This window comes from Aplidium turbinatum, chromosome 8, assembly GCF_918807975.1.
Source record: "Aplidium turbinatum chromosome 8, kaAplTurb1.1, whole genome shotgun sequence".
Taxonomy (NCBI): Eukaryota; Metazoa; Chordata; class Ascidiacea; order Aplousobranchia; family Polyclinidae; genus Aplidium; species Aplidium turbinatum.
In genome coordinates this window covers 4648784-4720872 of record NC_137479.1, presented here as the reverse complement: position 1 = coordinate 4720872, position 72089 = coordinate 4648784, and the positions used below count along the sequence as shown (strand labels likewise).

General features: G+C 37.6%; 2 protein-coding genes across 3 annotated transcripts; both read left to right on the top strand.

The window, feature by feature from the left end:
* The first annotated feature begins 13906 nt into the window (after positions 1 to 13906).
* On the top strand, positions 13907 to 40874 carry LOC145775466 (atrial natriuretic peptide receptor 1-like). Its single transcript, XM_082586761.1, has 21 exons — positions 13907 to 14176; positions 14471 to 14697; positions 16218 to 16361; positions 16979 to 17181; positions 19896 to 20090; positions 20905 to 21112; positions 23875 to 24043; positions 25463 to 25604; positions 25845 to 25917; positions 28542 to 28644; positions 29764 to 29928; positions 30054 to 30205; positions 30694 to 30887; positions 33458 to 33604; positions 34299 to 34482; positions 35112 to 35283; positions 35705 to 35866; positions 36523 to 36653; positions 37405 to 37550; positions 38074 to 38168; positions 40299 to 40874. Exons 1-21 carry the CDS (start codon positions 13907 to 13909, stop codon positions 40872 to 40874), a joined length of 3858 nt encoding a protein of 1285 aa, XP_082442887.1.
* Positions 40875 to 55323: 14449 nt separating this feature from the next.
* Positions 55324 to 64901, top strand: LOC145775690 (uncharacterized). 2 transcript variants are annotated; one of them, XM_082587031.1, is made up of 4 exons: positions 55324 to 55533; positions 55837 to 55983; positions 62968 to 63252; positions 63660 to 63864. In XM_082587031.1, exons 1-4 carry the CDS (start codon positions 55497 to 55499, stop codon positions 63728 to 63730), a joined length of 540 nt encoding a protein of 179 aa, XP_082443157.1. In that variant the 5' UTR covers positions 55324 to 55496; the 3' UTR covers positions 63731 to 63864. The 2 variants fall into 2 exon arrangements, with proteins under 2 accessions (XP_082443157.1, XP_082443158.1); XM_082587032.1 differs by lacking the exons at positions 55324 to 55533; positions 55837 to 55983 and adding exons at positions 64359 to 64521; positions 64677 to 64901 and having other exon boundaries at positions 63114 to 63252; positions 63660 to 63870.
* The last annotated feature ends 7188 nt before the right edge of the window (positions 64902 to 72089 follow it).

Here is a 72089-nt window from a genome sequence, read left to right as displayed (position 1 = left end):
GGCAGCCGTGAGATCGACAAACACGGCGCCAGCCTTCTTTTTTGCCGAGAAGCTGTCCTCGATGTCTTGGGTCATCAGAGTGACCTGGTCTACGGTTGATCTTCCGTGGCGAAAGCCGGCTTGTTCCCGAGGGAGCTGAGGGTCTATTATCGGTTCGACACGGGCGTAGATAAGTCTCTCGAGTATGTGGACGTTCGGTAGGTGGACAAAAGAAGCGGTATAAAGACTCACTGAAGAGCAATCTTAAAATGTGTAACATCAATTATACAAACTGGGAGGAAACCGCAGAGGATAGGCTGCTTTGGAGATCTGCCACTCAGAAAGGTGTTGCCACGTTTGAGAAGAGCAGATCTAAAAGGTTAAAAGAAAAAAGAATGCAAAGAAAAGAACGACAATCACACCCACAACCAACTCTCCCAAAGGATCTTAAATGTACCAAATGTAACCGAACTTTTAAAGCCAAGATTGGACTAATTAGCCATTTAAGAACTCACCGTTAGCTTTTATTTTATTGCGAAGGCCATCATCCTCGAAAACGAGGGATAGCCATCATCATCAGATAAGTCTCTCGAGTATCTTGAAGGGGATACAGAGCAGAGAGATGGGGCGGTAGCTCTTCGGATCCCCTGGGGGCTTCTTCGGCTTTGGGACTGCAACCACTAGGGCTCTTCTCCAGATTCTTGGACTACTTTGTGCTCAGAGTAAAAGAAAAAGAACGGAGGAAACTCAGCAAAAGAACAACACTGAAGATACTGTAGGCTAACGAATTGCAAATCAGTCAAGAATGGACATTTTTACCAGGCAACGAAGTGTAACTTCTCTTGTGCAGTAACTCTAATGGAATGAACATTCTCTGAATTCAGTATGACCCTAATGTCTTAGCCGAGACACAGCACGTGCTCTGGAGCGGGGTCAAACCCCGTCCTTTCGAACGTCGCGTAGATGTTTTCACCCACTCGGCCAAACAGTCTTAAAGTGTGTATCTTTTTTTAAATCACTTGGTGGCGCCATGTCATCGCCAGTAATGTGATGCAGCATGAACTTTTTATAATAATGTAGCCTCAATTGCATTTATGTTATTATCGTGTGCATGTGATGAAAATCTATATTTCGCCTGGTCTATGTTGCACGTCGAACCTTCAGGAAAAAAGAGTGCGAATGCCTTTCATTGACTACAGTACATACTCTACTCTCTACCAAACTAAGAAAGTTTGCCATGTTTACATTGTATTAACGTTGCCGCATATTAAAAGAAAGTACACTGTCTTAATGCGTTGGTTAGTAGGCAATCTTATGATTTCTGAACAGCTTTAACTTTTATCAAAAGCTTCTTCATGGTTTTAGCTCCAACTGCGATCCGATTTTTGCGGTCAATGATTTCTTTCAAGAAACGAAGTAGTGACATTTTACAACATTGGATCAATGTCAATACCAAACACTATGCAAACAAACTTGTGCCACGGAGGAGTTTTAAGAAAATAATTGAATATTTACACTTTCACAGTGTATTTATGAGATCAATAAAGCAGCAGATGTAAGATTAGGGTCATTCTAAACTGATATTGAAGTATTTTTTCGTGAGCACCAGCTCACCTTACCTTCAATTTAATGTAGTCTAACATCGGAACGCCTTCAAAATTTGTTCTGTACAGCAAAAATTGTCTTTACCCTTCTTTTAATAGAAAGATACTAAGTTGTCTTTGTGGCTTGACCAACTTGGATTTTTAAAATGTGAACAAGTTATTGGGCGCACATTGGCTATGATAGTTTCGGGAGAGAGTTTTCTTTCTTGTACCAAAGACAGGCAAAACACAACAATACAACAGCGTTGAGCATTATAACAATACAGTCAAACGTTTACGGTTTAACTTAGACCCTCTTCAAAAATATGAAAGTATTTATAAAAATGCAATAAATTGCAACTTCTTGAAGGTAACTAACTAACTGACTATAAGCATCAAGAAAGGCGCAACGATTAAAAGCAATAGTGTGGGAAAAAGACAGACATATAGGCTATGGTAGATTAAAGCAGCTTGCTGTAGAAATTAAAGCAGCTTGCTGTAGAAATTAACTTAATAAAAACTTATAGGCCTATTATATTTAGTATTAGGAACAGAAAGCATGTGTTCTCTGAATCTCAGGCAAGGAAATAGTTAAGTTTCATAAATGATGTGATATTTTGTTAAAGTCAGAAGCCAATTTTTGTTTAGCCAAAGATTGTGCTGTATGTTTTCATAATTTGAAATTGTTACAATATTTAAAAGCTTTACTGCATACATATTTTTTTCTTTTTTGTCTTATATCATTGAGCATACTGTAGGCTATTTTAAAAATAATGTAACTATGAGGCCTACGTAATAAAAGTTGCCGACAATTCAATAGAAATACCGGTCAGTAATGTAGCTAAAAAGAAAATCCTAAGAGGGTATAAGCAACTGTCGGAAAGATGTGGCAAATATGATTGACCATGAAATGCGATGATATTAAAACATATTTTTTATCGGGGCAAGATAAATTTTTGGGGGAACGATTACCTCCTAACGTCCCTGATATCGGTACTCCCAAAAAAATTGGTAGCCTATACTTGCTTCGCTAGCTGCCCGGTGTGCCGCCGCATTTTTCTGGGTCTATAAGTATAGCCTACGGACTGAGACAAACTCCGGCTTAGAGAGAGATCTTCGAACTCTTCTTCTCTGATGATACGACCGAGAATCTGAGTTGCTTTTAAGTTATGCTGTTCAATAGTTCCTTTCTTTGATGTGCCTGGTTTAAAACTTCCGCACTTGTGACATAATCGGTTTACAACTAACAGAGTAAAACAATAGTTCGTTAAAAGCAGACAATTTATAGCAGTGTAATTTCTTTTCAACAAAAAAATAAAGAAACCAGACATTTTCATTACGACGTACTTATGAATATCTATTTTTTTTAGAAGTACTTGCGTTTCAGAGAATTTCACATTATACCGTGTAAAAATTTCAAAAAATGTATATTTGAAAGTGTTGAAATAGCCTTAAATCTTATCTTTAGACCTTAGGCTTCAGCCTTTCCAGTCTATAGCGATAAATCCGGCACTTCTAGCTGCTTCTAGTAGACCACGGTTGGTCAGATTAAACGTTTCGTGCTTACGAAGACTACACATGATAGAAAATACAGTAGCTGCTGTATAAAGAAAACTATGATGTGGGTTTCTGATGGTGATGACCTGTGTTCAACGCAGCCAGATAGATGCTTGCCGAAAAGCGGCGTTGTCATCTTGCCATCAATAAGGTTCAGTTGTAATGTTCGAAAGAGATTGCAGATTGATTTTCGTTCATGACCTTGTTTGTGTTGGACAAAAACTATTTTGAAATTTCTTGTGAGTTTACCATCAATGAATTATTGCTTGACTGTTCATCACCGCGTTGAAGCAAATGAAAGCAATTTTGCTTTGATTTCAAAGGAACAGCTTGATCAAAGGTACAACCGTACACCCTGGATGACGAATACGTCATAAATTTGCAGGATCAAGCAGCAAACTCTAGGGACAGTAGAACATGCAATTGAAAGCAACGTAAATATAAACTGGTCTGTCAAAGCAAACACTATCTACTCACTGTATACATTAGTCTATTGAGCTATTGATTTTGTACTAAATGGTATTGATGTAATTATAGCCTACCAATGCAAACCTCGACTACAATAACAAGGAGCAATGTAAAATGAACACAATAGTTGATCGAAAAGACGAATACTTGTCCAGTTATTGTTTATGGTGATGCAATTTCGTTCCCAAGAAGGTGTACAATTATGAATCATCACAATAATATATTGGTCAATGAGAACAGTTGTGGTTTAAGCTTGGCTGCACTAAATTTGAAGTGGCGTCTTGCGGTTTCGACAAATAAAGTTTAGTTTCCACATCACGTCAGAGTTGCATTCAACGCTTGTCAGAGTGCGCTAATAATCTCCCATAGTGAGGCATCATTCACTCCCAATTTTCTTCATGCTTTGACTTTCAATTTCTGTAGTGGTTCGGAGAGTAACCGATGTGTGCTCTTGCGAAACCTAAAGTTTTGTTGATTCTGCAATAACGCCTTCGTGCAAAGCGAGTTTTAGACAGTGGTAGAAATTGAAACTACTGTATTAAGCTACTAGATTTGTTCTTCATTCAAGGCAGTTTTCAAACGTACTTGTCTTGCTTTAGCATGTTTAGATGCTCAATTAGACTCAAAAGTGCGTATTTTGTTTATTGAAAGTTGTTTGTACCAGACTTTCATGGAAACGAAAAATTATACGCTTGTGCATTGTCAATAAATCACATTGAATAATATAAAAACAACAGTCTACCTGCATACCACTGTGATGTGGAATTCTGTGTAATCAAGTGTTGTTGAAGTTGGTTTCGCTGCGATATAAAAACTTATTTTTTTGCTGTTATGACTTTCTTGTTATTAGCCTAGTCTCCATATCCTTTCGAATCAAAGGCTTCCCAGTCCAAATATAATTTCCTTACGCCCAGCAAGGTTTAACGACGACTGTTGTTATCTAAATCAATTTCTCGTATTTTCAAAACTATAGATAAGTTAGCTGATTTGGGAGCAGTGGTTAGAGCAAATATTTCAAAATAGCTCAAAGTTGGAATGCAAACAAACGCTTTAAGGTAGGCCTAACACAGACAGGAAACAGTTAGGTAAGGCGCCTGGTTATATCTTGTATATAAATAAAAGAAAAACAAAAAACGAATAGGCTACTGGCTTTCAGAGTAAGTTGAAAGGTTGTGGCCACAGAAGAGTTAGAAGCGCGTTTTCTTAAAGTAAATAAAAACTAAATTATTTTCTATAATTTCTTTTAACCTGTTTTATGAAGAAGAACATGAAACTTCGCAAAAACGCTTAGGCCTACATATAGGCTAAGCAAAATACCACTTTGAGAAAGAATTTCGTGCCTCAACAAAAACAAAACTTCGTTTTAATGATTTCGAAAGTTTCCAAAATATTTTACTTTGAAGTAATTCGTAGGCTGGATTTGAAGATCGTGATGCAGGGCCAGGATAAGAATTTCAGATCATTTGGATGCAAAACTACATCCACTTTTGGCTTATCTGCAACATTAGAAGGCTACGTTTTCTCTGATTTACAAAATATGATGTGCTTTTTATGGGTTGAGTGATGTTGGTTTTAAACTATTAAGTAGTTGACGATTTTTCTTTTAAAGCAAGCTTGTGTAGCGAAGTGTAAAATGTGTAGGGCAGTGGCGTTTTCTCCATGCACGCAAGGCATGCACTGCATGCCTTACAATTCTGATAAAATCAGAAATCTTTCAGAAGCAACGAATTTATGCTTAGAAATTGAAAATGTTAATAGCAGAACCACCTCGCTCTCTTAATTTCAATATTCGAAACAACTGTTCGTTTTCAAAATTTGGAAACTTTGCTGACCCTGGCAACTCTGCATGCTGAGACGAGCTCAGCATGCGTTGATAATACAATTTGCCTATTTAGTCTGAGCGTAAAATGCGAAAATATAGGGCCGCCTGGAATAAATTGCGACCTTAACAAATTTGGTATCGTTGGAAAGCTTAATTCCTCTAGTTTAGGATTATCACTCTCCTCCAACCAGGGACCCTTGGCAAAAAAAGTTGTGGCCGTTTTTTAAGCAACACCTTGCGCCGCTAGTGGCGCAGCTAATCTAGCTATGTTTTCAGCAGAAACAGCAAGCCGTGTAAAATTCTGGCAGTCGAAGTTGCTCCGGTGACCACTGACCAGCTTATTAGCCATGTAGTGGTATCCATCTTGAACTCTGAGCGTTGCACAAAAAGAAAAAAAAATAGCCATGAGGTTTGTAAGTAACTAGGCAGTACTGAGTAGGTTTGGGACAGCAAAGATTCTTGATCTACCACTCTGCACTGGCTGCAGTACTAGCCTAAATATCACAGAACTGAGTACCGTACCAGGCAAGCCTACCGTAGTTTAATTTGTTTTGGGAACTGTTTGCAAGAACATCATTATCGGTACCGTAAGTTATGTCAGGTTATTCATTTAATTTGGTTTGCAACAGAAGTCAAAACGTTAGATAGGGTACCGGGCAGCAGGCGATACACATTTCACAGGTGCACTAGGCCTATAACCAGTACGGTATGCTGGGGCGCTGGACTATGATGAAAGTTAAAGGAAACAGGTCTAAATGTTTTTTACATGCAGCATGTCTTATCATCTCTAGCTTATGTTAAATTTTTGAATTTACTATTGTTCTTTTAGTTGAGTTCTCTTTCATTTAACATCTTGGATTTTAAATGGCATTGCATGCAGGTGTGAAGTATTTGTACCAATGAATGCAGTATGGTAGTAGTAGTAGTAGGCCACTGTTACCAGTGCACTGGTGCACAAACTGACAAAGGAAGGGTGTTTATTGAGACCTGGTAGCTTCTAGTGATATCCATGCAACAATACGTTTTCTGGTAATTGCACACAATATCAGTTAAATAAGGAGGTCAGCCTACCAGTAGGAGCTATGGTTCTTGTTACTTCTGAGACCACCTGTAAAGTGTAAAGGCTGTAACATATTCAGATATAGATTAAGTTTGAAAGAGCAAATGTTCTGTGTGGCCATTTTTTTCCTAGGTCTGATGTTAGTTTGCTCTCTTTACAGCTTTAAAGATTTTTATGAAATACCGGTAATGATTTCTAAGTTGTATAGCTTAGTTTATTAAACAGTTAGAATTGATAGACTAGTTTTCAGATGTTATGGAGATAATTGAATAATGGAAAATCAGAATCAAGCTTTTTATAATGAAAGTTTATGCATCAAATGCCAATCTCATAATTTATCAAAGTTACAAGAAGTGAAACGAGGTGGACTGAAGACATTAATCAGCTATGCACAAAACATTGGTGACAGTCATCTTTATCAATATCAAAAAGAAAAAGAAGAGAGCGAAAGTAGTTGTAAGGTGCATGAGGTGTGTCAAAAGTTACTTGCTGTTTGCTCATGCTTGGAGTGGATGTGATACAACTTCTGCAATATATCAACAAGGTACCAATATAATTAATCAGCTTTGGTAGCAGTAGTCTACATTTTAATCTTGCTTTCAGTGTTTTATCTATAGTGTTTGTTACAGTGTTTTATATATTTCTGAACTGCTTAAACCATGCTTGTCTGAAAGTACATTTTTACCATTTTCTGATCAGCTTTTAAAAGATATGCAAGAATTCAGATGGCAGTCATTACCAAATCCACTCAATATTATTCCAATATTGTAATACTTTTATTTGGAATGCCAATGTATGGAGTGTATGCACACATTATTTGGTGACAATGATTAATTATGTCATCTGTCTTCTTGCTTAGGAAAGCTAAAGATGTTCAATTACCTGAAGAAGGAAGAATTTCAACAATCTGCTGATGTATTTGGGAGATTAGATTCTACACGTGAGCAAATAGCTGATGCTGGAAGAGATTTGTTATTGAAAAGGTTAGTTACTGGGACTGTATTGGTGCACAGTTAATTAAATAAGAAGAAATGAAAATGTTGCTGAGTAGCCTACTAGTCTGAATGAGATTCACCGATAGTAATGCTATATTTTGTTGATCCATCAAGCTTTAGTGCAAAACCTGCCGATTCACTTGGCCAACTACGGTACGTCAAGTACATGCAGATGGTTGCAACAGCTTCCATTGTTCATCCTGAAAGATTGCCACCCACCGAAGCTGCAATTCGTTTTCATTCCTTCAGAGTACATTTGCAGGTGAAATAATAGTGCATAGCCTAATGGTATTGTAACACAATACCCGTAATCATTTAGTATAAAAGCGTCTTTGCTCTATAGACTATACCACTTGAAGATATTTTTCAAAAATTGTTTATTGTCGGTAACTTCAAAATATTACAGCAAATTGCGCTATTAAACTGCGGTAAGGAAAAGATGCAAGTTATAGCAAAACAAGTTGCGTTATAATATGACTAGCATAAACATGTGGTGTAGGCTACTACAAATCAAAAATTTTATGGCAGCAAGACTTAATTTATCTAAGTTGATATAAAACTGTTGCTTCAGGTATGTCAGTGGAAGCATCTTGACACTGAAATCTTGGATCTCGCACAATGGGGATGGAAAGCTGACGCAGCAGGTGCAGTTATGCCAATAAAGGCCAATTTAGATCCGGCACCAGAATGGCTATTGAACGTTGTACGATGCAAATGCAAAGAAGGAACAAAAAATCAATGTGGTACAATGTCTTGCAGCTGCAGAAAACATGGCTTAAAGTGCGTACAGCATGTGGAGAGTGTCGTGGGGAAACTTGTTGCAATCTCAGTTGTGTACAAGAAGACTGCCCTGAGGATTGCGACGGTTTGATCATGTTTTAATAAATGATCTGTTCTGCCAACAAATTAAAATCAAAATGTTACAAGTGCTCCAGTGATATTAAAAACGTTCTATTCCGTTCATATTGTACTCCAATGTATGCATGTCATCTGTGGGAAAATTATCATCAACGCAACATTAATCGCCTGCGTGTTGCCTTCATCAATAATGCATTTAGAATTATACACAATGTGCCTAAACATTATAGCGTACGTGAACATCAAGTCTTGTGCAACATTATAACATTTGATGCATTACTTCGGAAATATGTTTTTTCTTTTGTTGGAAGATGCGAAGTATCCGAGTGGTTAGCGCGTTGGGCTCGCATTCGAGAGCCTGCATGTTCGACTCCAGCCACCCGCACTTGCCATTGTTTCTCTGGGCAAGAAACTTTACGATCATTGCCTCTACCCAGTGATCGATTTCGAGTAATGGGTAGTACCAAATTTAAGTCATAAGTAGAGTAGACAACCGGAAACAAACATTGCCGTCGGCTGCAGCGTGTGTCAGGTGTATGTCGGAAGGCGTACACCGATGCATAGCGCTCAAGTCCGCTTTCCCGCAATGCAGGATAAAGATAAACAAACTCTATTGTTGCCTCCCTGATGAGGTCCGATTGCCATCGTATATCAAATTATCGTCTTCATTATAATAATTCTATGTATCTAGTTTTGATGGCTGCCATGTCATCTGATTGTTTTTATCGTTCTGAATACTTTCAGTTCTTCTAACTTGCAACACTACCGTACCATTGTCTGTAAACTTGTAACATTAGATAGCCTATTTAGTGAGATTTTGTGCATTTGCAGTTTGTGTATTATTTCGTTGTTGTTGTTCGTTATTTGTGCATTTGCAATTTGTGTATTATTTCTTTGTTTTGTATATTGACAGCTTTGTCTGATGCAAATAAATATTATTATTTGTGTAGTCTATTGCCCAAATTTGAGCTACCGGAAAGATTCCACTGGATAGTTGAGCTGTACTCCTCAGACATGGCATATCCACTAGCAGTGTGAGTCGAATTTTCACCGTCGACAAGAACAATAGTTACACGCCTTGGGCACTGGCAGCAGTGACCGAGTGGTTAGCGCGTTGGGCTCGCAGTCGAGAGCCTGCATGTTCGACTCCAGCCACCCGCACTTGCTGTTGTTTCTCTGGGCAAGAAACTTTACGATAATTGCCTCTACCCAGTGATCGATTTCGAGTAATGGGTAGTACCAAATTTAAGTCATAAGTAGAGTAGACAACCGGAAACAGACCTTGCAGTCGGCTGCAGCGTGGGTCAGGTGTACGTCGGAAGGCGTACACCGATGCATAGCGCTCAAGTCCGCTTTCCCGCAATGCAGGATAAACATAATAAAACAAAAACACTCCACGGCATAATTATTGAAGTAAAGTTTTAAAAATTTTCGCATTTTTTGTATAATGCCCATAATATACTCTAGCCACTTGTAGCGTTTAGTTTCGTCATTAAACCGGACCTGGGGTCAAAATGCCCCCTTGAATCATTATATGAAGCTCCGTTATGTCTAAAAACGATTTTTTAGAACAAATGTATTAGATCTGCAATTATCAATGGGGTGAGAGTAATAGGTAAGCAATTTTAATTTGATGACGTCAGAGTGACGTCATTTAAATATAAATAATATTTTATCAAATGTGAGTTGTCTCTTTCTTATACACATAGGGAAAAAAGTTAAAAATGAGCCTAAAAACTTGTGCAAAAGGAAAAATACAGTTTCGCCACTAGTAGCGCAAGGTGCTGCTTCAAAAACGGCCATAACTTTTTTTGCCAAGGGTCTCTGATTGGAGGAGAGTGAAAATCTTAATCTAGAGGAGTTAAGCTTTCCAACGATACCTAGTTTGTTAAGGTCGCAATTTATTCCAGGTCAATACGTTTTACGCTTAGACTAATTCGCCGCTTTTTTACAACAGCGTGGCGCAAACGGAACCAAGGCATGCAGATTTGAAATCGCATGCAAAACAAAAATCACGATCTCGAGACAGGGTTGCCAGATTGGTCTTTTTAAGGCCAAATCTCAGAAATTCGGGGTTTTTAAAAAGTGTTTGGCTGGACTATTTTTGTTTGGACGCTAAGTCTTTTTTAGTTTTTCGATTGGAATTTGTTTGGCCCTTTTTCTTTTGGTCCTCATAGTTTAAGTCCTTGCGGTTTTTTTACTGTAGATAGTAGGATATATTTGAGACCTAAGCACCATAGCATCTTTTCACATATAAACTAGGTGGGCAATTGCCCACCTAGTCCCTTTGCTTGCCCCCCTAGCCCTTTCTTTGCCCCCCTAGTTTGAAACTAGGTGGGCAATTTTTAAGACTTAATTTTTGTTTAAATTAGATTCAAGTTAAAAAATGAACAGCTAAATCAGTGGTTCTCAACCTTTTTTTGGCTGTTACCATAATCTCCAACCTGAAGTGAGCCAATTACCCCCAAGATGAATTTTCAAAAACAAAAGTGTTTATTGCTATGTATTTCAAAGGGCTAACTATGACAATCAAAATGCAATACAATGCTGAATACAAGATGACAATGTGTGGTAAACATTCAATGCGAAGGTTGGGCCTGGACTTCAGCCGCTAGCTTTGTGATCCTGGGCTTTGTTTTACTGAGGGTGATTCTTGCGTCGCTTTCGACATCCAGGCGATTGCGCTTCTTTGTCTTCATTACCAAGCCAATTGAAAATCTTTGTTCACAGCGATACGTTGTTGAAAAAGATGTCAGGATATTTGATGCAGTGTAGCTAATGTTGGTGCATCCTGGAGTCTGCCCAACCAAAAGGGTCCCAACAGGGGTTCCAATCCAAGCCTTTCCTCTTGAAATCAAGTTGTTTCAACGCTTCGTTCATTCGGAGAGTAATAAATTCTTCTTTGGCCGGAAAGTCGTCACCATCCACCTGGCTGTCATCACATGTGAAGAGCTCAGGGCAACATTGGAGACTAGCCGTGTCCAAATTCAGAAAGTAGTTGGCCAATGTCCATCTTCTTGGCTTGCTGGCCTAAGTGGTCAGCCATGCCCTCCTTCAACACCGCTGTCAACTCAAGTCCATTGCCTTCGAAGTACATGTCAAGCGTCTGAAACTGTACTACTGTGCCTCTTCCAACTCGCTTGTTCCACAATTTAACCTTTACGATAAATGCAGCTACGGTTACTTTGGTGTCGATCACAGTTGCATTCTTGCCTTGAATTAAAAGTCTTTGTCTTTGTTCAATTCACCAAAGATATCAGCCAGGTAGCACAGCTGCAGGAAATCCACTGTTGGTTAGGGAAATATTCAGCCAAGTCGGACTTCTTTTCTATCAGAAAAACATGGACAGCCTTAGGAAGTTCGACCAGGCGGGGTTATCACTTTGCAACGAGACAGCCATTGTACTTCTGTGTGGTACAGTAATGCTTCGTACCTTTCTCCCATCTTCTTGCACAGTTCCTTGAAAAGACGGCTGTTCAATTCATTCGCTTTTATAAAGTTCACAACCTTCACTTGCTTCAATGTTTCCAAACGGGTCTCGTTACTCCCCAAAGGTAGGCAACTTACCCCCGGGGGTAATTTACCCGCCAGGTTGGGAAACACTAAGCTGAATGGAAAGCTTTAGCATACATTAGCATACATACTTTAGAACTTATGAGTCTACCTTTGACCTTACTTATAATATCCTTAATGTTCCATTCAAGCAGATTGTCAATTTGTGTTGTGAGTACCTCAAATTTTGTGTGAGATTCTAAATGGGTCTCAAAATTACCGAAGTTTGTTTCCTGATTTTCATCAAAATAAAATACCAACTCTTTAGAATCATCTATAACACTGGTCTACACGATTTTTGCTGTATCAACTTTTAGAACTGATTTAGAGTAATTTTGGGGTACTGAATCCGAATCTGACCTCAGATTTATCCTATCACGTCAGGTTTGTGAGATATGATAACAACAAATTGTCACTTTTGTCAAAAGTAGAAAATTTGACATTGCGTTTATCACACATACACATAGTGCTATATCCCGAAATCCAGGTCATGTTTTGCATAAATAGTTGAAATACATCTACAAACTATAATTTTGATACCAATTTGTTTTCTAAGCAACATTATTAACAAGGCAGTAGCCTAATAACAAGCTAAAAAGGAGGCTAAAAGTAGGCTATAACTGACTGCCCGCCCCCCTCCTCCGTCAATGTTTTGCATGAAACCTCAAAGATTTAAGCACGCCTATGGCAATGCTTGTCCAGTAACCTTATTTAGGCTGTTTTGACCTGTCTAACACTAACCTTTCGCTGTAGCACTGCATATGCTGTGGTAAACACAATTCCAAATCTTCCACTTTTGGCAAAATAAAGCATTTTGTTATATCATATCTCAAAAATCTGATGTGATAGCGAAAATCTGAGTTCAGATTCGGATTCAGCACCCCAAAATTACCTTAAACCAGTTTTCAAAGTCTGAACAGCAGAAAAAAAATCTTTTTTTGTAGACCAGTGTAATTCTGCAAAGATTCAACTCATTATAATATCTTAGCAGTTATGTTTCATATAGGCTATTATCATAGTTGTTTCTTTTTACTTTAGTACAAGAGACCTCTGCAACTAAATGTTGCTAGATTAAATTTTATTACATTATTATTTACAAAATATTGTGGGCGGAGATGAATATAGGAATCAATGATGGGTCTCAAAAGTAGGCTATAGTCTAGTTATAATATGCCTTTTCACCCACAATTTGCCTGAGAAATCTACATTTTCAAGCTTAGGCTACTTTACGCTCGTGAAAAAATGCCCTTTTTTCCATCATTTACGCGCGAAAAGTGCCCTTTTTAACATAACTCTCTCGCTAAAAGTGCCCTTTTTTGATAATTTGCCCATCTAGTCCCAATTTGTGAAAAGATGCTATGCTAAGCACAGCATTTTAAAGATCATCAAGAAAACTGGTCGGGTGTATGCTGAAGGCCATACACCGCTGCATAGCGCTTCAAGTCCGCTTTCCTGCAGTGCAGGATAAAGATATAAAATTAAGACATTGTATTCATGGTGCGTTCCAAAACTCATTTTTTGCAAAGCAGCTCAAACAATTATCAGCTAAGTAAGGCTCAGATTGCAAGAAAAGCTATAAAACCTAAGGCAAATTTGCAAAATTTTCCTGGGGGTAGATGCCCCCAGACCCCCCTACACTGGCTATGACCCTCCTTCCATTGCATGCCAACGAAAATTAACCAGGATACGCCACTGGTGTAGGGGTGTTTGACATAATATTTAGTCAATATAAAACAAAATGCAACAAATTTATCTGAAATTATACAAATCAAAATCACAACAACACATATATACGTGGCAAAACGAAATGCTTCAAATTTTTATGTATGTTTGTTTTTATGCCAAGTTAGATCATTTAAATAAGTTGTCAGTTTAAGGCGCATTCCCGCAAAAATGATTATGCCAGCTTGTTAGAGCTTTAGTTTGCTTACAATTTGTGATGCATGTTTGCATATGATGATTTTGATCACATACTTTACGTTTATGCTTAGCATGATATAAACTTTGACACCTGTGCAAATACAGTGATGAAATGCAATTAGGTTTTGGTCTAACGTTTGTTTGTGTGTGTTGGACGGCATCTGCGTCGACTTTGAGCAAAAATTCTCACCTGTTTGAAAACTGTCAGTCTGTTCAAGCCAGTCCTTTCACGTACAAGTTCAATGTATGGATTCTGGTCCCGTTTGAAAATAAATACAAGTTCGCTCACCAACGAATAAAGCCAGCGATTGAAAGAGCCTTGAATGATTCTTGGAATGATGCATCTCAGGTCCATAACTGGAACATCTCAGCTTTGTTTGACGTAAGACTTTGCATAATTATTATCTGGAAAGTGAAACCTAATTGCATGAAGGATTTCGTTCATAGGCTATCCTGATTGACATGAAGGTGTCACAAATATATTATCATGCTCTTTTGAAATGAGATATAGTAAAAGCGTATCATTTTGTTGGTGTAATGACGTCACGGACAACGTAACTTCTGATTGGCGGTGTCATTGCTGTATTTGGAGTCTTACTGGGTATTAACATGTGTGGCTACCTCACGATTCACACTTAAACTGAATAGCCTAATTTCATGTCATGCTTGCATACAGAAATCAGCTATCAGTGTTGTCTACCAAAACACCAAATGTGATCCGGACTGGGCACCTCGGGCAGCGTCAGATATTCATGACGTAAGCTTGTTGGCTCAATGCAACGTCACTGGAAATAGCACGTTGGATATTGACGTCATAATTGGCCTGACATGCGACTACACCTCCGGCCGCGTGGCTCCTTTAGGGAATCATTGGAGCTGGCCTCTATTCTACCCCGGTGTCAGGTAGTTTGCTTTATGGGAAAAACTATTACCAGACAATAAATTTTTTTAGTTGAAAAACTTTTACCTCTTTTATACACGAGGTGTCGTCATCAGCAAGCTTCCCAGACAGCCACTTTATCTGGTCCAGATCTTTATCAAATTGGGTGCGGATCTGATCAGATCCTTGCCAGATCTAGGCCAGATAAAGTAGCTGTCTGGGTTTATATTTTTAAATTTTTAGTATTGTTCCCTTTTGTTAAGTAACCTCTTTACGACAAAGACTAGTTTTGCATTATTCAAGGAATATTTTATTAATTTTAGAAGATTTCTTGAAAATTTAAATATGTATTCTAGACTGTAAATTGGTTTCAGCATCTGCAGACATCAAATTATTGTATTACTAGTCTACTTTTCAAAACCTTTTTGTTACCGGTACCTAAGAATTCTCATTGGTGGCGATTGTTCTAGTTTTCAGATTCAGACTATGCTATGATGAATGAATGTTATATTTTTTTAAACAAAGATTATCTTAATTATACAATGCAATGCTTGAAGTTGATCGAAAATAAAAGAGACATAAGAAAAAAAGAATCCAGAGGCATTCTATTCAGTTTTTCATGATAAATTATGGTCCACATTAGCGGAGTTGAGTGTCTCTCAACACTTTAATCTGGCTGCTTAAAAAGATGTAGAACAAGGCAACAGGAATGGTCTGAGTTAATGATCAAAGAAGAAAATCTTTTCGATTCCAAAAGGGTGTCAGACAAGGCTGTTTGATATCGCTTCTTTTCAATGCCATCGGAGAAGCGATAATGACAAAGGTGCATCTCAGTCTTCGTGAGAGGAGTGGAAAAGTTGTAGAAGGGAGAACAATTTAGAATGGGAGGTACGCTGATGACACAACGCTCGTAGCAAACAGCAGGAGGAGATTGAGATGAGGGTAGAGAGCCTGAGACGAGTCAGCCTGGACATGGGTGTATCTAGTAATAGCGCCAAGGCAGCTATGATAGTGCACGGAAACGGAAAAGTTAAATTTGATGGTCAGGTAATCAATAAGGTGAAAATTCAAGTACTTGGTATCGTATATCACACCAGATCGATACCTTACACCGGACATCAAAACAAGACTAGGACAAGCACGGAGCATCACAAATAACCTCACCGGTATTTGAAAATCAAGAGACATTACAATCAACCTCAAAGTAGGCTACAGCTAGCAAAGTCTTCAGCGTGGAGTGTTAAGCTGTACGGATGTGAAACGTAGATATTAAGAAGTAGATAGTTTGGTTTTAGCTACTATCGAAGGAGAGGTTTGTAAAAAGGGTAAAAAAGAAGATGAAGAACAGAGTGGATAGACAATGTTCTCAATTGGAGAAGTGAACTCGATCTGGCGAGAAAACCTACTCTGAGGAGAAATGCCCACAGCCCTCCATAGGGCTACAACCTACTGAACTGAACTCTCATTTTACGATTACTCTCTGACACCACGTAACAACAGTATTGTTTTACAGCCAAGTTCATGCTTTTTGTAATTTCTGCAGGACAGCAAGTTATAATAAAAAGAACGGAACCCAATGTTGCTCCACAATGGTCAGACCTGGAATCACCGCAGCAGACTTCGGCAATTTCATGCTTTCTTTGTTCAAAAGATACGATTGGAATACCTCGGTCTTACTTTACACTTAGTAAGATCTCATCGCTTTCAAGTTTTGGCTGCAAATAAAAAGTTTGAACAATTTTTGCCGTAATTTTAAATTTAGCGTTGATGCTAAAATTGCGCAGTTTAATGATGGAATCATTGTAGCCTACTACGTAAAATTAAAATTCTGTAAACAAATCATTTTCAGGCCAATTGAGCTCTTTTTTAAGACCCTCTGTTTATATTTGACCGAATTCATCCACTTTAAGCCAAGTTATCAGACAAGGAATTAAAATAGAGACTAAGTTATAATTATTTTCTTGATGACAACAGATACTAGACACATGACACAGCCTATATATTCTTGTTTAGTTTGAATAATTCCATTTTTTGCGCTTTGAGTCATTGCTTGGGCAATGAAATGTAGTGAAGAGAGCAACAGGAAAGAGAAAATTTTGTAAAAATTATGAGAAATTGCATGGTTTTTCTGTCAATAAATCAATATAGAATGTGACCAACAGCTACCGGTACTGATTGATTCAGTTTTATTGCAGGTATGCTGTTATTTTTAAACCTAAAATTAAATAGCCCTCCCATCTTTCGAGTAAAAGACAAGATTTTTGGGTAGTGCTTTGTGTTTTAATAAATCTATTCTTTTTGTAGCTCTAACGGACATGGAGCGTTTTTGAACTATGATTTAAGTACTGATTGTGGCACGTTACTGAAAGGAATCACTGATTCTTTCACTGCTGAGGGTTGGGAGAACGATGAAGGATTTTATGAAATTATTACCCGCTCTACAGACGCCAGCATGGAAAACGCTGCCGAGACTATTTTAGAAGACCAAATACGGAAGTTGGCGCGAGGTAAAACGCTACAATGAAAAATGAGCTTTTCTAACATCTTTCTTGTTGATTGTTCCATAACGTACCAGCAACGTTCTTATAGTTGAGATTTCGGCTGGGTACATTTTGTGTAACGCCAATCCAGGTGTTTAGTGTGATAGCTAGTAGCGTTGACAGGAGGGTCCAGGAGGTACTTTTGGATCCGGGCCCTGGGCCCGACATAATTTTAGGGGCCAGGAACCTTTCCAATGGGGCCCGAAAACTAAAGAAATCACTGTGTATTCTTTGGATGCATTGCGTTAGAATTGTCTTGATTTGGGGCCCGGGGAATCTCATTGGTACCGGGCATAAAATATCTTTATTACGCCCTGGTTGTATCAGGCATGTTTCTTTTCAAGTAGGCCTATTCATCATCTAATATTCATTATTACTTCTATTCCCATTATGTTGTCAACTCATCCTAGTGTGGGTTTGTGCTGTTGGCACCAAGAAAGCTTTAAAATGATCAGTTTTAATATAACAACCAGAAGTTTTGCATAAATTTTTGTATATATAACAAAAATATATGCAACCAGAATTTTTTTTTTAGAAACCAAAAAGTGCGAAATATTAGTGTTCTCTGTTCTGGTAATTGCACTCTGAGCAAGATATACAACTTAGATGTGAAACCATGCAAACCTTTATTTTTTGTGACGGTTTTTGTTAAATTAATGTAGTTTTTATCCTTTAATTGAAATAAATGTAAACATAGGCTATGCATTTTTCCAGGATGTTCTAAGTCAAGTCTATATCATTACTAATAAATAGGTTGCCACGAGCCTTCTGGATAGAAAGCGTGGCATATGATTGCCTTACGTTTGTGCAAACAGCAGTTTAATTAGTTCAACACATCTGTATCTCGTAAGATGAAAATAGCTTTTCTTATATCAATATTGGATCTATTGCGCTGGAATAGCGTAGCCTACTTCTTTTAGGTTTGATGTCAATCAATAAAAAATAACACCTGCGACACTAAGCATAATCTCATTTGCAAATATCGATTTTATAGACGTGTTTGAATCATTGCAAAGCCATATTTGTTAAATTTCTTGGTAAAATACACCAAACCTACATTTTGGTAGTAGGGTGTTCCGCAATATCGACCATGACACTGGTGTGTCATAAGTAGCCTACGTAGCAATGTACGTTGTTGCTTATCGATCACAAGAAAAGGCTAGCCAATTTATTGTAGCTTATTTATTATTAAGTTGAAAGTGAACAGTTTATTAGTTTAATGACAGATTTGTAATAAATTAAAAAAAAAGACATTGGTTAGCAAGTCTGTGTTCTAGAGAAGGGCGATTACAATGGAAAAATTGTGTAATCGATTACGATCGATCGATCATTTGGCGATGGACGATTTCTTTATAGCCCACTGAAATTTTAACGTAATCAAGTAAACTCACTTGCCGTTTTTGACCTGATGATCACAATTATTTAAATGTGTGTGTTGGCTAGTCGGTTCTAATTAAGTTAATCTACTTTCACTGGTCTACAAAAAAAAATTGTATAAATTATGAAAATAAATGTTCTTAGCTAATTTTCGGCCGCTGATCTCAAATCTGAAGTTAGATTTTTTCTATCACATCAAGTTTTCAAGATATCAGTAAGCACCATATTTAACTATTTTCGGCACGGTAGGCCTACAACCAACAACAAACTTTGAGAGCCAAAAACAAGGACAAAAAGTGATTCTTGGAAAAAGTTAGCCGCAAAACGATCAACATGGGGCAGTCTTATTTCTAAAGGCGCAGAATCAGCCGTGAAACAGCGTAAGCTGTAAAAAGAAAACCGGAACAGGGCGAGATCCGAGCCTTGAGCAAGAACTCTAGCCAACCGTTCTTCCCGTGTCTATCTTGCAGCAAAAGCTTCACCACACAGATAGGCCTCATCAGTCATCTACGCACTCATGTACACTAACCCCATAATGAAGCTTGATTCAGACTCGTTGGCAATCTTTGGATAAAGGGATGAACATCACAATCATCACCATTGACAGAGTGAAAGGAATTTCCCTCCTTTTGCTATCAAGACACAACAGAAGCTCTGTACTATATCTATAAATCAATGACTTTATGCACTTGAAAGGATTGATTTCCCTACCATGTTAAAGCTGCTCTAATATGCGCCTTATTTAGTTTAGCTGGCATTATGCCGTTACGAGGGTGTGGCCGTTGGTGTGCATTACCAACTTCGTGGAGCCATAAATGAGACTTGGGGTTTACATGAAGGACCAATGTTACCATTACTCTCACTTGAGGAAATGGAATAGAGGTGCTACCTTTCACACAAACCCCCATACACCCCACAAACTTTCAACACCCGCCTACTATTACAAAGTTAGAAGTATATTATCCTACACTAGGTAATGAAATTTTATTGCGGATTCAACATTGTGAAAAGCGATATATTGGAAAAAGTAGTGTCGTTACTGTAGCCGCTACTCCAACAAAAATGTAGCGCTGCTCCTACCATCGCAAATCCATAAAGTAGTGCGCTCCAGCCCATCTCTGATTATGAGTAATAAAACAAGTTGACCTACAACATTTATAACTTTTTAACCATTTAAATTTGTCGTTTACCACATCGAATGTTATACGTTGAAGCAATGTAAAAAAATTAACGTTGATGAATGGGTTGCCTTATGGCTTAAAATACCGTTTCAAATCAATTTCAAACTATTATCCAAATTTTAGTGTCGATTTGGTGCCTTGGACGTCGGGCAATGCGCAAAGTTATGCTTGCCGCAGAGAAATTGAACATGACGAATGGAGAATATGTTTTCATTTACATGGATTTATACAATCCCAATACCAGTTACGTTTGGACTGACGATGACGATCATTTGGATTACGATACTTCAAACACAGATGATTCGACTGATTTCACAGGTACAGTATGTAGGCCAGGGCTACTCAACTGGCGGACCTCAACAGGGCTACTCCGAATCCGGACCTTCTGAGTGTTGATAGTGAACCTCGGGTTTTCGGAAGATTAACCTCATTGCCACGTTTCTGGGAGCATTTTCTTCTGTGATTATCCTAGCATCTGGGGCGGGGCCCCCCAGGCTCCCCAACACTATGTCACAAATCCTAGAGGAGTTACATTTTAGGTTACCTAAAAAATGGTTTGTTACTATCACTGATACTTTAACTTTCGTGGTTGGGTATGAAATAATTTATTCACCGGTCCGCTAAAAGTATCCAATGTATCACACTGGACCTTTATTAACATTAGTTGAGTAACCCTGATGTAGGCTATAATGTAGGCTATGCAGCTTATTAAACGTTACTCAATGTGCATTAGGAATCCAGTTTAGGATAAAAAGAAAAACAAATCGCATTTTTGAGACCGACTTTTCTCAAAGGGAGAGGAAAACTGTGAATTTTTAACCAAATGTTTACAACTTTTAAGCTTTGTTTAACTATTTTGAAAAGCAAGTGACCTTGCCTCGCTATGCTATAAAGTTTATTTACATAAAACCTCCGTTCATTTTATCGTTTGTCACCTATAAACAGTATCTGTTTTGATGATTTGTTTTATTATGTAACCTGTTTTGACGCCACATTGCTCACTCATCACTACAACAGCGCCACTGCCATTAGCAGCTCCATCAAGTACAATGACAGGATACGCGTCTTGTTTCGTGTGATGCAAAGTCTGTTTGCACTAAATCCCGTTTTATTATTTGTTACCCTCATACAGATCCACATACTGATGAGTACCTCCGTGCCTTGACAGTTGTTACCCTACACACACCAACCAACGCAGAATACAAACAATTTTCTGATTCGGTAAAGCAGGAGCTTAACAGCACAAGCAATGGAACTATAATGGAATACAATGAATATGTCAATCCATTTATTAGTTATTACTACGATTCCATGAGACTGTTCATCTACGGGTTACTGAGGTAAACTTTTGAGTCATATCACTCAATCAAAAAAGTCTTTACAAAAGCAAATTTCGATGCACACACACATGTTCATTATTTGATTGAGTGGATCTGTTAAATAGCTCGGTCTAAATTTTGATTCTTGCGAAAGATATTGTAGATGTCTTCATGTAGTTTCGAAAAGGAGATAATGAATGAATAGAACGCAACATACGGTAGCGTCTGGTAGGACTCGGCGTCAGTGAATATTTGTCTATGTTTGGAAACCTAAGGAAGAGATCTTCCATTTAAAATAATTTGATGAGGTGTTTTTTAGTAACTACGTTTCTGAGATTGTACGGGTTTGGATGAGTTGAGTTTAAAAATCAAGAAGCCCACTTGACAACTATGCCATAGTGTAATTGAGATAAATAAGGAAATGTGTCGGTTTGCAATGCAGAGTAGGCTATGCAGATTGCGTAATTTAACAAATAATATCTGATCATATCTATGCTTTTTATTCCTTTTTAAAAATGGTGACATGCTGAAAAATACTTTAACATCAACGATATTGTGATTTTGCTGTAAATATATTTGTAATAACGTACCCACTTTTTACCAGTAGCTTAAGCTTGGCTTAACCTAGTACTGTCGGATTAAAGTTATGCGAGTAGTCTAACAGAGCATTAAATCACAAGTTATTAGAAGCCAAATTTATGAACATCTCCGACAGGTAAAGTTTCACAAAGCTTAATTACAAAACAGATGAAACATCAAATAAAGAGAATGTTAGGTCTGCCATAAATTAGCTTCGGCAATAACTTCAATAGCGGCTATACCAACTGTCAAGATTTAAACTAATTAAGCCTATCATCAGAAATAACAAAGCTGTTTTACGTCATATTGAATCAATAATCAGAATTTGAAAGTCGACACCGAACAAAGGTTAATAATAATAATAATGAGAAAGTCAACAGTGCGGTCGGTCTTTTAATCTCGTGTCTGCCAATAACGCTTCCCTTAGCAAATCTTCTTTATGACTTCCTGCATGCTTCGTTTATTCAAACGATGGCGTCGTGACAATGCTTCAACAGGATCTGAATAGAATGTTTTATGAGTGATATGATTTGTTGTGTTATTTTTATATATTTTAATGCTGCTTGTGGTTTAATCGAAGGGGTAGGCTAGTTCAGGGCTTCCCAAAGTGGGGGTCGCGACCCCCAGAGGGGTCGCGTAACGAACTTCGGGGGTCGCAGAAAGTATACAAATTTTACACAAAGCACTGCATATTATCACTTATATGCAAGATGCTGTGAAAGTTATTAACTATTAAGAGTCGTGCACTCAATAGGCTACCCCCCACGGCTACCCGCATTTTTTAAATTTATATAGCCTAGTGAAATATGGAATAGGAGTTGAAAATCCTCTTTTCTGCATTGTAAACGTGGATTTCCAAACTAAAGCCAATGCTTTAACAAAGTTATTAGCGTTAAAAAAATAAGTCGTGAATTTTCCAACGGAAAAAGTGTAGCCTTTGTCCACCGTATTTGTAAAGACGTTTTTGGAAAGGCTTTTCAAATCATGCTATTTGTCAGGTTTGCCTGAAAAAAAGGAACGATTTTAATTTGTCCTTCTAAGGAGAAAACATTTATGTTTTTACATGGAAATCTAAAGTTGGAGCGTTCATCAAAAAATTAAACATCTAGAAACAAAACATTGAAAATGATTTATTTGAAATAGGCCTAATCTCATTTACTGAAAAGTGTTTGGCTAACAATGGCATGGAATCAAACGTTATGTTAAGCCTCTGGTTATCGACACTTGTCAAGACTGTTGAAAGAGCTTAATAGATTGGATCCAAAACCCATTTGGTTGGTTGGTTTTGAATCTTTATCCTGACAAAGCCTTGAAAGGTTATTCCTGGTAGTTTCGCATACCTGTAGTTGTAGAGGCTCTTGACACAGGGCCGGTTACCGAGCTTGGCAGAGTGAAGTTTTCCGATTGTTGCCGGGGAATTATTCCATTCACTAGGTGCCGCTGAAAGGAGAGCAGTCCTGAAATGCGTTGCTCAAGCGCACACCCCGAGAGTCGAACTTGCACCGCGTGATCTTGAGCTGGGCGCGTAGCCACTGAGCTAACCGGGCGGACCATGCAAAAACAAAGTACCGATTACCTCTCTTTCAAATCTCAAGAAATATTTGCAGATCTATCTTTTAACTACTGTAAGTTGTGGCTTGAATTTTCTGGAAAAAAGTTTCACGTTTTTTGGCTTAGCCTAACGTTAGACCGGAATATTCACCATTAGGCCAAACCTTTCAATAAATACCACAACCGTATATTTCGCATTGTTTATCCCTTTAACCGTAAAGGGGGTCGCGGAAAATTTTAGGAAATTAAAAGAGGTCGCGAGCAAAAAAGTTTGGGAAGCCCTGGGCTAGTTCATTGTGTTGTTAGGCTATTTAATGTTTATATTTCTTCCTGTTCGCACAATAAATCTATAATAGGGCCTAAGCCTGGACACACAGAAAATGTAATTACGTGACCGTTGATTTGTTCTTCGTGCATTGATCGGTCATTCTCGAAAGCTTAGAGTGCATTGTCATAGAAACAGTCCAGCAGGTCTACATTTTAATGTGTCTATTTCAATTTTCAACATAGCCTGTATGCTACACACGCTACTACCACAACAAACCGGAAACATCAGGCTAAAACAGGTACTTTGTATCTGCATTTGTGAAGCAACGATCATGCTGCTCAATTCGAAGCTCAACCTATTGCATGGGTTATACTTTTTGTTGCAGCACGTTCTGCGCTGGATCGAACAAATTTGACAACGGAGAAGAATTTGTCAGCCGTTTGTGGGGAATTGAGTATGAAAGTCTCGGAAGAAATATAACGATATCAAAAAGAGGAGATCAAGAAATGGATTACTCCGTCTTGGATATGAATAACAAGACAAAGAAATTTGAGGTACCGTAGCCTATAGGATTTTGTTTGTCAGTGTCATCTCGAAAAAGAAAATTAAACCATATCTTTTGTCTATTGTTGATTATTTCCATCTCAGAACGTCTTTCCATGTCAGAACATCATCAAACGAATGAAATGTTTTTAAGATATTTTTGTTGTGACTTCTCTGCATCAGTAAACGACTCTCGGTGGATCGTTTAGTGAATTGTTACAAATTACAATCACTAATAACAAAACACAAATTGAAGTAAAAGATTTCCATTTTGCATAGGCTATTGCCAGTGCCGGTCTTAGGGTATTTCGGGCCCTGTGCGGAATGTGCTTTGCGGGGCCCAATGACAATGATCCAATTCAGTAGCGTAGCTAAGTATTTTGAAAGGGGAGGGTAGTTTTGACGGCCGGCGGGCAAAGCCTGACGGCATGTTCACCGAAGGCGACACCCAGCGGTGTGGGGTCTGGAGGGCCTCCCCCAGAAAATTTTGAAAAATTACTTTGAATTTGGTGCATTCTGAGCGCATGTTCAACAAAAATTTGGGTATAACATTAACTGTAAAATGGTGCTATCCGGTGGCATAGCAAAAGGATAAGATCATGTTTTCTCTGGCATTTTTCGGACATAAAGCTGAGTCTTCATGTTTTCTTATTGCTAATTCCTAAAGCCGCAACTGACTTCAAGAATAACGGTACTTGCTTGTGAATCGAATTGAATTTCCCATTGGAAATGACAAAAATTACTGCATTTCCTGAGTAAATTGCGGGCCTCCTAATTTGCGGGCCCTGTGCGATCGCACGGTTTGCACACCCCAAAGACCGGCACTGGCTATTGCTGTAGCTCTTATAGACCTAAACGTCGGCTTATATTGTTTTGGGATTGCTCATGTCATTTTACAGAACAATTAATTGTTAGTTCCAAGAATCTTAAGATGAACAAGTGACGACACTTGGTCGGTTCCATGCTACATCAGTTGGAAAAATTTATTGCTTTGCAATAAAAAAAGCAAAGGTTCCAATATTATTTGCTGCAGCCTGAAAGCACTCCCCTGATTTTGCTGTTTTATAATGATAATAATAATGTTTATGTTTATATAGCCTAGCGCTGTATCCATCGTGGATATGTGTTGCTCTTAGCGCTGTTGCCAACAAAGCAGTGTCATAAAGGTGCGACCGAACACATTATTACCCTTAATCCATTTCCTTGCTGAGTGCTTTCCCAAGCAGGAATACGATTGAGTTCTGCTTTTAAAAAGTCTTTGGTAATCGAAAAGTAATCGATCCCTCGTTTAGCGATTAAGAAAGGGACATTCCAACCACTAAGCATGAAGTATGTTGGGTTACGTTTAACAACTTTTTCAATGATACCGAGTGATGCATTCAACGATTCAAACGAATCCTTGTTGACTTCATGGCACACGCCTGTTACAGGTTGTGTTGACTTATCATGGCAGCACTGGGACGTTTGAAGAACTTGGGAGCATCGACTGGCCTGGAAGCGTGGTGCCTTTGAATGTGCCTTTGTGTGGATATGAAAATGAATATTGTCAAGAGGTTATCAAGCCTGATAACAGTAAGTGATGTAATATTGACTCAATTCAATTTATTTTACATGGTTGGAATTTATAAAAAAAACACACTGTAAAAAAGCAGTAATTCAACATACGAATCAGCGAAATAAAATGAAATAGGCTTATAAAAATAATTTAAGCAACCGGTAATTTTCTATGCCACAAACAAATTCAAGGTTCTATGCAAAAGCTTGATGAGCTGTAGGCAATGAATGAGCACTCACACTTGAATGTATTTACAGCTGTTTACTATGTTCTTGGAGGATGCGCAGCAGTTCTTCTTTTAGCCTGTGCCGCTATGACTATCCTGTACAGGTATCTGCTTTTTGAAATCAGTTAAAGCCACATATCATTTATTAGATTACGTTTGCTGTATCACACCATGGCCATGATCACATCTAACAGCATTATAAAAATCATGTCCTAACCCAGTGCTCTTCAACCGGGTATACTATATACCCAAGTGTATACCAGATCAAAACTAAGGTATACAGCTGGAGAAGGGTATACGGAGGGTATACAGCTTAGATCTGTGATAGTGGAAGTCACAACAGAGACAGCAATTGGCATATTTGTAAACTTTTAACCTGACCTACTGGTGTGCGGTTATTACTCGCCAACCTGCTTTGTGCTTTTGAAACAGATAGCCCACGCTCATTTTGGATGCATGTGCCGTGTGGTTCGCATTTGACTTTGGGATTGCTGCGTCATTAATGCGCAAGTACGGGCTTGTGATGAAATGACCTCCTCTTCTAAAAAACTTATTCTGCACTCAAAGGTACGGTGGCTATCGCGAGGGAAAGTTCTTTTCCGTGTGTTTGAACTTCGCGAACAATTAGGGGCATTTTACTCTGAACACGGAGACCCAAGGGCTTCCAAGTTTCGTGACATATTCTGGATTGCAAAATTGGCATACTTGGAGTCGATTTTTGATTGTTTGAACCAAGTGAATATCAGTCTTCAAGGGAGAGGCCGAGGGGGTGATATATTTCGGTCAACTAGCAAGATCAATGCTCTGAAGATGAAAATTGCACTCTGGAAAGAGAATGTTTTGTCGAGGAACTTCAATGACTTTCCTGTATTAAGTCAATACATGAAAGAGTCTAGCTGGGAGTTTGAGGACGTTTCTACAGAAGATAACTTGTCTGCCCTTATTGTTGGTCACCTGAAATTACTTGCCGACAATTTGACTACGTATTTTCCTGAAGATAACGACCAATGTCTGGAAGCAAACTCGTGGAATATCCAACCATTTAATGAAGAACCAACTGAGGTTGAGGAATTATTGGAACTACGGGCTGATTTAAATCAAAAATACTCATTCCGAGAAGTGGATTACACAGAATGTTGGGTATCTCTTCTTGAATTTCCAGAATACAAAAATCTCGTCCAAAAAGCCATTGATGTCTTGGTGCAGATGCCTACCACTTATTTGTGTGAAGAAGGGTTTTCCAGTCTTGTTGAGATCATGTCAAACAAACGAAACTCGATACTTGACATTGATTCTTTAATGCGGGGAGGAATAGAGAAAGAGCTAACACCACGTTATGTCCAACTTGCCGAAACAATGCAACAACAAGCTAGCCATTAAATCTTCAATTTTGACGTTTTTTGCACTTTTGCAAGCGTAGTTTCTTGTGCCCAGTTCAAGTCTACTATAATCACTTTAACAAACAATTAATTAATTATTAGGTTTTTTTTACTTCCTGTGCACAATTAAACATTGCTATTTGTGAGGTATACGAAGTTATTAAAAGTTGAAAAAAGGTGTACCACGGACAAAAAGGTTGAAGAGCACTGTCCTAACCTACTATCGCTTTAGCATCGCTGTTCTAAGCCAACTTTGTCGACAGGAAAAACGCCCCTAAATTCTATTTTTCGTAACCTTTATGGCAAGGCTACTGTACTGGGCAATGCTTTCAGTTTTTAAGATGTGCATGTATTTTATTTTTAACCCATTGAAGGTTGGAGGGGGGGCTGTCAATTCAACTTTTTGTATCAACAGTTGTATCTCTAAAACCATGAGGCAGCGACTACGAGATTTCTTGGCTTTTCCTAACTTTTATTCACCTCTATTGAGCTGAAATGTTGAGCGAATAAAGGTTATAAATTGAGAGATATAAGGCATTTCTCAGCACATCCTCTGAAATATTTTTTATATGTTATTTTTCATTATTATATTATTTTGCATAAAAAATATAACTTACATTCAAATTGAGATTATGTAAAAGAAATTAATCACAACATTGCAATGCATGGTTTTCATTACTCTACCAAAAATAATGTGTAGGCTAAACTCACGCAATCGCAAAATAATCCAAAAGTCATAAGTCACCTCAACATTTCGACGTATACGAGCAGTTCTAAAATTCACAGAGTTTTAATTTTCGGATATGCTCAGCGTGAATAATTTTGCAAAGTGAATTCCAAATTTTGAAACCGTGCCTTAAAAAAATAACAGAGATATCACTCCTAAAGCATAAGAAGAATCGACACCCCCCCAAGACTCCAAGAGCCCAACCTTCTAAGGTTTAACGCACAAATTTAATAAACGACTGTATTTTGCATTTCATAATGGAACAAAGAAAATAAAACCAAAAAGGCAAAGTAAAATTAACCACAAATTTATTTTAAAATACAACCAAACCAACTTCTCATAATGGTCAGATCTCATCCAGATCTTGTAATATCAACATCCGAAGTTAAAGGAGTGATCTGAAAACCTGTCTCAGCAAGCTTTGGAAACTAAGACCCGCAAAAAATTAAATTTGATAGGCCTACTATTAGTCTGGTCAAGTGGTAGTCATGCTGGGTCGATAGTAACTTAGTAACTTAAATAATCGTCTTTAACTTCTTTTGTCCTATATCCTCCTTTGCCGATATCGATTTATACAGTGATTCACTTCATACTTTAACACGTCGTTTTTCTTCTTTAAAAGGAAGATGCTTCGCGAGAAAAGACTGCGAAAGATGATGTGGAGGGTGAAATGGGAAGATATTGATTGGTCTGGGCGCAGACGGATGTCAATTGGAGAGTCCAAGGTTGGTGTGGTATAATTAATCCTTTTCTGGAATTACACAAAGCCTTTTTCGTGATTAAAATTTCCTTTTTATCAATTCAAAGAAATAAAAGCCTAGCAAATCAAAACACTAACAAGGAAAAGTCCAGTTTTTATGATTTACTGGGAAGTTAGCAAACCTGGTGAACATAAAAATGATCATCATCATCACCGCCACCACCGCCACCGCTGCATCACCATCACCAATCCTTGATTAGTGTGCAAATGTTGTTGAATTCTACTGTGTCATGTCAATAACACAATAATGAAACGGATTGAAAAGATGAGCCTTCAAAAAAGAAAGTAGCTTAGTTTATCGTAGGCCTATCTGTTTAAACTTATATATTTTTTTAAAAAGTTGAATGAGGCTATTCACCATGCAATTATACTTAAACAACATGATACGTTCTTCTAGTGCAAACTAAGCTGATCTATCACAAGATATATAAGATGATAATTTGCTTTTATTCCGACATTTCGTCAATCAGACATGACTGGCTTCGTCAGGGGCTAGATCAGGTAGTGAATACCTGTCTAGCATGACAAAACACAGAACCATGTTGCTGTAAACCAACCAAACACGCAAAATGTAGGCTAATTCAATTTCCAAACAAAAATTATCGCGCGCTAATTTTGAAACTAGAAAAACATAGTTTAGGCCTAAATGTTATCAATCAACAAGAAACTTAAATAACGGCAGAGCGTGGAGAAAGTGAACCTATGAGTCATGAAGAATCAAATTGTATACGCACCACTGTACACTGTACAGTTTTCAATCAGTATGAAACCAATTTAAATTCATCAGACAAACACTTCAATAGTGTTTTATAAATAGTAGGAAAAGAGATGCCATCATTACGATTTATTACATGGGGCTTTTGATTGATAAACCAACTTTAACGAAAACGAAAACTTTAACGATAAACCAAATTTATTTACTGATCTGAAGTGATCAGCTTAGTTTGCATCAAGAGAACGTATATTGCATTATGTTATTTACTTATTTCACACTTTTTGGATTGCTCACGATTACTTTAAACTTTGTTCTTAATATTATTCCTTGTCTTGGTCAATTTTTAAAGCAGAGTTTTATTTTTATCAGGATTCTTCCCAGTCACTTTCAAGCAGCAATGGAGGCCAGCATCATCTATCGAACAGGCAAATCTTCACAAAGATGGGATTCTACAAAGGGAATGCTGTTGCCGTAAAAAAATTGAAAAGAAGAAAAGTGACTTTGGATCGGGCAATGTTGATTGAGTTAGAAGAGGTAGTATTGTAGAGGTGTTAAGCATCGAAAGAAACTGTTTCAGTATGAAAATGAAAAGTTCCACAATTAACCAATGTTTAAATTGAGCAATTAGTTTAAAATACCTCGTCAATTGGTTATTTCAGATATACGCAATGGATCACGATCATATCTGCAGGTTTGTAGGAGCGGTGGACGAGTCTCCTCATGTAAGTATCCTCACAGAATACTGTTCCAGAGGATCTCTTCAAGATCTGCTCGAGAATGATGTGGAATACGATATGGATGATGTATTCAAGTAAGTTTATTTTTACAAAGTACAGTTTACAGTGCAGTATGTGACAATGTGACATCCGAAGCTCCAACTGACAAAGTTATGGCCCTGATGTAAGCTTTTCAATTTAAAATTGCAAAGTGAAAGTTATTGTTCATCTTGTATCTATTGCCTAGAAAGAACGGCAAGGGTAAACAGGTCTGTTTGCAATATCAGCAGTAAGAAAAAAAATCTTAATTTCAAAGCAATCATGTTAAGAAAAACGTTAAAAATAATGTTAAATAGCTGACAGTTAAAATTACCTCAAGGACGTAAGCACCGACTTTTCTAGGCAAACATTTTTTGATAATTTACCAGCACCAGTAAGCTACGTAAGGTACTTATGTTTGGAAATATATTTTACTTTAATAGTCCTTGAAAACATTTTCTCCCAAATGTTCTACTGTCACAAAAATTTTCATTCTGGCCTTTTAAGGTTTTTTGCACATTTTTCAGCTTTAATCTTTTTCTAGAAATTCTTTGATCAGTGACATAACTAAGGGGATGGTTTATTTGCACAAAAGCTTCTTCCAATTCCACGGGAACCTAAAGTCATCGAATTGTTTGATTGACAGCCGATTCGTTGTCAAGTTAACAGATTTCGGATTAGTGAAGTTCCGAGAAGGAACAAGAACAGATAGTATCACTGGCTTCAAATATTATGAAAGTAAGTAAGTTTGAAAGCAATCAAGTTGTGAGTTGTATAGTCAATATAACAAAGCATTATATACACTAATAGGCTCAACAAAATTTGTTTTCACAAAAAAATATTAAATCTACCTTTTCTATTCTTCCACCAACCGGCAAGTCTAATTATTGAAAAGAAACACTGATGTTGCAATATAATTTTTTTTTTCGGTAACGCCTAGAACATCACACAACTAAGGCGAAAGAGAAAATTGAATTGAGTCCTGTCTTTGTCATGAGTTACCAAGGGGGGTGGGGGGACTTGTATACCTGGGACTGGTATATAAGTCCCCCCACCCCCCTTGGTAACTCATGACAAAGACAGGACAAGCTGCGTGGCTCTTTCGCCTTAGTTGTGTGATGTTCTAGGTTTTTCCTATAATTTCGCAACCTATGTTTTGATTTGTTTGTTACGCGATGAAAACATTGCTCTGACGACACCACAATGCTAATAGACACTAGCCAATATCTGATCACTCGCCGTTGTCTTGTGAGCCTCTGAGGCTGAGGGTCTATTCTTTTACCACCCCAGATTCACTATATTCCAGGTCTACACTGGATGGCTACTAGAGAGTAGAGACCAACCAGTCTTTTTGAACAGTAGCCTAAAAGCTGCATTTCGATATCCAATAAAAACATTTGTCCTTTGTTAACATAGGCCAGAGTTTCCCAAAGTGTATGCCGCGGCACACTGGTGTGCCCTGAAAGTCTGGTGATTCGAATGCTGCAGGAGTAGCGCAAAACTGCAAAGCGTTAAATTACAGTAGTTTAGAAGGGAGAGTTTGCTTTCATGCTACATTAGATCGACAATTTACTGCGTAGATCGCTTCTTCATCGACTATTTGTCCACAAAAGCAGCCACACCCTTTAATTTGCGGTAAAAGCAAATTATAACTTATAGTAGGAAAGAAAATCACTTTTTTTTAAATCCAAATTTAGCCCTCTTTTAGAACACAACAAGATATTCTAAGACCTCTGAAAAAATAATTGAAACTTTCGTATACCCCTTCTCCCCCTACTTGTAGTAGTAGTAGTAGCCTAAATCAATATGTCCTGGTAAATTTCGAAATTATTTGGTGTGCCGTAGTCCAAAACAGTTTGAAAAGCACTAACATCGATAATTCAAAGTTCAACAGTAAAAGATCACCTCCGGCTTGATTTTAATATGTGATTCAAAGGGTTAATCTTTTCAAATATGTCTCCAAACTCAACTCCTGTTCCAAATATTTTTGAGATATTGACTCTAAACTCCTTCCGACTCCGAGGGCAAACCATAAACCACAATCAAGATTTTTTTTTATGTTGTCATACTTACGCCTTTTCCATACCTTACCTTATCATGAAAAGAGAAGCATATTATTTAATGAACAAATTACGGCTTAGAGTGGAAAACCAACAGAAGTACACAAAAATGACAACTGCGCCAAATAGGCTACATGTTAAATATTTGTATGGAAAAATATCAACTGCCAAAAATCAGACTCCTGCTCCAATCTAGCTCCTGTTTATTCCAAAATTTCCAGACTCCAACTCCAGTTCGGCTCTGGCCAAAATCCGAAACTACGGATCCAAATACTCTTAACTCCTGTGCACTTCTGGATTACGCAGAAAAGCTGTCATGGAGCACAGGAAATCTATAGGCTACGGTTTATCCTAAAAATGAAAAAATTTTCCTTGTTGGTAAATGATAGTATGATAATCTTTGTGATCTTTGTCCCTTTTCTCCATACTAGTAGGTGGAAGAGGATATAATCTTGACTCACGTTCAAATACATATGCGTGTGCATGAAGGAACAGGACGATAGGGATAAGAGTTGGATCAATTACATTACAATTATAGATAAATAAAACCTAACAACCACACGGCATTTAACATAACACAATAACATGAAAATAAACTAAAAACTACAAACGTTTTCGGCCATACTCATGTTAGCCGTTTTCAAGTAACCAACTGACTAATGTTCTACATAAATTGAGATTACAAAACTATGTATGTAGAACATCAGTAATTTGTCATCTTGATTTAGTAATCCGCATCAGTCATTTGTCATCTGTCGTCTTGAAAAGGGCTAACATGAGTATGGCCGAAAACGTTTGCAATTTTTAGTTTATTTTCATGTTATTAAGTTATGTTAAATGCCGTGTGGTTGTTAGGTTTTATTCGTCTATGGTTCAAGAAAACCACCCCTATACCAAAATTGAATGGCAATTATATCGTTTTAAAATTTTCAAATTACATTTACTTCTGAATGTAATTAATTGGACTGCACGTTTCAATGCAAGAATTAAATGTTTTCGTATTTAGGTTCAATGATTTCAGTTAAGACAGTTGAGTTGCATTTGATGAAGATTAAGTTGCGAAAATTGTCTGTACCCAGTGAGTTACGTTTTGCGATATACAAGATACTAGCAATTGAAAAATTGCAATTGTAATTGACCTAACTTCGATAGGATGGTCTTAGGAGAAAGAATGAATGTAAAGGCGATTTTGAGGGAAACTTTTTTACTTCTTTTATCGAACAAAGTCTTCTAACTATGTTTCCCCAGATAAACTTTGGACTGCACCTGAACTTCTTCGAAAGCAGAATACAAGCGGCTCACAAAAAGGAGACGTTTACAGTTTTGGAATTGTTGTGCAAGAAATCATCTACAGAAAAGGAGTCTTCTATCGAGAGGAAGCCATAGTACCTCAAGGTAAGAGACAAACAGTCCTGGACTAATCGCTCTATTTTCTGTCTGTTCTGTAGACTAATCATCGGCTTAAATTAGGAAATGTTTTAAAAATTAAAACAGTTGTGGCAAGATTAACTTTCCCACAGCAAAAATCTTTGATAAAAAAGTCTCCGATTGACTGAAAATTCTCACATTTCAAATTTGAAACGATTTTAAACACTCTTACAAGATTTCCATCACTATTTTCCGAGAATCTTTTGCATTTGCGATGATGGGTAATTAGTTGCTAGGAATAACTACATGTAGGCTACAGACATCTATAGGTAGCTATGGTTCTGATGCTGGTGATTGCTGTAGGCATATTCAAATGGTCATCTATGTATGAGTTAATTTACCGATAAACTTCAATGTTTTGGCTGCCAAGCCCAAGCCCAAACGTTGTATATTAAACAATAGGCTACAGTTACATGTATTATGAGCTTAGATAAACAACAGAGTGTTTTTCCTTAGACAAGTTTTTTTTTTTCTATAACGCTTTCGACAAATATTAATTAGTTTATTTTTTCAGAACATATACATACAGCCACTTTATCTGCCCCGCAGATCTGGTCAAATTCGCACCCAATGGTAAAGATTTGGACCAGATAACGTGGTTGTCTGGATAATTTATATTTAGTTTATAATTGGATAACGATTATTTTATTTTTCATGTTAGAAATCCTTCACAATGTCACTTCCATTCCGCTGAAGGACGTTCCATTCCGCCCCACACTCGATGACAATGATGAGGCCGTTGTTGACCCAAAGTTGAGGAAGCTTGTAAAAATGTGCTGGGCAGACAACCCGATAGAACGGCCAGAGTTCTCTGAGATTCAACGCGAAATTAAAAAGATTCATAGGTTAGATCCAGAGCCATGTTAACCTTTCCCCGTGCCCCCTACCGGTTGGCCCACGGCTGTTTAGGGGCCCATTCATTTTAATCTGCTTAATGTTTTTTTACTGTTAAAAAAAGAAAAAAAGCTGCTACAGAAGCTTGATAGAGCAGAGACAATGTCTCTGGCAAGTTCAAACGCCTCACCATCTTGCAGCTCAACATAGAAGATAGGCTAGTCGAAATCCGGCCTTTGAAAAACAAACTGCAGAGCTCATGAATTTTGCCAGCGTTTGAGATGTCGCTCAGTAGCCTATATCTTAAAGTGTTCTTGTTTAGAAAATTAATTTATATTGTTAAAAACATTTCGTTAGCCACTGAGAAAAGTTGCCGTATTGCTGTGGAAATGTGCAAAGCTTTCTCTTTACCAAACACAATGCCAAACTGACCGACCTTCAAAAACAAAAATGCATTGAAAACGTAATGAATACTTGCAGCCAAATCATCAAAGCATAGTAGAATCTATTTGGTAGTCCTATGAATGGTATTGACCTGAACAATATGAATTATGAAAAACAGTTTTGAAAAACTTGATGTTCTCAATCTTTTCAAGAGCTACTTTATCAAAATATTTATGTTCAAACATTTTAAATTCAGAGAAAGGAACTTAGTTGACAGCTTGTTGGAAAGATTAGAGAATTATTCTCAACATCTTGAAGAAAAAGTTGACGAGAGGACAGAGCAATACAGAGCGGAAAAGGAAAGGGCGGATTCACTGCTTTATCAAATGTTGCCAAAAGCAGTAGCTGATCAATTAAAACGAGGAAATGTAAGAAGTAACATTTAATTGTAGCCTACTCTTTTCACTTGCGGAATGTTTTCGTGAACTTAGCTTCCTTTCATAATAAAGTTTCAAGTTTTTACACAGAAAAGTCACAAAAAACTATATTGTTTTAATGTATATTTAGTTTAAGTTGATGTTAAGTGATAAAACAAGTAAACCGTAAACGTGTCATAATTGTTTCCAAACTTTTGGAAGAAGAAGGTGAAGTCTGATGTTACTAATCCTATGGCATTCACCAGAGTCGGGCTGTCAACGCCTTTGCTTCAGAAACCCTAGGTAGAGTAGAGATAAGCAGTGTTTTGAACATCTAGCCTAAGCCTGAAGTCGAGCCAGGATGGCATGTTTGAAAAGCGTCCACCAAAAGCGTATGCTATTGTTACCTTTGTTTTATAATTACTTATTCTAGAATGTCCTTCCGAAAGCTTTCGACGGCGTGACCATCTTCTTCAGCGACATTGTCGGCTTCACCGCCATCAGCCACGGCAGCGAACCAATGCAAGTTGTCAACATGCTCAATGACCTCTATACAATGTTCGATCAAATCCTTGACAAGTTCGATGTCTACAAGGTTCATTTGATATTCATTTATAATGTAGCCTGGGGCTGCTTCTTTAGGCTACCGATGTTCACGCTATAAATATCCATAAACATTTAATTTATGGTAGCCTACTGCTATTTTGCATTCATCAAATGCTGGCATTTGCACAACAATCTAACCTCTTAGTGTAATGTATTAAAGTGAATGTCATCTGAGACACCGAGACCTAACCCTGGCACGCCGTCAGCAAGAAGCGGTTGACTTGATCACATCAAAATAAGTTGAGAATTAAAATAAAGTTCAACCAGCCTCATATTTAAAAAGAATATATATTTCGCTACATAGTAAAGAGCATCTTCAGTTCTTATTCAAATAGAATCTATTTGAATACAGTACTATGCCAAATAGAATCTATTTAAATAGATTCTATTTGAATAAGAACTGAAGATGCTCATTACTATGTAGCGAAATATATACTCTTTTTAAACATGAGGCTGGTTGAACTTTATTTTAATTCTCAACTTATTGTAATGTATTAGGAATAGATTTCGCTGTAGTAATAGCATCTTTAGATTATACAAACATTTAATAAATGAAATTCATTAAAATTTAATTAATTCAAGCATTCAATTCAATTTACACTTCAAATTTTCATGAAATTACTTTTCATAATGATTTCTCTCCAGGTGGAGACCATTGGTGACGCTTACATGGTGGTGTCTGGACTGCCTGATAAAAACGGAGACCAACATGCCAGAGAAATTGCTAGAATGTCTTTGGGTCTTATGGACTCGGTTGCAAATGAATTCAAGATCAGGTTTAAGATCAAACATAATCCAGTTGGTTTAATGCATAATAATCTTACGATTGTGTAGGTAGAGCAAGCTATTTCTATTTTATGCAGACTTGCTTCCCGTAGTCATACTTTGATTAAAATCTTTAAGGTGGAGATGCACATCTTCCAAATCACAATTCAGTGGCACCAGAAAAACGTTACAACTTGATACATAGTAATATTTTTTATATAAAATAAAAATCTAGAGAATAAGTTACTTGTTGTAAGCACTTAAATAGCCTACCTTTGGCGTATCTGTAATCTGCCGACCGCTGCAGCATGTAAGGTTTATTAGCCAATCAGAAGACAAGATTTAAATCAGCTGATTGCAGTTTTTAATAGTACTGTAAATTAATTAAACGTTTTGCCGTCAGCAGCGTGGCCTAGCCATTTAAGGGTTAGGGTTAGGAAAGTAGTTATTTTGATGACGTGGACTCGAGTCCCACCCCCTGCCATTGGGGTACTTTTTTTTCTTCTGTAATTACCAAACAAAGTTCAAAGCAAGAATCAACTCCTTGGCTCAATGCTAGAAGGGTCACAATGACTGGAGCTGGTTCATAGGAAAAAGTCTCCTATGTCAAAGTTTCTACCGGTCAAAATACCCCACCTGCTGCAGCGGCCTACAGATTAGCTACGAATAGTCTACTCCTTAAGTGTGAACGCATGCATGACTATTATGCATGGTGGGATAGCCTTCCATGATTTAAATCAATTTTGAAAATTTCTTTTTTAGTCATATGCCTGAAACCAAGTTAAAACTGCGGGTAGGGATTCACACTGGACCAGTGGTGGCAGGAGTTGTTGGGTTGAAGATGCCAAGATATTGTCTGTTTGGAGACACAGTGAACACAGCATCTCGAATGGAATCTAACGGAAAACGTAAATTCGCCATTTATTACCAAAATGCATTGTTTGTACTTGTAACATTTAATGACTTGATACGCAGCATTGTTACAACATAACGAACGAGGTGGACTGGCAGGTTGCTCTGCCAATAGTAACTTGAATGCATTATTCAGTCAGTTTAAATTTCATCCATTTAACTTTGCGTTTTTCTGTGCCTCATGCATTCGCTGCAACACTGCAGTGTTAACAAATAACTTAGAGTGACTGATATTAATTTTTGGTTGATTATTTTTTGTGAAATTTGGACTAGACCCCGATAAGCCCCAATGCTACAGCTTTACAGCAGCATATATAATGGAGTTCCACTTGTTGTGCATGCTGGCAGCATGCACAACAAGTGGAACCCCAGTATGTCGTAAGTTGAAACAAAAGATTGTCTAGATCAAATCAGATTGGTTTCACTAGTTATATTCAGAACATAGACTTATGTAACATAAGAACATTATTATAGAACATTAAGTCACATCGTTTTGATAAAGCCATTAAATTGTTTCAGCGTTATCTATTCACATCTCTCCCAAAACGAAAGTTGTTCTGGACAAATTTGGGACTTTCATACTAGAGGAAAGAGAAGACGAAGTATTTTTGAAGGTAAGCATGGCTACCGTTTTTTCTGATACTTTTTGGACCGAGAGGAGAATTAATCGAGAAAAAATAGTTGCAGCACTGTTTTTCATAACCTAAAACCATTAGCAATCATATTTCAAAACATGTCGAAATGTTTTCATTTGTAGAACATCTTGTAGAGAGTAGATAGCATATTTTTGAAAGCTACATTGCTTAATTAGCCTACTAGCAAGTAGTGATGTCCAGGGCTTCCAAGAGCCCTGCCGGGCCCCGGTGCAGATGTTGCTGCCGGGCCCCCCAGCGCAATATGTCACCAATCACAAGCAAAATTTGCGATGCGCGTTCTTACAAAGGATAAATTAGGTTAAAGTATTAACACTCCAGTATTTCACAAACAATGCACTATTGTAAATATAGCTGTAAATTCACAGATACACACTAGTAGTAGTTATATACAAAGATAAAATGCTGTAAAATGCTAAAACACTACATGGTGTAAATATAGCCTCAATAGCGTTGTCAGATATGGAATTCTGCCCTAATTTGAGGAAAAGTTTATAGCTGTTGAAAACAAAAACTTGTATTTTGGATATTTTTTTTTAGTCCTGGGCAAAGATCAAAACCCTAACCTTTCCTAACTCTAACCCTTCCTAACTCTGGCAACACCTGATTGTAACCATGGCAACAAGTGGGTAAAATTAGCAATTTTGAAGATAAAAATTGCAATAGGCTACTATCCGACATGGCTGACATAGCATTGCATATGTGTGCTTACAGCTTTACATTAACATACAATACCATTTCTGACCTTGAAATCTGCAGAGACTAGGGCAGAAAACTTAGGATGAATGCATTGCTATTGTTCATGACATTAAGAAATACCAACTTCAATATAAGAAATACCAACTTTATATAAGAAATACCAACTTAAAAATATAAAAAAAAATTTAAAAATTGACCTTAACACGCAAATTTAAACATTTTGTCGGGCCCCTCTAAACTCAAAAAATTGAAAATTCTGTAATTATAAAAAAGGGCATAGCCTAGGCTACCCATAAGGGGGCCCCATTCAACATACGGAACTAATATAAAAACAATATTTTATGCAAAATCGTTGAAATCAATCTTTTTATGGCGTGAATTTAGACATTTTGTCGGGCCCCCTTGAACTCACCGGGCCCCGGTGCAATGCACCGGTTGTCCCCCCCTCTTGTGGGCCCTGGTGATGTCCATACATATTCATCAACATGGTAATCCTATGTATTGCTTCCTGCAACAACCTCCGCAAATCCACAGAATGGCAACAACAAGTAAAATATATTCGAAGATCGCGAGCTTAGCATTGTGAATTTAATATTTATATACATAATGCGGCTGCCGTTGTCTTTCAAATGGTATTACGATCGAGAAACAGCAACTTTCCATACCAGCAGAAGTAAAAATAAGAAGGTAGCAAGCATCCTGTTCTATTTCTTTCTAAAATAAGACATATTCTAGATTATGTACCGGTACTTAAGTAGGCTACATGTTTTTGCAACAAATTCGTAAAAGCTGGTGTTCGTTTCAGAACGGAATTAAGACACAGTATCTTCCTTTCAAAATGAAAAATAATTACAAATGCAACAAAAAATAAGTTTCTGGGCAGCCGATTGTAGCATCGAATAGACAGCGATAGACAAAAATTGTTGTAAATGTAAAATAGGCTAAGATACCCATGTTCCTATAATTCCGCTAGCAGAATGTTGATTGGTTTGAATCTTTATCCTTAAATTTAGCAAGCTTCTGATGGATTAATCCTGGCAGTTTTGAATACTTGTGTAGGCTTTGAAACACTGATGCAGGCCAGATCACCAAGATTGAAAGAGTGACGTTTCAGATTGTCGAAGTAATGTTGTGTGTGAGATATTCCATTTTACGATGTAGGCTACGGCTGAATGAAGAGAATGAAGAGCAGTCTTGTAATACGTTGCTGAAACGCATACCCCAAGAGCCGAACCAGCGCCTCTTGATCGGGCACTAACCAACTGAACTAACAATGCGGACATGTAGTGAATTCTTTGGCTACACCACCTGTTTTGCTAAGACAGTTATCGAAACCTATTGTGTAGTCAATGTCATCACAATTACACAGACAATTACGCTATTTGTTTTTAGGGTTTGGGAACATGGAAAACCTTTTGGCTGCAAGGTGAAATTTCTTCATCTGAATCGTCTTCTGAAAACTCTCCTGAAACAAATCAGGCTTTCGTTGTGGCTGATAAATCAACCAAAGTTCATGGAAACATTGTCAGTTTTGAAACCGAAACACTGAAAAAAAATTCTGTTCTCCATCAAACCCATAACCATGGTGATGTGACGAGACATCGATCTATTATGAAAGAGCGTCGGTCTCCTCTTCCTTTCAGAAAACAAAGTAAAAAACTCAGCAAAAGAAAAAGAAGGAGATCAGGAGTTACAGCTGTTTCGGACACTGTTGTAGTTGAAACCCAAAACCGAAATGAGTTAAAAAGAAACGACTCTAACGAAACCAGTCTTACTAACTCATCTATTAAATCTTCTGACTCCACTAGGAGAGTGCAGTTTAACAGCAGTGCTGAGATCAAGCATCAACCAGCATCAGGAAATACCATACAAGAGCGGAAAAGCGGAAGAGATAGCGGGATAGGTCTCGGATTTGACAATGTAGTTTGTCTGCAAGAGATAAGCTCAGATGAATTTGATATTTTGTAATTTTGTTGAGAGGCATTTAACATAAATAATATTTCAACTCAAATATAAAAACGTTCTAAAAATGGAAGACAGAAACGTTCGAGCTGTTCTTTTGTGTCATTTTGTATTTGAATTAAAATAACGTTTTGTTTTTTTAGTTAACTTTGTATGTTAATGGAAAAGAAAAGTCTCTTCCAACGATTTCGTATTATATAGAGACTTGACTAGAATAATTTAAAACGATTTTATTTCATTGAATGTCATTATGTCAAGTCAATGAAAAGCAAACTTAGCCTAACTATGTCGATGCCTTTATATATTCCAGAGGTGTACGGATCCAAGATTTTTATGATCCGGATCCGATTTTGTTTTTGCTTCTTTCGATCCGGATCCGGCAATTTTTAAATATCTCAGATTCAGATCCGAAACCATCCGAAACCGATCCGAAGTAATTTTATGTCTGAAAATATATAATAAAAGTATTTCATAACACGAAAAGTTCACCTTTTTGTAAATGTTGTTTACAAAATAGATTCATTAAATTCAATAACTTACTTCTCAGTATGTGTATAATAACCTGCTTAGCCTACTACCGTAGCCTACATCATTCATTAGGCTACTGGCTGATCACCTCTTACGGCACTTTTGATCCCTATCATAACAAGCATATTGATTTCATCAACATCTCTTTGCTAGCAACTAATGTCAGTGTGTTCACACTCACAGTGTTTCACCACACAAATCTTCTTTAAAACTGAACTTATAGCCTATACTGTATGACCATATGGGAATATTCTTAGACAGCCATGGTTAATGCTTATGGTAATGTGATTTCAATAATTTAAATTAAATGTAAATAACAAAAAGGGGTTATAAAAAATTTCAACCAAATCTATAGCAAGTATTAAAAATACTCGATCTGTTTCAATTGCGACTGAGAGTGAAAACCAATCGAGCAGCCGCTTCTGTTGCGTTTAGTGCAAGACTCCAAGCAATCTAGCTTTCTATTCCGGTTAAGGAGATAATTTGTGCCCGGTACGAATGAGATCTTCATCATGACACCTCGTAGAAAAACGCGCCATATCAAAAAATAAGAGGTGGTTTCTTTTAATTTCCGGGCCCCATAGAAAGGTTACTGACCCCTAAAGTCATTACGGGCTCGGGTCCAAAAGTACACCATGGACTTTTCTGTCAACGCTACTATCTATGCCTACATTGTAGCTTATAAACTAAAACATGTGCCTTGTGGGAAGTTTCTATTGTTTGAGTAGCCTATGGTATGTGTGCATGCTTTTTCTTAGTTCAACTTAAGTTTATCGTATGTTTGTTGTATCATCGACTCAATTTAGTTTGCACCAAAATCATAATATGCTTTTCCAGTAAACAAAATAACGCCATGGGTTTAACTCTAAGTTATGGCATTTTAGCTATTGCCCAAGAGGCAAGCAGCAAACTGTAAACGTTAAATAGATTAATGTGTTCATATATGACTTGTTTGAGCGATAGACAACGTGTTTCGGTGGATGCGCTTTAAATTGATTAAAACAAGAGCAATGTGTTATTTCCTGTTTTGTGTAGAATGCTCATTAAAATGTTTTGTTGAACTTGTTGGCTGACCTCCTCCCGAGATATAACTATCATGGCCTCTCTTAAATTTTGACAAAAATAGACCAAGCTTTCTCAAGGATAATAATAAATCGTCCCCTCTAGGCTCTAAATATTAGAGGGCACCATTATCCTATTAGTTGGTTATCTCACGCTGGTTGGTTAAGTTTTTAGAGTCTAAAAAAGCTTCAACAAGAATGAGGTTCATTATTTACAGTACGGTAGCCTATTTATGTTGTAGACTAACATACTCATCCAACTTTGTTAAAGATTCCAAAGAAAAAGCATTTTAAAAGGTTAAAGTTGTAGTGTAGGCCTACTACTATAATCTATTCCTTTAGGCTTGTTATCATTTATAATTTTTCAAAGGCCGCGTCGCTACATGGAAACAAACATGGGACAGGTGTTCTGCTTATATCTTGCAAAAAGTTATTTTTGTATGTGTTTTTCAAGTTTTAACCAGGTTTCACGATATTGCAACTTCCGTATTGAAGATGATACGATATTCAGCGATGAAGAAGACTATTGTAGAATATCAAGACAGCATCATGATTAATAATAATAATAATTTATTTTACACCAGTAGGGTGCAAAATAGAGTCATATAAAAGTCTCCATAATTGGCAATCTTCAGCCAACTGTCTCAGTTCTTCCGGGCAGTGCTCTGTGAGCAATCAATCAATTCACATGAAAGTTGGTGCTATGGTCTTCCTTGGTTTCTTTTGCCTTGGATCAGTTTTTATAGTTGCAGAGTTTCATTGTAAACGAGTTTTATTGGATGTCGTGGTATGTCCCAACCAGAGAAGTTTATGTTTGTTGAAGCAGAGGTTTCTCCTACAGCACCATATAACAAGTCATTGTGAATATGTTCAGTGCATAAAATTTTGAAAATTCTTCTTAATGATTGTGTGTGGAATGTGTAAATGGTGGCCTACTTTGAAGTTTTAATGTTTAGGCCTACAATGATTACAAAATATTAAAACAAGAACAACCAAAATCAAAGTTGCTGTTTCAATGTAATGAATGGCTAATTAACCTATTAGGTTAGGCAGAAAAAACATTCTGTTATAAATTTACAAAAGTGTTGTTTTGAAAACCTAGCTAATCGCCTATACATCGCTCTTTCGCAAATGTTTTAGAATTTTCTAAGACGTGTTCCTCAACCATCGACGCAGTAGAAAAAAACCATAGCGTGAACTTGCACGATCGATTTTGCATTTGTATTGCAGTTGCAAACAAAATTTCAAAGGGGCTGATGTTAGTAATTAGCCTTTCGTTTGTTTAGTTCATCAGCCCATTACACTTTCATCAGCAGGGCCGTTGAAAGGATAGTTTGGGCCCGGTACTAATGAGATCCTCGGGCCCTAAATTAAGACACATTAAAAAAACACCCCATCCAAAGAATATGCGGGAGTTTCTTCGTTTTCGAGCCCTTTGGAAAAGTTACGGGCCCCTATAATTATTCCAATACTTTCGCAGAAGGGCTTGAACGGCTAATGGACGTTGGTTTGTTTGTTTTTGAATCTTTACCCTCGGACTGACAAAGCCTTGATAAGTTATTCCTGGTAGTTTCGCATACTTGTAGAGGCTTTTGACGCAGGGCCGGTTACCGAGATTGGCAGAGTGAAGTTTCAGATTGTTGAAATGTTGTTGCTGGGTAATTATTCCATTTACTAGATGCCGCTGAATGGAGACTAGTCCTGAAATGAGTTGCTCAAGCGCACACCCCGAGAGCCGAACCATCGCCGCGTAATCTTGAGCCAGGCGCGTAACCACTGAGCTAACGGGCAGACGTAACACGCGCAGTTAGCATTTTTGTTTTTGGTCCAACAACAAGCCAATGTAGCCTATTAGCTTTTCTTTTATGACGTGTACCTCCTGTTGTGTATTCCTAGCTTTGGATCTGTTAATCGAGCATGCAAAAGCAAATGAATCGAAAAAAATATGTAACGAATTGACAAGCTAAATGATAGTTAGCCTAAATTAGACAAAATGGAAAGCACGGTGCAGATAACAATCATGGCCGGAAGTGCGGAAGCAATTATAGTGGAAGAGGAAGCTCTTAATAGCCCAAGTAACTCCACGTTTCATATTTTCTGAGTGACACTAACATTTTAATTTTCTGAAACTAGAATTGTCAATTTAATATTTTTTCCAAATGTGAAGATTATGATTGTTTTTTTCTTTTTTTTTGCTTAAAGATGGAAAACTAAAAGAATAATGTAAGTAAAAGATTGTGGTTCAATTTTATGATCGCTGTTTACTTCATAATAATATGTAGATACAAACGATTTGCTTTAGCCTAATGACTGTCCACTACAAAAAGACCTTAGCTGTTGTAGAGCGATTATTATAAATAAAACTATAGCATTATTATTTTTCGTCATTGCACATGACTATAGGGAACTGAGTTTCGATAGTTTGTGCAAACCGCTTTACCACAGCAATCTCACAGCATCAGTCTAAAACATGTTGTTTATATCAATATAGGACAAGTAAAAGAATAATGTTTGTCATGCGGTCACCATTGAAAGTATTTAGCAGCCGACAAGGGTTAAGTAAACCCAGGAACAGTAGGCTATTATGCATGCCTCATGTGGGCAGCCGACAAACTCAAATTTGTGGGATTCACGTGGGCAGCCTGCATGAGGCTCATATTGATTTGTGGGATAATTGTGAGCAATCTATGAGATGCCCATAATATATGGACCCCATAGCCTACTCATATGAGCTTAGGCTACCCTAACAGTTGGGCTTTTTAGCCTACTAGTAAAATGATCGGGCAAAGTGTAGGCCTAGTTTTATTTTTAACAGTAAGATTGCAGAAGTTACATCTAATATGCTGAATTTTTAAAATTAATCAAACTAGCCTACAACACGTCCAAAGGCAACCCCTAAGCTGAATCCTCCTGCAAACACTAAGGCTTAGTGACAAAGCTATAGGCGTACAGCCTAAATATCTTTAGAGTTAACAAAAGGTGTTCATAATTTTGTAGATGTAATAATCCAATGAAATGTATTTTTAAGAATCACTGTAGTGTATAGAGAAACAATATTATAAATTAATACATTATTATCTAACGAAATTAATTTAAGAATTATTATATAGAAAAACAATGGTATTAAGCTTATAAAAGGATACATTCTAGAAGTCCAAATAGCAAGATTTATTTAAGGCGACAATAGCCTAACACTGATAAAAAAAATTTGCAAACTTTTTTTTAGTTTAAAACATAGGAAATTTGTTAAAGATTTTAATTACTGTGTGTAAAATTTTTAATACTGTAAATTACAAGCGCATTGGTGCAATAAAAGTGGTTTTTCTTACCCTTTGTCAGAGTGTCATGCCACAGATGGCTACAGATGCAATAACTTTTACTGGCGTTTTCTCAAAATGTTGTTTTTTTAAACCAAAAATGTATGTAGGCTACTTCTTCATCGGCTTCGTATGCCTATGGTTCAACAAGACAAACTCTCTACCGAAGCTCTACTTCTTCATCTCTTGTCTATTCTTCTTCAAATTTTCAGGAAATGTTCGTAGCAACATCGGCATTCAAACGATGGAACAATTTTCTGAAATTTAATGTGCTAAGCTTACCACTTTAATGAAAAAAATGCAAATAAAAAAAAACTTGTTTTAAAACTGTAGGCTATATTTTATCAAGCAATATTTCTCGTAGCCTAATTAATCAGTTAAGAAAAAGTCGTCCCATTATTTTTTGTCCATAGGGCAATATAGCCTACAAGCTGTATAAAGGTTTCAACTTGGTAGCCTACATCCCATTTATGTTTTTAGGTTTCAAGTATGTAAGCTATAACTTTTTTTGTTTGACTCCACGGCTGGCTAATTAGCTTGTGTGTTCTTATTTTATGAAACGTTTGTTTCTATCTGATAGAGCAGGGGTCACCAACTGGCGGCCCGCCAAGCTGTTATGTGCGGCCCGCGGAAGGCATCAGCGCACAAGTATAACCAAAAATATTTTTCTTGAAGAGAGAGCATGAAGGCTAAAAATACTTTCCGGGAAGCATATTTTCGCTTTGCATACGATCCCACCAACCGACCAATCAGATTGTAGTTCTAGGTAGGGGTCGTTTAAAGTTATTCCAATGAGATGTCCAGCCACACTGATCCAGTGGTTGAGTAAAACGTCTGTTTTCGAATTTCAAAAATATCTGTGAGCATAGGGTTGCTTATTTTAAGTTTGTAAATGTCTTGTAAACACTAGTGTGCGTTTCATCGTTATTGGGTTTCACGAGCAGTGTTCCCTTTATGCAAGTTGTTGTTAGCAAAATAGGTCGGTGTGCCAACTCAATTTATAATAAATTGGAAAAATATTATCTATAAATTTAAATCAAATATAGTTATTACTATCTGAAGCCTTTACAAATTGTTTCACCTAACGGATCATCAGAAGGTCTTATTCAAATAGAATCTAAAATTTAAATACTTTTTCTGGATTGTAAGCTTATTATGAAAATATTTAGGTTAGTACTGCAAAATGTTGTTAATCAACATCTCTTGCCATGCTAATAAGCACCGCAAGTGACAGTTATCTAATAAACAAGAAAAGATGGTTTTATAGAGTCTCACAAAAAGGATGAAAAACCAACTCATTGCTTTTTTAGAGGGAACACTGTTTATGAGTTACGATAGAAACATTTTTTCAGTGATTTCCACAAGCGTTTGTTTCATGGTGACTGGTTTCTTACTCCGTGTTATTGGAGCCTATTTTTCGCTAGTATGTTTGCAGGTCACTATCGTTGCCTGTATTGCGACGTGTCAAACATTTCCATGTGTTACTGAAACTGTTAATCAGGGTTGGAGGAACAATTTTAAAAGTAGGTGGGCACAGAGGCGCAGCAGTCACAGTCAATTCAACTTCTCGGGGGCTTCGCCCCCCAAACCCACAACAATATTGTTGCATTTCTAATACTTGAAATCGTTTATACATTGGGTTTTCATGATTGCCTTTTGTGCCAACCAGCGAAAATTTTCCATTGTTGGTCCGATTTGCCCAAAAAAAAATTACACAATCGCTCTATAGTGCTGTAGCCTACAAAATATGGCGATGTACACACAAATAAAAGACAACAATACACACACACAGTTATAATACCAAATCGGAGTAATAATCTGCAGCATTGTACACAGTACGTGCATATGTAATGATATCATTGTTTTAACCATAGAGACCATAAAGAATAATTATATTGTTTGATAGATTGCTCCACCAATCACACGCAACCACACCCACACGTGCTGCCCATCAATAGTGGGCTCGACAGAAAAGTTTAAAGATTGGATTTCATCATTGAGCTATCAAAGATAATAATCAAACTAGTGTGTATCAAATGAGTGAAGACCTTTTTTTGGAACTCCCTCTCTGATCTGCCGTTTTTGCTCCCTTTTCAAAGAAATTTGGCTTTCAAAGTGGGTGGGCCAGGCCCACCCAGAAAATAAATTAGGTGGGCGCAAGCCCACGAGGCCCACGTGGTTCCTCCATGCCTGCTGTTAATGGCAAGATATATTTTATGAAGCGAAGTGACAACACCACTCTTGCTTGAGGACAAGAATTCACATAATCAATCAATTATCCCAGCCCTGCGGTAGCTCAGTTGGTTAAGCGACTGACTTTACGTACGAAGAAACTTCAATTGATTGATTGGTTTATTTTGTTGTGCAATATTATAACAGTAAAATCATTAAATGATGCAGCACGCTTAACGAACACAATTGAAACAAAGAAAAATAACAAATGTACACTGCATCTTTGAAGTAAATCACAACGGGAAGCTGCGAAGTGACCATGACAGTCTTCGAGTCAAGCAGCCACCCTCAGCCAAGTCGATGATAAACATCTAATAAACATTACACTAAATTATCTACACTTGTAACAAAGAGTCAAGACAGAAACAAACTTGCATCCATAAAATGTCAAAATGTCAAGTTCCAATGTTAGGTGTTGATAGTCATAACGATTAAAAGCTTAAAGAGTATCTGTCCACATTAGTAAATTACACTGCATTCAACTTTAATATTCTGCAATTAGATAGTTTTTGTAAAGTTTTTTAAATAAGTCAAAATATTTTTTTTTAATATCTAGTGGGATTGAGTTCCATATTTTTACTCCACTATACTTGATGCTTCGTTGAAGTTTTGTAGTAGCATACAGAGGTACGAAGTACGGTAGTTATCATTTTTGATTGAACATCTAGTTGAGCGATTATGAACGTTTGATGTTTTTTTGAAGTAATTCGAAAAAGTACAGGGATAATTGATTGCATTATGGATTATAATTAAACATTGTAGCATTATGGTTATAATTAAACATTAATTTAGCAATCTCTAGTTTGTAAATGTCTTTTATTTTTAGAACTTTTACCTGCTTGAAGTATGGTGTAACGTGTTCTGACCACAACCCTCCAGCAACTATTTTTATTGCTTTGTTTTGCAACTTTTGTAGTTTCTCGATAAATGCTTTGTATGTAGAGCCCCAAATGGCTATTCCATTCATAATATGTGGGTGTAGCGGCGTAGTCTAGCGTAGTCGTAGCGGCTGTTCTCTAAAATGAGCTATCCACTCAAGACAGGGCCCTCCGACAGGACGACGACACCCTTGAGCACAGTTGTGGCAAGAGGTAGCACGAGATCTTCGTTCTGCCATCGACTTTTATTCAGATAACGCAAGAGTTCAGTCAAAACTGATAACGAAGGAAGTAGGCCTACAAACGATCAGCAACTCAATCACAGCGAGAACAACCGGGCTGTTTTTAACTGAATCAGAAATAATTAGGAAAAATGCGATCGTTTTCAAAAAACAACAAATGTTGCGACCGTCTCCAACAGAACTAAAGTAGAATGGAAAGAATTGCCTGGAAGCAGCCACTGAATTGAAAGGACATTAGCCTACGTTGAAAGCTTAGTACTTCTTTCGGCTGGATCATAGGCTAGCGATTGCGGGTGTCAATTAATTAATGAATCCCAAAAACACAGGAAAAACAATGCAATTCTAATGTAAAGCATCCTGCACATTGTAGAATTTTGGCGCAAATTCTACGTTAGAGAATGTCTTTTTCACTGGCACCAAACAGTAGAACAGATTAAAGTATGCTTCCCCTGGATATACGATTTTGGGACCTCCTAGAAGACAAACAAGCCAAGTATATTGAAAACAGTGAACACGGTCTTGAATTAAATAATTCTACTAGTGCATTTTATTCAAATAGAATACAAAGTTGCAATCAGAAAAATAATGGTCAAGAAATATTTAACATAACCTTTCTCAATTTATCATTAAGAATTAACATTAAACAGCTCATTTACTCGTGCAGTTAACATACTGTAGACTCAACCAGTGCCGGTCTTTGGGGTGTGCAAACCGTGCGATCGCACAGGGCCAGCAAATTAGGGGGCCCGCAATTTACTCAGAAAATGCAGTAGGCTAATTTTTGTCATTTCCAGTGGAAAAAATTCAACAAGTGAATTCAACAAGGAATTAGCAACAATAAAACGCAGAGACTCAACTGGTGCAACCTATTTCATCCCCTGATCATTTCTTACCCTGAAAAGATCGAAAAAAGAACAACAGAGCCGAAGTCGCTGATCGGAGTTGCCGCAAACATTTCAAAATTTCTCTCGATCTTTTCAGGGGACGAAATAGGTCGAAATTCGATTTTGTTCACAGCAGACAAACGTGTCTGAACAAAGACGGTTATTTTTCTTAAATGTATTAACAAAAGAAAAATGATCGAATCGGTATTTCTGCAACAAAATACACAACGTAAGATTGTTAAACTCAACACTAGAACTAGAACAAAAGAAGCTGTTGTTCGCTAGCCTGCCAGAATGAAATGATACGAATAAAACAGAGACTGCCTCGCGGAGTACACGTGACAAAAGCAGTGCAAAAGTAATCAAGGAAGCATGCTAACTGCAGGCATTTGTGCAGTGTCCAGTCTCAGAAGCTATCTCGGCGGACAAATTCAGGGGGCGCCGAAGCGGGCGGGGGGGGGGGGACAGGGGGGCAATGGTGCGCTTTTAAGGTTATGTGAGCTACTGCACATTTTTCAATAATAACAATTTCTACTATTCGCTTTTAGCCTAATTACAATCTTTCATTTTTGCCTCAAAATAATATTCACACACAAAATTCTGTATCACAGTAGCATGATGCCCTTCCGTGCCATTGTTCTTTGTACACCGGTATGTAGTTCTTGTATCATTACACGATAATGAGCTATTGTGTAGGTCACAAACATAATTTATTGCAATTCTACCACTCTTATGCTTCTTCAAAGACGGTTTTGTCACAACTATGTTTGGTGCCACCACCAGCGGTGAAAATCAAACACCAATGATTCGAGGCACCACTAACGATCGTTTTGCATTGCATAGGACCAATGGTAGGGCCGGATGGCCGGGTATTGTTGATGGCTGACTTATAAGAAAAAATGTTCCTCGTGGTCTGGGTTTTAGTGAGAAAAAAGATCTGAGTGATATAGAATTGTAGAAAAGTTAAGGAATGGTAACCTATAAACGTTTTGGAATAGCAAAGAGTGTGAGATCCTGGAAGTTAAAAATTTTTAGAAGAAAAAGTGTAAGTAAGCGTTATGATAATATAGCGTCAAATTGGGAAAGGTGAATGCTGAAGGCAGTTTTAGCGCCATGAGGCGTGCAAAATGTAAAAATGTGGCTTCGTACCACAATGACAGACAAAAGTTTAAACAACCGACTGTTTGCGACTATTCACAAACAGGTGATGGACACCATTGACTTAGATGCTGTTGCAAATAAGCTCCTTCGAGCAACCGGCGCGCATAAAATGTACTTCGGATTGGTTTGATATTTGTCTACACTCTACTGTAGGCTTATATAGTATATACACTATACAGTAGGCTATAGGCTACAAATTATCCCGTGGACACATTTCATACTTTGTAGCAGATTGTGACGCTATGAACGTGAAATTTATCTTTCGTTACTTCTTGTTCAAGCTATTTCAATATATTTCATTCATTTATCTTCATCTGTCTCACATTTCGATTTATATTGCTAATGGAGGGAAAACGATTAACGAACTGCCCAGCATTATCGCTAGAACTTATTTTAAAACTTAAAAAAGTGCCCTGTTTTTCATAATCCTGCCCCCCAGTTAAAAATCGTTCCGGCGCCCATGGACAAATTAAGTCTCATGGCGGACACACCAGATTTAACTTCGATTGTCATGCTTAATCACTTTATGTTGATAATTCTTCACTTTGAAAGGCTTTCATCAGACCAGACCATTGAAGAGTTGAAGCTCCCTGTAGCTGCCCAATACACAACATAACTGATTAACTTCCACCAAACGAGGTCGTGTTGCTTCTTGCGTCACTATGCTCTGGGCACGAGTCGGAAAACTTCTGCGCTAACGTTGCTGTTTTCTGCTGTGCAACGTTTCACTAGGCTTTTATCCTTAGGTTTATTTTTGCGTGTCATGTGAGCGAAAGTGATAGAGGGCAAGTAGGTTCATCGTAGCCTATTCATTCTCACTTATAAAATTTTTCTTGGGCATTTTCTTTCTTACTGTAATACCAAAACTTAGCCTACTCGTAGGCTATAAATTAATTTAGTAACCAACCTTGCCTTATTAATATTACTCGGAGATCAAAGCCAGACATTGTGACGTAAGACTTAAACTAAGTTGCGCTGATTAGTGTAGAAGTAGGTACTCGAAGAAGGCAAACGAGCTAAAGGACGACAAAAAATGAAATATTTTGACAATATCAAGCAAATTACAGGAATAAAAAGCATGCCGGAAGCACTAATAAAAACAAAAGACAGAACAAAGTGGGGGCAGTTCATAAAGGGGGTCACAGCTGATCAAACATGATCAATCTGTTGAAGAAGAAGAAGGTACTCCCATCCATTCTTAGCGAAGAATTCACCGTTATTACGCTGATTCAATGTCATCAATCGTTGAAGCAACCTAAAAACCCAAAGCTTTTTTGCTTAATTAAATAGAAGCTAAGGGATACAGTAGCCTAATAACATTTTCTAGCTGGAAATTACATTCTCTCAACAATTGTTCGTGCTATGCAATCACGTCAGGGTTAGAAATGTTTAAGGATTCAACCTATTTCGTACCCAGTACCTTGTACCTCAACCTATTTCAGAGTACGAAATCGGGGTACGAATTGTTCAGGGGACGAAATAGGTTGCATGCAGACTCAACATAGAGACATACGGTAGCTTCATTTCCGAAAAATGCCAAAGAAAACATGATCTTATCCTTTTGCTATGCCACCGGACGGCACCATTTTACAGTAATATTCATACCCAAATTTTTGTTGAACATGCTCTCAGAATGTCTCAAATTCAAAGTAATTTTTAAATTTTTTTTTGGGGAGTACCCCAGACCACCGCCGCTGGGTGTCGTCTTCGCCGAACACGCCGTCAGGCTTCACCCGCCGACCGTCAAACTTTCAAAATAGGCTACCTAGCTACGCTACTGAATAGGATCATTGGCATTGGGGCCCGCAAAAGCATATTCCGCACAGGGCCCGAAATATCCTAAGAACGGCGCTGACTCAACAAAATCTTGTCTACTGAGATTTGATAAGCAAATAAATGTTCACTTTGCTGAAATATTACGCTGATGTAGCAAGCATAAAGAAGTTGTGTTATTTAAAGAACATGGTGAAAAAATAACTCCAATCGGTATGTTTACGTTAGAACGAACAAGCGGATAACAACCATTTGTTCACGTTGATATTAAATCTTTTAAGATGCGGCAAAGGCTTCACAAATTATACTAGGCTACACAAGTATATACAATGGCAGACAAACGTATGCTATTTAACCGTATCTGTTACTGGCGTAGACCCTATGGTCTCGCCCTCTGCTAATTCAGGAATTTCACATAGAAGCAGTGACGCTAGAAACCTGAGATTTCTTGACTTTTACTTTTTTTTCTTGCCCCAACTTTTAATCCCGATTATGTAGGTATCGGATAATTGTGAAGTTCACAATAAACCTTTTCTCACAGCCAGTTATAAAATGCAAGAAATTTGCTGATATTCAATAGCTTGATTGACAGTTTACTATTAGCGTGCGGTTGAATTTTGTGTTAACGTGACGGCGCTAAAATTCCATTCTCTACCCAGGCAGAAGAATCCGTCATTTTTACATTGATTCAACGTCGATTTTGCTGTCTGGGTAGGAAGTCGGTCTTTGACGCAATATGAGTCATTCTTTGCTGGCATACAATAATTAGGAAGGTAATTTGTTATTTGCGAAAATTGCTTTGTAGTGCAAAAAGTGCATGGAATACTGTTTGCATAGAAACGGAAAAACAAAATTGATGAAATTCTGTGATCAATGCAAGAAGACTTTCAAAATAAAATGTGAACTGAGAAATTTGACAAAGAAATGGCAAAAATAGGTCAAAAACCGAGTCTTTCCCCATAAACATTGGCTCGTGAAAAACACGTGAAATTCTGGGGGAACTCGTGTAATACTGGGGTACGTTTTTTTTACACCTCTTTAACACGTGATTAACACGAGATTTTTTACACATGTCATCAATTGCAATAATGCTTTATATCATATTTGAAGTAAGTTTTTCAACTCTAGAATATCAATTGATACGTTTTATGTTAATATCTTTGAAAAATTTCTGCAGTTGCATATTCACTTGTTTCTGCATACTCACGTGTTTTTAACGTGTCATACACGTGTTTTTTACACGCCAGTACCAAGTTTGTTTCATCTTGTTTTTCTCGTTTAAAATAATTTTTCAACTCTAGTAGGCTATTTGATACGTATTATGTTAATATCTTTAAAAAATTTCTCCAATTGCATACTCATTTTTTTCTGCATACTCACGTGTTTTTAACGTGTTATACACGTGTTTTTTACACGCCAGTACCAAGTTTGTTTCATCTTGTTTTTCTCGTTTAAAATAATTTTTCTACTCTAGTAAGCTATTTGATACGTTTTATGTTAATACTTTTAAAAAACTTCTCCAATTGCGTATCCATTTTTTTCTGCATACTCACGTGTTTTTAACGTGTTATACACGTGTTTTTTACACGCCAGTACCAAGTTTGTTTCATCTTGTTTCTCTCGTTTAAAATCATTTTTCAACTCTAGTAGGCTTTTTGATACGTTTTATGTTAATATGTTTAAAAAAATTCTCCAATTGCGTATTCATTTTTTTCTGCATACTCACGTGTTTTTAACGTGTTATACACGTGTTTTTTACACGCCAGTACCAAGTTTGTTTCATCTTGTTTTTCTCGTTTAAAGTAATTTTTAAACTCTAGTAGGCTAATTCCTATTTGATGCGTTTTATGTTAATATCTTTAAAAAATCTCTGCAATTGCATATTCACTTTTTTTTGTATACTCACGTGTTTTTAACGTGTTATACACGTGTTTTTACACGCCAGTACCAAGTTTTTTTATCTTGTTTTTCTCGTTTAAAGTAATATTTCAACTCTAGTAGGCTATTTGATGTGTTTTATGATAATATCTTTAAAAAAATTCGGCAGTTGCATATTCACTTCTTTTGTATACTCACGTGTTTTTAACGTGTTATACACGTGTTTTTTTCACGCTAGTAGCAAGTTTGTTTCACCTTGTTTCTCTCGTTTAAAATAAATTTTCAACTCTATTAGGCTATTTGTTGTGTTTTATGTTAATGTCTTTACAATAGGAATTGTGCAACTCAGGAATACAGTATTATGTAATTTTCATTAAAACCGAATTTCTCCCCTTTATTTTTCGTAAACCTTATATCGCGGTTAACAGCGGTCACCTGATTAAATATCCCTGTAAGTCTGTGACATAAAAAAATGGCACAGAATTTCACCAAGAATTTGCGTATCAGCTTAGGAGAGGACTTTTTAGAGTGACTGTTAAGTAGGCTACAAGGTTTGTGTTAATTAATCTTCCATTTATATTTAGAAATCATTAACTGATTTAAATCTACCGAAAAGCGCCTGAAGATAAAAGGTTCAATCTTTCTTTTTACCAAAAGATTGTGCACGAATCGCGATGAACATACCGAAATGGTGCAGTGCTGTTCAAAAAGGTAGCGAAAAGCTGTGCCTGTTTTTTGTCATCTATCGAAGTATGGTACCTACCTACAGGCTACAGGGCTTGCTGTAGAGTGTAGACAGTGCATTTATTTCTATTGTATGAATAGTTTTACTCGATTGGCCTATCATTTAATGTGCAGTCTTGAGAAACAACACTGATTGAAAATGCTTTACTGTCTGTGTTAAGTAAGTCCAGTCTATTTTGTGCTTCTGTAGAGTAAATATATGAAGACTATGACTGAGAGCATTTTCAGTCGTAGACTTTATATCAAGAGGTGAAGTTGATCTTGTCCTAGAGAAATGGATATTTCATGATAATGATGTTTTGGAATGTTATTGGCCTGAGCTTCCGGTTACAAGGTTCGCCAGTTATGCCTACAAAATTCAGATGTCAATCCAAATTGGAAAAAGTATCATGTACGAATTATGTATATACAAAACAGGTAAACATTAATATTAATTTATACTACCCATTAAGTTATAATACATACGGCACCTAAATAAAAGTTGGAAACAATCAGAGGTAGGGTTTTGCCAGTAGAGTACCCAATGGCCGGCTATATTATACATATATATAATTATGGTGACTTAAGAGTTAAGAGTTGGAATTCACTGGCCTTATGATTCTCTCTTACTAATTTACATTGCCAAGTGTCAAGGTTGTTTCATTCAACAATCAACATGTACCGTACCTATATGTATATAATATGTTTTCCAATATATGGAGTTTTGTGCAACAAAATTTATGTTTGCTCTGTTGTTTCTGTTGCAGCACAGCTGCTTGTTAGGGTGTTGCAGGCGCCCCATGAAATTTAAATCTTGGTTTTACCATGCTTACCTTTTTTGTGGTACTGTGTTTAGATCAGTAGACCACAAATATGAAGTTTCATAAATTTTCATCGACATTTACCTCCACCGCCGAGGCCATTTTGAGACCCACTTTTTGAAATTTTTCATGTATTTTGCCACTAGAGGGCAGTGTATAAGTTTTGCAATATTGGGGTATATTTAAAGGATGCCCTATGATGTTCTGAATTGTTTAAAAAAAAAATTGGAGAAATGGGATAAGTATATCCTAAAATATTCAAGTTTTGTCACTAATTTTTTGCACAATACTGCCCCTAGTGGTGAAAAGAAAAATTAAAATATCTTGAAAACTACTCATCATATTGTTATGGAACTTGCATGCACCTCCCATTTTTATGGGTAAGGAATTTGATTTTAGCAATATTTTTGCAAAATATTACCACTAGAGGGCGGTAGTTCTAATTTTGAACTATTTTCGTGTGAAAAGGCGATATTGTTGCATTTCTTGAGCTGTGCTTCTGAAAAATACAATTTCATGGTTTATGCACAACAAAATTTATTCAATTGTAAAGAAACTGCATGCATACCTGTACTACTGTATATCAATAAATCCAAACAGGCAATGTGAGTCTTAGTTAACACAATTTCCGCAAAGGCATTTTTGTGTTGATAAACGACGTTTTCTAAGATTTGGTATCTTTCTTCAATCCTCCTCCACCGCTTGAATATAGTTTTGCAGATTTTTTTCTTGTTTTGCTACATGAAGAAAGTCGGATACCAGTTTTACCCATCTCTCTGCTGTGTCATTACAGACTCTGAGTGCACTTATGATACCATTAGCAGAAGCATTGCTATCATCTATTTCCCACTCTTTTGGGTGTTTGACATGAAAAGTTGTTGAAATGTGCAAAAGTTCAAAAAACATTTTGCTGCTGGCATTTGCATAGGAGCACAATGACAATGAGTTATCATTAACAATGTCTGGCAGCTCTGGCTTACCGTATCCATTACCAAACCTGTTTGTAACCTGGCCATGGAAACTTGCATTTAAATGCAGCAGAGTTCTAGCCAAAGCTTCCTTTTCATCAAGAGTGACTTGTTCGAATGTTCGTCCCATAGAGCTAATGGGATCAGCTCCCCAGTTACATACCATGTGTGCCTACCTAAAGCTTTTAAAGCAGCAATACTGATAGTTTTGTCTACTGCATCATAGCTTTTGATATTACTTACCAGTTGCAAATCTTCTCGGGGTGCTGATGCAGCAATTGGACAGTTGAACCACCATCCATTAAATTAATACAAAAGCACAAAGGTCAACAAATCACTCTCATTTTTGTGTTTGTGACTTGAAAATGATTCCTTGCGGTAGAAAGTCTTACAGCATAACTGTCTTATAGCAATAGAGCTGCTTTCACATCCACCTTGCTCGATGGACTGTACCACATTTCATGAAGTTGTACTGTCCACTGTTGATTCCAATCTACACCGTCAGGCGTCATCAGGTCTAAAAGTTCTTTGTAATCACCCCTCTGATAATTTTGCATATCTCTCTCAAACTTTATGTGCTTACACTTTTCTGCTTTGAGTTGTTACAAATTCTCCTAACTTTTTTGAGGATTTTTGGTGTGCACTGTGCAGTACAGCTGCAGCATGTGGGGTTGCATTGAATCCTTTGTTCCGGAATCTTTCGAATAGTTCAATGCCTGGAGATCTTGACGTTTCGACTTACAGGGCTTCCCACACATGAGAAAGTATAACTTCTCCAATATGTTTTCTGCATGCTAGGCAGAGAAGTGGTTTGTCTAGCTTTATTTGAAAAAAAAATGCATGCAGCAGAGAGATGGCTTGAAAAAAGTTTTTGGGTGTTGTTTTAAATTTTTCTTTTTTTAAGGCCATTTCTCTGCTGCATGCATTTCTCTCTGCTGTCCATCGAGCAAGGTGGATGGGAAAGCAGCTCTATTGCTATGAGATAGTAATGCTGCAAGACTTTCTACCGCAAGGAATCATTTCCAAGTCACAAATACAAAACATAGAGTGATTTGTTGACCTTTGCAGTTTTGTATTTAATGGATGGTGGTTCAACTGTCCAATTGCTGCATCAGCACCCCGAGAAGATTTGCAACTGGTAAGTGACATCAAAAGCTATGCTGCAGTAGACAAAATTATCAGTATTGCTGCTTTAAAAGCTTTAGGTAGGCACACATGGTATGTAACTGGGGAGCTGATCCCAATAGTTCTATGGGACAAACAAGTCACTATTGATGAATAGGAAGCTTTGGCTGGAACTCTGCTGCGTTTAAATGCAAGTTTCCATGGCCAGGTTACAAACAGGTTTGGTAATGGATACGGTAAGCCAGAGCTGCCAGACATTGTTAATGGTAACTCACTGTCATTGTGCTCCTATCCAAATGCCAGCAGCAAAATGTTATTTGAACTTTTGCACATTTCAACAACTTTTCTTGTCAAACACCCAAAAAAGTGGGAAATAGATGATAGCTATGCGTCTGCTAATGGTATCATAAGTGCACTCAAAGTCTGTAATGATTCAGCAGAGAGAGTGGTAAAAGTGGTATCCGACTTTCTTCATCTAGCAAAACAAGAAAAAAATCTGCAAAACTATATTCAAGTGGTGGAGGAGAATCGAAGAAAGATACCAAATCTTAGAAAACGTCATTTATCAACACAATGAAGATGCACAACTGCCTTTGCGGAAATTGTGTTAACTAAGACTCACATTGCCTGTTTGGATTTATTGATATAGTACATGCATGCATGCAGTTTCTTTACAATAGAATAAATTTTGTTGTGCATAAACCATGAAATTGTATTCTTCAGAAGCACAGCTCAAGAAATGCAACAATATCGCCTTTTCACAGGAAAATAGTTCAAAATTAGAACTACCGCCCTCTAGTGGTAATATTTTGCAAAAATATTGCTGAAATCAAACTCCTTACCCATGAAAATGGGGGGTGCATGCAAGTTCCATAACAATATGATGAGTAGTTTTCAAGATATTTTAATTTTTCTTTTTACCACTAGGGGCAGTATTGTGCAAAAAATTAGTGACAAAACTTGAATATTTTAGGATATACTTATCCCATTTCTCCAATTTTTTTTTTAAACAATTTAGAACATCATAGAGCATCTTTTAAATGTACCTCCAATATTGCAAAACTTATACACTGCCCTCTAGTGGCAAAATACATGAAAAATTTCAAAAAGTGGGCCTCAAAATGGCCTCGGCGGTGGAGGTAAACGTCGATGAAAATTTATGAAACTTCATATTTGTGATCTACTGAGCTAAACACAGTACCACAAAAAAGGTAAGCAAAATCCGGGAGGGTCGGGGCGCCTGCAACACCCTACTGCTTGTCTTAATTAGCTGTCAATTTTTTGATATGTAATTTCCATTTAACCGCTTTAGCAGGTTGTTAGGTAGAGATGTACCGATACCAATATTTTGGCCGATACCGATATCACTTTTTTAGGCCGATACCGATATTTTGGCCGATACTTTAGTGTTACAAAAAGAAGCAATTTTGGTATTTGCAAGTAATTATATCAAATGCTAAGTTTTACCTTATTTGCATAAAACTATTAAAAAAGCTTCGAATTGGCATATTATACCAATTCAAAGTTTTTTTAATAGTTTTATGCAAATAAGGTAAAACTTAAAGCACAAGATCAAAAGTAAAACCACAAGATCTTGTGCTAAAACACAAGCCGTGGCTGGCACCACCGCGACTGACACAGTGACAAATTAGTTTAAAACGAAAAAATCCCCTAAATTCAGAATTAGTTGTGTTCAAGTTTGGCGCTTACAATAAATAAATTCCAAAATACGCCACAAAACCAACCAAATTTTGAAATTTATAGAGCAGCAAGGGGAACTTCAAATGGGCAACATTAGGTGCCAAAGGGGGCATTATTACGTCATTATGAGTGACAATGGACGGATTTGGAAGTCCTTGGCACTTGAAGATTCAAGAATCCAATCCCAACTCAATGTTGTTGCATAATAGTAGGTTTTAGTAATGAAAGGCCACCGTGATTGAGAACTGGGGTATAAGGGAAGAAACATTACATCATAATTGGGGTTTCTGAAAAATTAATAAAGGGTTTGCGCAAACTCTCCAAATAAGCAATCATAATTGATAATAAGATGTAAAATGTAAACCAAGTCATTTGTGTAGTCGTACAAAAACTATTCGACAAGTAATGTGCAACCTAAGGGCGGTAGGCACTTTAACATACTGATATCCCATTGAACCACAAACCATCAACCAATCAGAAGCTTCGCTGTTCATGACGTCATCAAGGTTGTGTTTCTCGGAACAAAGGAAAAATGCAACTTCCCACCACTGCTATTGCTCGTTTGTTGTGTAATGACCAAAAAAAGTTTAAAGTAATAATGAACTCTCTGGCTGAATGCTGAAATGGCCACAATTGGACGGACAACCTAACATCTGATGGTTCGGGTTCGTTCAATTGGATATCAGTATGTCAAAGGTCCTACCCCTAAGGGCGCTTGTCGTTTGGTTGAGAAGCTTTTGCCAGGCCAAGATTACCAAGGTAGCAAAAATGTATAATTTTGCATCGTTTTTACGTTGCTAAACGTTTAAAAAACCCATGTAACTTGGTTGTTTTTATTAAGCTGATTCTATCAGTTTGTGATTTAATTTCCACCTTTCGTTGTAATAAACTCATCAAGCTTAAACAATGTCAGAGTAAGTAGGCTGCGCAACAAACTCCCACAGCCACAGTTATCACCACTTGCTGCTGACAAGTCAAAGAACATCTATGTCTTTTGATATTGCCTATTTGCGTTGCATTTTTCTGTTTTTTTTTTATAGTGATACTTGCTCTTCGCTATTTCTGTTACGTTTAGATGATGTCACGTTATTATGCCGATTTGTGATATAATAATTTAATTCATGACGTTGTATGGATGAAAAACTTTTACAAGTTTTATACTCTGCTGAGAGTAAAAAAGAAACACAAATGATAAATATTGGAGAAATTGAGTCTCCTTACACAACTTAAAAATCGAACAACGCAAAACTGCTGAAACAAAATGTTTTGTTTAAGTGAAAGAATCACTCTAAGCAACCAATGTTGAACAGGTTGTTATTTTTCTACATCAATGTAACGTTAGTTACAACATTAAAAAAATTATATCTTTGCTTTTGTAGAAAATCCCCAGCAAACGCCTTTTTCTACGTGTTTAGTATCGGCCACAGTATCGGCCAAATTTTGCCGATACCGATACTCAAAAAATGGCCGATATCACCGATACCGATATATCTGTACATCTCTATTGTTAGGTATTATTCTATATGCAATATGCATGAGATCTTATTCTTCAGTGTATCGTTTTTACTAAGCTTGATCACTGTTATGGGAAGATGACATGTTAACATTTTGCAACACATAATTTGGCTAAAGCACTGATAAAGTTACAACATGCTGAAAATACTTCGAGACCAGCATGTGCCCCAGTTGGAGCGCGATACATTGGACAGTCCAGAATAACATAGTCGTCAGTTTGTTTTTGTGTGCGACACTTGTAGGTGTAGAGTGAGCCAACCATATCACTAAATATATTTTGTTTAAGCAAGGGAAGCAATAAGGCTGGCGGGGGGTTAGAGCGTGCCAAAAGCACGCATATTTTAGGGGAGTCCGGGGGCATGCTCCCCCGTAAAAAATTTGCAAAATTACACTCAAATTATGCATTATAGCGCTTTCTGGAAACACTTTCAGGGTAATAATTGTATGAAATTTGTAGGCAGATAAACAGCTATTAACTTATTAAAGGTAGCTGTTACACACGAATGGGCAAAAATTGCGGCTAAAATTAGAGAACACAAAAAACTCAGCTACACAAAAACCCAACAGAGTAAGCGATTCTGAAGTTGCTTCCACAGATTAGTTTAAAGAAGCGTAAATCGCATCAACTTTGCGCGATTTACGATTTGCAAAATTTATTGGTGTCTTTCTGTGTGTCTAAAACAAATCCTGGGGGTGTTAATAGCCAGATGTCTTGGAAAACGATTTAAATTTATACAAATTATATTATATTTTCAACAAAGGGTTCAACTTCGGAATCCAAACTTTGAAAATTTGGGGGGGCATGGCCCCTTTTGCCCCCCTGGCTACGCTTATGCAGTAATGATGACAAACGAAAGAAACGCCCCAGTACAGTGCCAGCCTTAGGGTATTTCGGGCCCTGTGCGAAATATGCTTTGCGGGCCCCAATGACAATGATCCAATTCAGTAGCGTAGCTAGGTATTTTGAAAGGGGAAGAGGGGTGGTTTGACGGTCGGCGGGCGAAGCCTGGCAGCGTAATTGCCGAAGGCGACACCCAGCGGCGGGGGATCTGGGAGTCCTCCCCCAGAAAACTTTGAAAAATTACGTTGAATTTGGGGCATTCTTTGAGCATGTTCAACAAAAATTTGGGTATGAATATTACTGTAAAAAGGTGTGTAATTTCCATTTAACCGCTTTAGCAGATTGTTATTATTCCATATGCAATATGCATGAGATCTTATTCTCCAGTGTATTGTTTTTCCTAATCTTGATCACTGTTATCGGAAGATGACCTGTTAATATTTTGCAACAGATGATTTGGCCAAAGCACTGATAAAGTTACAACATGCTGAAAATACTTCTGATTTGGCTTCAACAGCAGCTAGTGAAGAAGAAATAAATGATAGTAGACAACCTAAATCGAAAAGAAGAAAGCGGTCTTCCTCTGTGAGGGCACCACAGCAATCAAGTCCAGAGCGTGAACAATCAGTCCTTGATTTTCACTTGGATGACAATCAGTTGAATGTTGCAATCGACACTACGCCTGAAGTGACCAAGAACATATCTTGTGACGAATTTGTTGCGCTGCAAAGTGAAGGTTTGCACCTGGTTAAATTAAAATCTTGAAACTTGTTCGATTTACTTCGCTCAACAATTGCTCAGCTGCATCGGTGTGATGATATAGTTTTAGCTATAATTCTTCACGTCGTTTATTTATGTTTACTCTCTTTTTTATCCTACGTAACTCCCATCTTTACTCACAAGCAGCGCATTTTGAAAATTCAATTTCTCGAATTTTGGAAGATCTGTTGAGTCTCTCACGTGAGCGCCCCTACAAGAGCATTGTTCTTAATTGGCAGTATTATTTACCACTCGCTTTTCTTGTTTGGCAGCTGCTTAAATCACAACTGCCCTAGCCTGGGAGCTATTCTTTTTGTATTGTCAAAGCAAAGCACCTTTGCTAACACCAAATCATGTTAAAGCAACTATTTATTTTTCACACAGTTCGACGAATTCGAATTGCTCAACTGGAAATTATGGGAATTTTAATTCTGTCAACGAATAATTGGATATAATAATGACAAACGAAAGAAGCGCCCCAGCTCAACAAATAGAGGAACCCCCTTCGGACATTCCATCTTTTCCCATCAACAGCCTGGAGGATTTTGATCAGCTTGAACACAACCTGGGAAACAGCACTGTTCAAAATAAACTGGTAATTTTTTTTTTTACTGTTAACATGGCTGTGGAATCGGTATCACAACTCCGACTCTCCTCATAGAATAGACATACAAGAAATACTGGTTATTTTCACCCTCTTTAAAACAGTTTTGCAATGTCGTACTGCTGCAAATTTATTGAAACTTTCAACCAGCATTGACTGCAGCAAAACAACGATTCATTGATTTGCAGCAAAACAACAAATTATACATTTCCCAAAGTTTTTGACACTCTGACAATGGATAATTTTAAAATTCCTCGCAATGTAGAGCATTCCTCAATTTTATATAGGGGTCGGAGTCAGTGCAATTTTTAAAACTCCGACTCCTTTGGCTAAACAATAAACATTGTTACGGCTCTGACTCCACGGCCCTGACTGTTAACAATGAAATTTAACAGCTTGCAGTATGAGTGCGCTCTACTTTTATTCTATGGAACATAACCGTGAAGTCTAAATTTTATATGATAAATGTTGTTTTGCAGATTTCTTATTTGAGTCGGTATTTTTCGACGGACTACAAAAAGAGCGTAAAGCAACTTCTTTCTGGAGTATTTACGGATAAGCTTATGACGAAGTTTAATTGGATGGGTCAACGCGGTTCCAAGCGCCCAATTAAAGATTGCAAATTTATTTTTGTAATTTATGGTGCGTAGCCTAAACTTTAGATTTTGCACGTATACCCTGCTTAATGAACGTATGTTGCAATCTATTTTTAATATATTTGATCCGTGAAGAATTCTGTATATCTATTGCTAGCCTATTGCTTTTGTGACTAAGCACTAACTCTTTTTTGCTTACAGCATCAGTTCGAACATACAGTTACACAAAAGACACAACCATGGGCGATGTTAAAGCTGTTGTGCAAGAATTCCTCAAATCAGCTGAAAAGAAAATAAGAAGACAGTTAGTTGCAAGGACATCTTCATCCAGCACGTTTCGCCCAACTGATGATGTGTGAAACAGCTGTACTGTCTTCAGTTATATCTGTGTTTTTTGGCATGTGTGATTTTGGTACCAAATAAATTGCCATATTAAACACGGGTTTGATGTGTAAAACACGGGTTTAGAAGTCGTGTAAAACACGGGTTAGAAGTCGTGTAAAAACACGGGTTGCGTTTGTGCAAACACCCGTGTAAAACACGGGTTTAGAAGTCGTGTAAAACACGGGTTAGATGCCGCGTAAAACACGGGTTTAGAAGTCGTGTAAAACACGGGTTAGATGCCGTGTAAAACACGGGTTTAGAAGTCGTGTAAAACACGGGTTAGAAGTCGTGAAAAACACGGGTTAGATGACGTGTAAAACACGGGTTTAGAAGTCGTGAAAAACACGGGTTGCGTTTGTGCAAACACCCGTGTAATACACGGGTGCACATCACGGGTTTTACACGAGAAACTGGGGTAAAAAAACACGTATCTTTCTCGTGTTTTTCACGAGCCAATGTTTATGGGGTTATCACCTTTTCTACCTAAAATACACAATCACGAATATATTTTGCGAAATAAATTGATTGAAGTGATAGATAAGGCTTTTGACCAACGGTATACATTTTCCCGGTGTTATATGATATAAGCCGACGGAGTAATTAGCAATAAGAGAGACGTAGACCTGATGGTCACGGCCAGTAACTTTTGACGCCAAAAGGAAGCAGTAACAGATACGGTTAAACGTTGATTCGACATCAGGGTACGCCATGCACCAGCTGTTTAAATAGAAGATAATTATTTCTCAACCTATCGATAAACAAGTTGTTTTTTGAAGGGTTGAATGCTAAATAAGTTATAACATCTCTGAAACAGAGAAAACAAATTCTTGACGCGTTTTCATGACTCAATCTTTTGTAGACTCTATTCCTAGTCTGGAAAACTGACAAAAATTGATTTGTTAAACTTGTTTTTCTTTTCTGGAAAGAATAAAGGATTGCTAAAAAGGCAATTGTTCTTGTACAATCTGAAAGACCACCAGCTTTGTGGAATAATAGGCTTAGATTTAAATTTGGGTAAACCTAAGGTTTATGTCGATAAAAGAAATGTAATAATATGTTAACGCAAAGACACAGGTTAGAGGTTTTATAGAGACAACAAGCACTGGTTTGCTTAGCTAACATTTGGCACGACATGCGATACGATTACGGTATAAAATTAACACACATTTCAAAAACTGCTCCGCATTCAGCGGCACTCAATGGATGGAATACAACTCACAGACAACAACACTTCAAAAATCAAAAACTTCGCTCTGTCCAACTCGGTAACCGGGCCTGCATCATTGGTTCAAATAGTCTCTACAACAGAAGTGCAGCCTTGGCCTTATCTACGAAGTCAGGTTTTCTGGACTATACGCTCCGACTCCGATGTCTGTGACTCTAAACTCCACTCCTGCCCCAATTAGGTTGACTTCATTCTGATTCTGAGCGCAAGCCACAATCCAGGTTATTTTCATATTGTAGACTAACATGATCCTACACCTTCCCTATTTTCTATCATGAACAGGAAAGCATATTTTCAAATAAAATAATAACTGCTTAAAAACGACAACCGTTGAAGTAGGCTACACAAAAATAGAACTGTGCCAAGTAGGCCTACATAAAATATAATTGTATGCTAAAAGTAGCCTATAAACTGGCAAAAATAGGACTACGGATCCTGTTTTTGCCAAGAATTTCAGACTCCATCCCCACTCCGTTAGCTCAGTAATAACGCGCCGGGCTTAAGAACACGCGGCGCAAGTTCCACTCTCGGTTTGCGCTTAAGCAACGCATTTCAAGACTGCTCTCCATTCAGCGGCACCTAGTGACTGGAATAATTCCCCAGCAACAACACTTCAACAATCGGAAAACTTCACTCTGCCAATCTCGGTAACCGGCCCTGCGTCAAGACCCTCTAAAAGTATGCGAAGCTACCAGGAATAACCAATCAAGGGTTTGTCAGTCCAAAAACCAAATCAAACCAATTAAACCAACTCCGACTCCTAGCGAAACCAGAGATTCCGGCTCCAAAATACTCCAAAACTCCAGCTTTTAAACCACTGCTCTGCAAGGAATTTATACAAGGAATTTTCAAGGAAGATTTCTCAGTCCGAAGATGAAGATTACTACAATCAATTCAACATGTATTTGTATACTAGTCTACCGTACATAAAAAAAATAAATGACGAAAAAAATCAAACTTTTTTGACACAACTCCCACAAGGACACAAGGTTGTGTTAAAAAGCATTTGAATTACTTCATTCTTTTTTGAAAATATATTTCGAATGCTATTCTGAATCCGATGTGTAGCTAAGTTTAATAGTTTTTTTCCTTGGTCTGTCTGAAATTTTGAAAGTGGGCAGTGTGTAGCTTACTTGTCGCAGCAGTGACCGAGTGGTTAGCGCGTTGGGCTCGCAGTCGAGTGCCTGCATGTTCGACTCCAGCCACCCGCACTTGCTGTTGTTTCTCTGGACAAGAAACTTTACGACAATTGCCTCTACCCAATGATCGATTTCGAGTAATGGGTAGTACCAAATTTAAGTCATAAGTAGAGTAGACAACGGGAAACAGACATTGCAGTCGGCTGCAGCGTGGGTCAGGTGTACGTCGGAAGGCGTACACCGATGCATAGCGCTCAAGTCTGCTTTCCCGCAATGCAGGATAAAGATAATAAAACAACAAACAACAAAAAACAACTTGTGTAGCAGGAAATGAGACATAAAATGTTCATCTGGCAACTCTGTGCAACAGCTCTTGTGTGTTTCTGTTGCGGAACGGAAATACATTTGTTGATGCTTCACTTGCAGCGTTGCAACGTTTACTTCCGCTGTCGGTTCCTCCAGTTTCATCCTATTATCATGTCGATCAAAGTAAAGTAAATGAATCCCTTCAAAAACAGTCAATTGCCACAAGGGAACACGTGATGAATATCTTTTTGATAAACAATTGTCTGGGCTGCGTGTTCTTCAGCAATAGAGTGTTTAATTCTGGTGTGTGAATTTGTACTTCAGCATTTGCTGACCCTCTCTCTACTGTCTCAATCAATAAATAGTTTGTAGTTTTTGTGGCCAGTAATTCTGCAGTAGGTACGGTAGCAAAAATAGCTTTAGGAGACGATTTCAACAAGAAACAATGATGTGTATGTTGTGTCCGCCTAGCCTGCTTTACACAACTTGATAGTTCAGATTTAACTTACTTGTCACAGCACTTGTATTTGCGTGGCGGAACAAAAAGTCCAAACAGCGAGACGGTAGGCACTTTAACATTACCCACTGGTCGAAGAGGTACGCAATCATGCGTGACATGTTCAATCAATATTTGTGTTTTAGTCATAATTTCGACTTGTTAAAGTGGCTACCATTAAGATCCTTCTTGCACTCAGTTCAGTTGCAGAAGAAAAAATAGTATTAGCAGAGGGTGGGAATCGAACCCACGAAATCGAAATTATTATAGGCCTACTCCTCTGCCCTAACCATTAGGCAACGGTGGTTGTGGTGAAGCAATCAGTTAAATTTCTTTGTATCAAAATTTTTCGATCAGAATAACACGTCACGAGTCACATGACTGAAATCAGCTGAATCGCGAATGAACATGTCACGCATGATTGCGTACCTCTTCGACCAGTGGGTAATGTTAAAGTGCCTACCACGCGAGTCATTTATATACTAGCACGTTACGGGTTTCCAATACAGATTATGTAAATACACAGACACTACATCTCTTTCTTTTTCAGAATCAAACACTATTTCGAAATGTAGTCAACAGATCAAGAATTAACCCTTACGAGGTTGGGCTCCCTGGAGTCTTGCTCAGTTTGGGGGGGGCTGTCGATTCTTCTTATGCTTTAGGAGTGATATCTCTGTTATTTTTTAAGGTACGGCTTCAAACTTTGGGATTCACTTTGTAAAATTATTCACGCTGAGCATATCCGAAAATTAAACCTATGTGAATTTTAGAACTGCTCATAGACGTTGAAATGTTGAGGTGACTTATGACTTTTGGATTATTTTGCGATTAAAGCAATTGTAGCGTGAGTTTACACATTATTTTTTGGTAGAGTAATGAAGAACATGCATTGCCATGTTGTGATTAAATTTTTTTTACATAATCTCAATTTGAATCTATATTTTTCATGCAAAATAATAACTTTTCCCACGCTCAAAATAAAGCTCGCTTCTTGACTAAAAGAACAATGCTTCATCAATTACATGCAGTAATGAGATTTCTGAACGCGTATCACACCAATTTGGATTATGATCTTGTGACCTCGGTTCCAAGAACAGCAACTCCTACGCTTTATTAACAAATGTAGACCAGCTGAAGAAGCAGGGTGGCGTTTATCAAATACTATTATGTAATCCACGAAACGAATGGAAGATCATGCAACAAAAAAAGCGGTTTAAATGCAATGTATTGTAGTTGCAACAGCGTCTCTCAATGTAAGTTCAATGTGAACTCGGCTACATACAAGGCTAGTACTAGGAGTAAGATTACCCGATAAAGTCGATGATGCTTTACATAAACAGAAGTCAGAAAGAAATTCAAAATAAAACAGTTACGGTTCATTAATTAACAGAACGTCACAACGCTTTTCATCAAAAGGAAAATCTGTAATGCCTCGGGTCATTTTCTTGTGGATTCAATAAGCTCTCTAAGATTCATATGCCACACACTAAAATCCAAACAATATTTAGATTTATTCAAAGTAGTATTTATTATGCGTCAAATCATTGTGAACCTGGAGAAATACTTTACAAAGAATTAGCTGCCTTTTTTTTTTGCCTAATGGGCGTTTATGCGATAAAAATGTCAGTTTGGCAGCAAAATATTGATAAGTATTTTGATTTGGTTACAGCAATACCGGACTGCAGCAATTGGCACAAGGCTCTTGCTGCAACGTTTTTCAACTTGATTCAATGGTAAAGCAACCTGTGTTCTGTCAGGTTATGTACACACAAATTCAGAAATATTTAAGAATATGCAATGAGGCACATTGAAATTACAAGTGGCTGCACATTTACAGTTCGATAATACGAGAAATTGAATACAACGCTAATACAATCATTTCGACGTGGATTCAACATTGCAAGACGATGTAAACATGCGCGGGTTTGCAATTAGATTACTTCTCTTCTGTCCTTGTTTGTATAAAAGTCATAAAATCAGTCGTTGTATCCGTGCTAAAATTCAGCTATGCTCAAACCGCATTATATTGATATTTTCTAAATAGAAAATGGATTTATAAAATATGAATACAATACTGTTTCAGCATATAAAAATGCTGAATTTTACATCGAGTATTACGATTAGTTTTATGACCCACTTTTTATACAAAAAAGGATAGATGATTTTGATAAGCAATCTAATTGCAAAACCGCACATGTTTACAAGTATTCAACGTCTTGATATGTTGAATCAACGTAAAAATAGCTATCTGTCTAATAAAAGGAAAATCTCTCATTGAGCTCCGCGTTTTATTTAGGCTGTGGTTGAAGCCAAAGTTTATAAAACCGCAATCATTCAAATAGTTTATTCTGCGCAAAAGCAAACTTGACATACTCGTATGGAATGTGCAGGGCATAAAGGCTTTTCACAGCATTGACATTGGCCACGGTTTTTTGGTAGTTTATTTTTTGTGGCTTTGGCACCTTCTCAATAAGCAAACGCAGTAGTTGTCCACTGTGGGGACTTCGCTTTGCACGTGAATGAACCAACCCATCCTTTGGTCGATGATATCGGTGCCACCCTTTGTGAAGTCGTAAAGCTTATACAAGCCTGGCTTCTTTTTGCCGTCATCCTTGGTAATCCCCAGTAGAGGTTGCATGGTCGTCAACATCAACACATTCCGCATGCCAGAATTCTTCGTTTTTACTACATAAGAATGTAGGCTGATCAGCCTCACTCGTCTGCCAATAAATTTCGTACGAAGATTTCTCCCTACCACTCACTTGCTTCACTTCCAGGGGTATTCCTCTACGTATAGCGTTGAGGGTTCCAGCTGACGTTATACCCCTGTCAAGCAACCACTGCGCGAGTGGTATGGAGGTGTAAAAGCGGTCATACAAAATATTCCGACCTTGAAGGTCACCGTGTTGTTCCAGGCTCATCACCATTCCTTTTACCAGTTCTTCTGTTCCACGAACATAAAAATTAAATGGCTCTTCCTTCGGTTTACCTGAATAGACCGATGCCGCAAATGTGTATGGGAATCTGTTGGCGTTTACCGACTTGAACAGAAGGCCATATTTCGCAGGCTTGTTTGGATTATATTGCTTGAAGGCAATTTGTGTCCTCATGGGGTATAGTGTTTTGTCCAACGACAAGTAGTCACCTGGAATGACATGTTTGCCGCAGTTTTCGTTAAACATTTCGAAAACGACTCGAAATGCGGCCAACCGGTCATTCTTCCAACGTTGCGGCCTAGTATTTTGGTCGTCGAACGAAATGTTCGAAAATAAAAATTTAAAGCGGTTCTTGCTCATTGTTGCACTAAACACGGGATGTCCTTGCAGTTGATTGAACAATACATCCGTGGAATGATCAGCCTGTCCTAAAAGCCCCCGAAAATACTCCAATTCAACAAAGGCCAGCATCTCCTCGTTGTTGGTTGGGCCAAAATAGCAGTACCTGCTGTCATCTAAAATTCTCTCTGGCAATTGAGAAATGGGTGTGGCAATTTTTCTATTTGTTTCTTGAACAATAATGTTCAAAATGTTTAAAGAAAAAAATAGTTCCCATGCTTGCCGAGGGGTCTTGGCTTCTTTGGCTTCTCCTCTAACACCAATCGGGCCAGATATAATGTTAGCCCGGCCCCTTCTCCCATTGTGCACCGGTCTCGCATTAGACCAAGTAATGCTGACGCCGCCCTCTTGTCCGTTCTTTAGCTTTTCTACAAAAGTTGTATAAGACTTCAGTGTGTCAGGAAAACTCAACAGCATCGTAGTTGTTCATGTCGAGATAGGAATCTATGCTGTTCACCAGTCTTTTCGATGTTATAATCCGTCCTGATGGCGCAAACTCCGGTTGAACATCGCCCATGGAAGGTAACTGGTCGTCAATCTCGATCGGAATCGCTGTTGCGGAAGTTGACGGAGAAGAATCCGCTTCTTCATCTGAATCGGAGTGCCATACAGTGTTGTCAGATTGGGCGATTTATCTGCAATTGGGCTACTTTTAGTTGGGCTTGGCGCTAAAAAATGTTGGTTTGCGACTTGCGCTTTTTTGGGCTACTTTCAGACTTTAATTTG

Coding starts and splice junctions, on each gene's coding strand:
- LOC145775690 (XM_082587031.1), top strand. CDS start 55,497: ATGAACATACCGAAATGGTGCAGTGCTGTTCAAAAAG. Junction 55,534..55,836: donor GTGCAGTGCTGTTCAAAAAG/GTAGCGAAAAGC, acceptor ATCTTGTCCTAG/AGAAATGGATATTTCATGAT. Junction 63,253..63,659: donor TGTTGCGCTGCAAAGTGAAG/GTTTGCACCTGG, acceptor TTTTTCACACAG/TTCGACGAATTCGAATTGCT.
- LOC145775466 (XM_082586761.1), top strand. CDS start 13,907: ATGCAATTAGGTTTTGGTCTAACGTTTGTTTGTGTGTGTTGGACGGCA. Junction 17,182..19,895: donor AATACGGAAGTTGGCGCGAG/GTAAAACGCTAC, acceptor TCCAAATTTTAG/TGTCGATTTGGTGCCTTGGA. Junction 25,605..25,844: donor GGTTATCAAGCCTGATAACA/GTAAGTGATGTA, acceptor ATGTATTTACAG/CTGTTTACTATGTTCTTGGA.